General features: G+C 37.2%; 2 protein-coding genes across 3 annotated transcripts; both read right to left on the minus strand.

Moving 5' to 3' along the window:
- Positions 1–9,811: 9,811 nt before the first annotated feature.
- LOC142344449 (uncharacterized) lies at positions 9,812–24,058 on the minus strand. The gene is made up of 3 exons (XM_075396102.1): positions 23,730–24,058; positions 23,067–23,209; positions 9,812–11,803 (listed from the first exon to the last, which is right to left on the minus strand). Exons 1-3 carry the CDS (start codon positions 23,885–23,887, stop codon positions 10,068–10,070), a joined length of 2,037 nt encoding a protein of 678 aa, XP_075252217.1. The 5' UTR covers positions 23,888–24,058; the 3' UTR covers positions 9,812–10,067.
- Positions 24,059–39,387: 15,329 nt separating this feature from the next.
- Positions 39,388–52,770, minus strand: LOC142343923 (uncharacterized). 2 transcript variants are annotated; one of them, XM_075395321.1, is made up of 3 exons: positions 52,478–52,770; positions 52,133–52,402; positions 39,388–41,273 (listed from the first exon to the last, which is right to left on the minus strand). In XM_075395321.1, the coding sequence occupies exons 1-3, from the start codon at positions 52,695–52,697 to the stop codon at positions 39,670–39,672; spliced, it is 2,094 nt and encodes a 697-aa protein (XP_075251436.1). In that variant the 5' UTR covers positions 52,698–52,770; the 3' UTR covers positions 39,388–39,669. The 2 variants fall into 2 exon arrangements, with proteins under 2 accessions (XP_075251436.1, XP_075251437.1); XM_075395322.1 differs by having other exon boundaries at positions 52,133–52,399; positions 52,478–52,566.
- Between the last annotated feature and the right edge of the window lie 19,319 nt (positions 52,771–72,089).

Here is a 72,089-nt window from a genome sequence, read left to right on the forward strand (position 1 = left end):
ACCTTGCTCGATATTTTATAAAATTCAAACTTTTTATAACGCCACTCAATGTTGAACTCTGAACAAATTACTGTAGCTTATAATTTGTATCAAATCATGATAATTGATTTGACTGCTTTTCCTTTTTTAGTGTCTTAATGTTTTTGTTTTCTCAATATTCAGTGCAATTGGGTTTATGGTAGGCAGTTCTTCTTTCTGGTTCCTTTTTTTATTTGGTGGCAGTTACTGTCTGCCTACTCATCAAAGGTGCGAGTTTCCTGTGCTCAACTGTGATAAATTTTGTCTGTATTTCAATTATATTAGTGTTCTCTCGATTGTTTTTGAGTTCTTGATTCTGATAGCTTTCAAACCGTTTGTTACTTGATGTGCTTTTTTGGTTTTCTGTATTTGATAAGTTATGTCATCTTTGGGAATTAGATAGATGGGCTTAGTTGTGGTCTTCTCTTTTTTGTGCTATGGTGTCCGTTTTTGTTCGTCGTTTTTCTCTCCAATTACGACGTTTTGTGATAAGCACTATTTTAAACTGTTAAATTGTTCCATTTTCCTTTGCTCAGATGACTTTATCTCTGTCATTTTTTGTTCTTCTCTGTTTTTTTTTGGATACGTTAAGTGACATTTGGGACTTGGGTGGGCAGGTTTTGTTTTTCTTCGTTTTTTTTGCTGCTTTGTCCTTTTTTCGGATTGTTTTTCTCTTCTGGGCCAAGTCCGGCCTCTTGCGTGATGCACAGTGATTAAACCGACCGTTCTGTCGGCAATTGTTGTGCTTTGTAAAACTGTCTCAATTTCTTTTGATCAGTTGAAAATTTTTTATGTCGTTCCTTCACTTTTCTTTTATCGTTAATTAGTGACTTTAGAATTTCAGTGGCCATTTTTTGTGTTGTTCTCTTCTGTTGTTTTGTCTATTTTTTGTTTTTTCTCTGCCTGCCCGGCCAAGTCCCGCATTTCGCGTGAAGCACAAGGATTAAAACCGACTCTTCTGTCAGCAATATGAGTGCTTTGCGAAACTGTTTCAAGTTCCTTTAATCCGTTGACCCCTTTTTTCCTTTGTTGTAGCTTGTTCCTGGTTTTTGATGTATTTGATATCTGATTTGTCTTTTCTGATTACTTGTTGTCAGCCTTTGTCTGCTTTTGTTTTGGTCTTCCCCTCTTTTCTCGGCTTAAGTGTTTCCTCTGTCGTTTCTTGTTCTTTTTTTGTGTTTTGTTTTGGATAAGTTAAGTGACATTTGGGACTTGGGTGGGCAGGTGTTGTTCCAGTCTTCGTTTCTTTTCTGCTGTTTTGTCCTTCCTCTGGGTTGTTTTTTGTTTTTTTTTGTGCCTGCCCGGCCAAGTCCCGCATTTTGCGTGAAGCACAGTGATTAAAACCGACTCTTCTGTCAGCAATATGAGTGCTTTGCGAAACTGCTTCAAGTTCCTTTGTTCCGTTGACACCTTTTTTGCTTTGTTGTAGCTTGTTCCTGGTATTTGATGTATTTGATATCTGATTTGTCCTTTTTGGTGAGTTTTTGTCAGCTTTTGTCTGCTTTTGTTGTGATCTTCCCTTCTTTTCTCAGCTTTTGTTTTTCCTCTGTCGTTTCTTGTTCTTTTATGTGTTTTGTTTTGGATAAGTTAAGTGACATTTGGGACTTGGGTGGGCAGGTTTTGTTTGTCGTTTCTCTGCTGCTTTGTCCTTTCTCTGGGTTGTAATTTGTTTTTTTTTGTGCCTGCCCGACCAAGTCCTGCATTTTGTGTGAAGCACAGTGATTAAAACCGACTCTTCTGTCAGCAATATGAGTGCTTTGCGAAACTGTTTCAAGTTCCTTTGTTCCATTGACCACTTTTTTCCTTTGTTGTAGCTTGTTCCTGGTATTTGATGTTTCGTTCGAAGCTGATTAGCTGCTCTTGGTTGGCCTGTTGTCTTTTTTTTCTGGTAACTATTTTTTTAAGATGTCGTTTTTAAGATCTTTCCCTTTTTGTAGGTTTGCTTTGTTCTTGATTTTTCCGCTTGTTTTTTAAGTTGTTGCAACAATGTGCTGTGATGGAAACATCAGTTTTCTGAGCACTCATAGTGATGACAACCATTGAAAACTATAGTCACTGATTCTGAAATACTCTGAATGCTTAGTCCTATTTCTCTTTTGTTTTCTTTTCTTGGTTTGCTTAAATGATACTCGTTCTGCCATTTTTGTCGGCTTCTCTTGTTTTTTCAAAGATGCGCTGTGATGGAAACAACAGTTTTCTGAGCGCGGACGGTAATGACAACCATTGAAAACCATGATCTTTGATTATGAAAGACTCTGAAGTTCCATACCTATTTTAGATTTGTTTTGCTGCTTGTAGGTTTGTTTGAAGCATCCTCTTTCTACTTTTTGTTGTTTTTCCATGTTGTTCCATTGATGCGCTGTGATGGTAGCATCAGTTTTCTGAGCTCTGACAGTGATGACAACCATTGAAGCTCATGAATAATGATTATGACAAACTCTGAATGTCTATTGTTTCTTGTTGTTTTAGTGTTTTTCTTTTCTCTCCTTGACTCTCTTGCCCTTTTTTAATTTCTCGTTGCTTTCTTGCTGTTCTTTCTGTTAATTTCTCTTGCTCTTTTCTCTCTCTCTCTCTCTCTTTCTGGCTCTCTCTCTCTCCCTCTCTCTCTTTTTCGCTCTTTTTTCTCTCTCTATCTCTCCTCTCTCATCTTTCCTCTCTCTCTCTCTCTCTCTCTCCCTCTCTTTCTTTCTCTCTCTCTCTCTCTATCCTCTCTCTCTCTCTCTCTCTCTCTCTCTCTCTCTCTTTCTCTCTCTCTCCTCTCTCGCTCTCTCTTTTTGGCTCTTTCTCTCTCTCTCTCTCTCTCTCTCTCTTTCTCTCTCTCTCTCTCTCTCTCTCTCGCTCTTTCTCTCTCTTTCTCTCTCTCTCCCTCTAGGTGAACTTGCTCCTTTCGTCTCTCTAGTTTCATTCTGTTTGTCTAGGTATGCCTTCCGGGCAATTTTTTCTCTTTTTTTCTGCTTTTTTTTCTGTTTTTTTGTTTTCGCGCGTGTTCTTTGTCCCCGACGCTCCTGCTCGCTCGTTCTCTCGGTCGTTTGCGCTCGCTCTTTCTCCCTCCTGCGCCTGCTCCGTCTCCCTCGTGCGCTCGCTCGTTCTTGGTCGTGCGCTCGCTTGTTTTTTCTCTTTGTTTCTTTTTCCCCTTTGCTTTTTTTCTTCCCATCCCCTTTCGCCTACGGCGATCTGCTTTTCTTTGTGCCTTTGTGTTCAGCGCGTTTTAACCCCACCCTTCTCTCTCGCTCCTTTTCTTTTGCGCTTCAACCCCACCCCTTTTCTGTGCCCCCTCTCATGTGCTTGTGTTTTGCTGATGTTCTTATTTATATTTGTTTGCTTTCTTTTGCAGCACACAAACCCCCTGCCCTTTCTGTGACCCCTACTGCAGCGCAAAAAGCCCCCTGCCCTTTCTGTGACCCCTTCTGCGCATTTAGATGATGTTCCTATTTATACGTTTTAGCCTTAGCAATTTTAGGGTCTCTCTTCTTTTCTTTGACGGTTAGAGAATAGGTCGAATCCTATTCTCTAATCTTCAAAGAAGCCAAAGAGGCCCATGCAGCAGCTAAGGCACGTTTCCGGCGCTTCTTGCAAGACGGTTATCTTGCAAGAGTCTTGTAAGATGGTCGGTTATCTTACAAGACTCTTGCATTTCGGACGGTTATCTTGCAAGATCTTGCAAGAATCTTGCAAGAGTCTTGCAAGATGATGCATAGTGTTGCAAGATTCTTGCAAGATTCTTGCAAGATCTTGCAAGATAACCGTCCTCAATCAACTAGGGAAGAAAAGAATAACAGCATAGATCCATACAAGATCATGAGACGTCTTAATGGCTTCTCGGCTTTGTTTTCTCTATTTATAGAAAATGCGAAAATCTAGATTTGATAAATATATTCAGGCTCTTCTAAAGATATGATGTAATATTCAAATGGCTGATCTACATTAACATGGAGCTCAATAACACCGCATAAACGATAAAATGAAAAACAAGAGAGGAAAGACTTTTCTTGATAGACGTGAAAGAGCGAAGTGAAATAATGGCTGACTACACAAAAAAGACAACACGCAATTAAATTTAAAAAGACCTATTTAAACTATATAGACTCCTAAGCAACTATAACTCATAACTAACAAACGAAAAGATTTTTGATTTCTGTTCATAAAACTTAAGGATTGTGACCCAATTATTTACCATATTCGTAACTTACTAGCAAACGACTAACGTCGGGCGAACTGCTCTCAAAGCAATAGCGAGCGGTTAGATTCGTCAGTAGCCAGCTGCAGTTTAGTGAGGCTAGCTTTAGCTTAATTGAAGGGTTGTGAGGTGAGCGCAGCGGGGGGGGGGGGGGGGTGGGTGTCGTAGTCAACCCCTAAGAACCACCCTTCACACCATAAGTATAAGTCTCCGAAACAGTTTCTATAGCTTATAAATTTTAAGGGTGCAAAAAATACCGACCAAGGATGGTTTTGAACCCCGACATCCCGAAAGAGAGACTGAAGCAGTAATTTCGCGGCTACCTTCATTTCCCTGTAGTTTTTTATTTCATAATCTGATCTGTTTTAGCGTCAGACTTTATCTCTGAATCAGCAATTTAGGTCTCGCAGGAATCAAGAAGTCAAGCGTGAAGTAACTTGAGCAGCGAAATCGAAAGAATGCTCTGGAACAAAACGGTCAAGTAAAAAAAGCCATACAGGCAAAATAAAGCAAAGTAAAAAAGACATACAAGTTTACAATAGATGTTTCAAACTTCGTTTGTTAGAAAGTGTTTGCAAATGCAGGCAGAAAAACTGCAGTTCAATGAGCGGAAACAGGAGTGACATTTCTAAAGACAGAAGTCAAAGTTCAAGTTATGAACAGGCTTGCTTCAGCTGAAAAAAAAACAGCCGGTAAAAAAACCGCAAACGATTCGAACAGTCGTTCGATATAAATCCAAAACTAACCTCAGAAACATCAACAGAAAGAAGAAAAATAACAAAAAACCAATTGCCTGATAAAGCTACAAAGTGTGCTAACAAATGCTGACAAAAATTCTCAAGTGGGAGTGTTTTTATTGGCGGGGGATAGAGTTTAGGAGGATGCTGGGGGAAGATATGGCGCAGATCACGGTGTAAATTCGTGCGGTGAGTAGCTCATGCAGACCGTTGGATGCTGGTTGGTAGCTTGGGTTTCGAGTGGACAGTTAGGTAGTTAGAGGGGGAGGGGGTACATTGCGACGGAGTACTACGTTTGGGTAGCGAGCAGGGACTGTTACGGGGCCAAAAATTCTCCATTTAACATTTTTACTTGTACTATTAGCACGGGTCAGTAATTCCATAACATTCCTGAACCAAAAACTGAGTACTCTGAATTGTAAATTCGACCCCTCGAAAACAGACGGTGATGTTCTAAAATAAAAGTCAAAGTGCAAGCCACGAAAAAAACTTTTTCGGCTAAAAAGATAACAAGCAGAATACGGAAAGTAATTCAAAGGTTCGTTTAATAAAAACTCTCAACTAGCATCACCTAAACATTTAAAAAATGAGAAAAATCGGAAAATCAAAGGACTTCGGAAAAAGGTTCATAAACCTGTAGAAAGCCAATGCTCCATTTCGAGTCGTAAAACTAAGTATAAATGATAAAACTTTGTTTCAGAGCAATTAAATGCGGGCTAATTATAACAGCTGTACCTTAGATATTACGTCGCCATCAAGCAATCAATAGCAAACAATAAAATTACTGAAGTGACAGCCAGAATTAAGTTAAGATCAAAGCAAACTATATATATATATATATATATATATATATATATATATATATATATATATATATAAAATTAATTTCCTATCTACCGCGGATCCAAGAAATGACTAAATCGGATCCTAATTTCAGTTCTATTAGTCATTCAAAAATTTTTCGACGTCAGGTAGAAAGATATGAGCGATACAATCGCAAAATTTTGCAAAGTGTACATTTCAATTATAAGTTAAGACGAGAAAAGAACTCCAATTACGAGAAGTTTGAATTGATCAAAAATAGTTCGATCAGAAGAACAACGTTATGCACCTAATTAAAATGTCATAAATTTAGAAAACTTTTCCGAATTGACCCACATCGTGATTGAAACAGAGAAGAGATAGAAATTGGTAACTAATCACGGCTGTATCACAAAAATCATCTGACTGCACAGCATTGTAAGGCCTTTCATTCAATTGAACCCTGCTTTTGACATCGAAATACCCTTAACGTCAATATATAAAAACAATATATTAATCGAAACATGAATTGAACAAAACAATGCAAAACTTTTATGTTAGCATATGCAAACAGTTTTTAACAAAAAATCTTTTGAAATTAATGTATAATACTATCAATGCAAAAATTAAAAATATCCCAAAATAAATTGATGTCTGGTCGAAAAGTCAATAAGATGTATAAACATAATTGACTAACCTCGGACGAACTGCTCTCAAACAACCGGCCAGCGGTTGGCTTTGTCGGTAGCTAGCCACGGTTTAGTGGGGCTAGCTTTAGCTTAATTGAAGTGGCGTGCAGTGAGCGCAGCGGGAAGGGGGGACAGTGGGGGGATGGGCAACGGTGGGAGGCGAAATTTTGGCTGCAGTGGTCCCTTACGGCTTGAAGGATGTACAGGGGTGGAGATGGGGGGGGGGGGGGGTGAAGCGAGAGGGGCTGATGTGGGGGTTCAACCTCTAAGAACCGCCCCTCACACCATAAGTGTAAGTCTCCAAAAGCGGTTTCTGTGAATCCTATACTTGGACACTAGTGAGTTGAACGGTTCTAAGAGCACTTAATGCCCGCTGGGCAATACCTGTTTATCCCGTTTTTGAAGACGAAAAATCAAATGGGTCAGACGAAAAATCGGTCAAGCGAAAAATCGCATCAAAGAAAAGATCGGCAGGACTAATATAATTGCTACAAACTTTGTTTGATAGCAATTAAAAATAGTATATTAATCGAAAAAAATGTATCGAGAAAACAATGTAAGCATATGCGAACAGTTTGTGAAAGATAACACTTAAAAATTAATGCATGATGTTATCAATGCCGAAATTTAAAATACCAGAAAATAAATTGACGACTGGTCGAAAAATCAATCAAAGTGATAAACTTTGCATCAGCAAAAACCCAACTTAATTTTTCAAAGCTATCTAAATTAGATAGCTGTTGTTATCGGGATCCAGCCTTTTAAGTACCTGAATGTCAGCAATGAGGAACAAAGCAATATTGCAAACTATAAGCTATAACGAAAAAGCATACCCGGCAGATTGCCAGAAAATAACCGCCATTGATTCCCACAACATCAATTCGGATTGAAAAAACAGAAAAACGATGACAAAAAAGACTAATGTTCATAAGTTAGACATACTACTGTACCTTAATCTGAGGAAATTGGGGTTATTATTGATGCCAAAAACATGAAAGAAGTTAATTAAGACTAAGACTTGTAAGAACGAAGTTCAAGTAGCTGGTATCCATATTTGGGCTTCATGGGTTCATCCCGTTTCTATTTCGTTTTCGATACTGAATCTGATCATTCTATATTGTTTTGCTCAACAACTGCGGTTTAAAAGCACTTTGAGCACAATGAAAGAAGAATGAACCTAGCTTTGACAAGTCTAAAGATTTCATGCAATGTCGAAAAGGCGGCAAAACGAGGTTAATCGAAACGAATTTTTATTCGACGAATTAAAAATTATACCAGGACAAGTCCTGACTACGAATCAAAATTTCATTCACAAAACAAAAAACTAGACCTAGAATGGACTATGGCTGGATTGGAAACACTATCTGAAAACATCCTATCCAAAAAATTGAAAACAGTAAAAATCAAAGCGAAAATGCCGCACGTGAACAAACCACTAGCAAGAAAACGAATTTTTGTTCACGTACTCTTTTCTCACTCTACTTAAAAATGAGATTGAAAAAATTTCGCGCCACAAAATCACTCGCATTTTCGCTCCACTTCCTGGTTGGGCGTGACCAAAATAATCGCTTCAATTTGACTTCAATAATCATGAAAATGTGTGAACAGATCTTAAACATAACCGACTAAACGTCGGAATAATTGCTCTCGAACGACTAGTGGGAGCTCTAACCAATTGCAGCCTGCTTCAGTCGCGGTGGAGGGGGAGCCTAAATGGGACTAAGAAGTTCAATAGTGGGCTTCAAATAACCACATTAGAGGTTAAGATATACCACTACTAAGATTTAAAGTGAAAATTGGCACCAGTGAAAAATGGCATCAGTTGACTTTTAGTATTAAAATGCCGCCAATTAGTTCAGCTGCTTGAAATTGTGATTGAGAGAGAATTTAGATCACGCGAAACTCAAAAAGTCAAGGGCGTAAAAGTCACTCGAAAAGTCAAAACCGTCATGCAAAAATTCTGCATAAAAAAGATACACACGTTTACAATAATTGCTATGAGAAAGACAGCGCCCCAATACAATTCAAATTCTTTGAAATGTAAGAAAAAGTAGGAGTGCTATAATAGCCGTTTGAGATGAGAGCGGCTATTAAACATAAGGACTAACATCGGACATATTGCCTTTGAACGGCTGGCGAGAGTTCGGCTTTTGTAGTCCTTAGGGAACTAAGCGTAGGTATCCAAATTCTTAAAACTGTTAAGCTGTAAATTTAAGCCTACACGTCAGAGTGATGGAGTTGGGTAGAAGGGCGTGAGGCGGGGGTGGGGTGGTTCCAAAAATTATATCTCATCAGCATTGAATTTTACTTCAATTAGAGACTGGCATCATTTAGAGACTAGCAAGTCTTTTGGAGAACTGCTGACCAGCCTAACTCTCTCCGGCGTTACCTATTTATCCCGCTCTCCAAGACAAAAATCATTTTTTGATGAGACCAAAGAAAATGTCAGAAAAAATTGGTTACGCAAAATCTGCTTAAAATGTCGTTAGAGAGCAAATAAAAATCTTACTTGATGATTAATTTTCTTCGATAATTAGTTACTATTTTGTCTTCCTTACACCTCCTTGAGAGCAAAAATCTTATTTGATAATTCATTTTTTCCGATAACTAGCTACTATTTTGGTTAAAAACTATTTAAAAATACAACTCGGCGCCATCCATTTATTAAGCGAATTCGGCAATTGTAAGGCAAAAGAATGTTCAGCAATGAATCTTGACTTAAAACATGAAGAAACCTAGAACGTGAGACGATGTGTTCAAATTTCTAAGGTTTGCCTATAAACTACTATATGATGTCTTTTGCATTTGCACATTACGGATATGATAAAAATAAATGCCATTTATGGTGACATCTTCAATAGCGGGGGTTTCAGTTGTCGTTTATCAACTGAGAAAGGGGTCAATTATGTTGTTTCACATGTGGACGACCTCATTTTTTGCTCCGTGCAAACTTAATTGACATGCTAAAAGTACTTTTCAAATGGAAGTCGAAGCAGATACGGCTCAGAAATATCTTCTAGGTTTGTCCGAAGTTTCAAAATTACTATCTTAGATTATAAAAATAGCTCCATGCAGGTCTTAAAAGCTTCTAGCTAGAGCCAATTAACCACCGAAGCTTTAGAAGTTTGTTGCCATGAGGTGGTCAGAAGTTCAGGGATTTAAAATGAAACTCAGTCCGGTGAAGTTGCCTACCCAGTGCGACGTTTCCCGGTAATAATGGAATTAGTCCGATAAATTTCGCGGCAGGACAGTTACCGGGAATCCTGGCGGGTAGAATATTTGAAGATAATTTGCGGTAATTTCTCGACATCGTTACCGGGATTACCAGGAACTTTTTATGGAAAAATATTTGACAGGTCTAATCAGTCGGAACTAAACTTGCGATCAAATCGATAAAAACAACAGATTAATAGGTTTCTCATCGCCGATATAAACATAAATACACTTTAACATATAAGCTAAAACTATGAAAATGAGTTATTTGTTATTCCGTTCATTGTTTAGTTATATATACACAAAGTTCGCGGTAGAACTAAAACTTAGACTTTACCAGTATATTCCATCAATTTGAAACCCATGACTGTTACAACCAACAACATCCATTAATAGAAGTAATTATCGTTACACACTTCCAAAAACTTTTGGCTAAAATTTGCTGACCGCAATTTCATTGGAAGAAACATTTTTCTCAATATCCCCTCCCGAGAATGAAGATGGCCCAGGGCTAAATGCAAATAGATCTGGTAATTGCTGGCTACTTTCATCTCCAGATTTCTCCATAAACAAATAATCGGATAATGCGGGCGAGGGTATCTTATCATGTCCATTATCCACACTCAGCATTTGACGTAAGTTGTTGAGCGATTCCTGATTTTGGTTGATACTGGTCTGGATTTGGCTAACCGAATCTAACTGGCTGTCAGCTGCAGAATTGTCGCCAGGTAGTAATGGAAATGTAATTTCATCTCTTCCAAGGTTGCTCAAGGGTACTTCTGACATTGCAATTGGTGAATCTATATTGAATGTACCTGGCTGAAAATCATCCCCTAGGTCAAAAAACGAGGGTGTAAAAGGCGGTAAATCACCTCCGGAATCTGATAAATTACCTCCTAAGGGACTCGAGAGACCAGGCACTTCAAACTGCGGAGTTAAATCGTCAACAGATCCTTCTAGAATGCTCTCAGTTGCCGAACTCGTTTGTAATTCGTAACCGGGTTGCCAGTTTGACGTCGCCGGGGAATTCGAATGGCTCAAAAAGTTTGCGGTTGATGAATCTTTCGGTTGGTTAACCAATCCAACACGTTCAGATTTGATAGGTGATACATTAGATTGTACCGTCGACTTTGATGCTGCTACTCCAGTAAAATTTGGCTGTTGATCATTTTTCCGTATAATTTTAACAGCGAGAGGTTGAACTTTACCATCTTTCAGAATCCCAATAATTTTAGGCGCCTTGCTGCTTGGGCCATCAGCAGGAATGCTTGCCAAATTAGTGTTCGCAGCCACTGGTTTATTGAAAGCCTGCTGGGATTTGTAGGGCACCAGACTGTTAGATGCAGTCGCAAATTGAGGAAGAGAGTGATTGCTACTTGGCCTCAAAATATCGACAGGTTTATTCACAGGCACCATCGCGGACTCTGAAGTCGGTCCAGATCCCACAGGCGATGACCGGAAATCGTCAGTCAGTTCCTCAATCATTACGCCAGTTGGACTTCGGTTCTGGATTCCACTTGACGACGATTGCATAATGTGATTGGCATTTGAATGGAATACTTTACTTCGACTGTTTGCCGCAGCGCTGCTCTCTAAATATCCTACAGTATCGTGGTCATACTTTCTTTTCCGTTTCATGCCAAAATTTGCATCTGACACGTTATTGAAAAAATACTGCAAAAGGCGACTGATAATCAATTCGTGTCGTTCCTGCTGGTTTTTAAGAGCGGAAACTTCCTCAACCAACTTCAAATTCTCACTTTGAAGAGCCTCTATCTTTGTTTTGTTATATTCTGATCTTTCAGAAAGGTTGCGCATTTCGATAGCAATCAGTTCGTTCAATTCCTGTTGACGACTATTATTTGAATCTTGGTGTGCGTTCGTATTATGTTCGGAGTGTTTTTCATTAGTTCTGTGATTAAACGGTTCTGTGGACACTATAGCTTCTTTCCTTGGTATTGTTGTCTCGGTCTGTGGAGCAGAGTTCAGATTAATAACCTGTCGGTTTTGAGTAATAAAAGGGGCCTCAAATTCATCGACACTGACGCCGATTTCTGGTATGAAGAATTGGCTGTTTGAACCATTTGCAGCATTGGATCCTTTCCTGCGAATATGTACAAGTCCTGATGGATTGTCCTTTGTGAAGTTAGGGTGAGCAAAGGCAAGGGCTGAAATCAGCATCTTGATAGAATCAAACAAAATTTATAATAATCCTTGTAACTTATTCATAGAAATAACCACGTCACAAAACATTGATACTTTAGAACCTAGTCTAAGAAATAACCACGTAATAAAAACATTGATACAATACCAATAGTACATTTGCACCATTGTGGTTGGCTGTTAATAAACTGATTAGATCGTTTTTCTGAAATTACCGGGTTTGCCCTAAAAAAAAACAAAAATGCAAGTTAAAAAACTTGGGTATTAAGATAAATCATTCCCAGTGTAGTGTATGCCCCATATAAACTAAGACCGACCTTCGTCAAAAAACCCTTAACAAAGAAGTATAGCCTCCGTTGATTCCCATAACCCCGATTGAGATTGACAGAATGAAAAAAAAATATACAAAAACAAAAAAAAACAAACCATTCTGTTTTTTTTTCGTAGTTAGACAGAAATTTTAATTACAGAATACAGGTGACAGTACCGATACCAATAAACATTAGAAATGGTAACCGAGGCTTATAAGAACAAAGTTCAAGTAGCGGGCATATAAAATAGGGCTTTGTGCGCTTTGTCCACTACTATTTTTGATTTCGTTTTTGATACTGACTCTGTTGACTCTCGACTATTTTGCTGAGCAACTACTGCACATTAACATAATGCGCAAATTGCAGGAAAATAGCAACCGTTGACCCCCTTGACACACATTGGGTCAATTTTTTTATTTGGTGTGCAAATTCTGCGTATTCGGTTAGATTCTGAAATTACACTTAATTCAGCTTCCATACTGAACGCGATTAGGCATATTACTAATTCCAGCTAGCAATCGATTTACTCAACTTTGATAACCTAATGCACTACGACTTAATGACCGGGCTTTATATGCTTATACTGTTTCTTTTGATCACTGATTTTGCTCTTTTGACTTTGACTGTATTCACTACATTGCGTACTTCAATGCGTATGATATTTTAAAATTCATTCGGAAGGAACAGTGAGTGAGGTAAGTCACAAGTCAAACGTGAGAATCGTGACTTATGTAAAACGAAAAACATCATCAAAGGGTAAAGCGAATTAAAAAAGGAGAGCTAAATATTAGCCGTTGAGAGGCTGACGGCGACTTAATAAGAATGGGAGAAAGGACTAGCTTCGAGAACTCAAAAGCATCTTCGGCAAAAAAAATGTTGAACAAGCCGTGAAATAAAGTAAACGAGGGAAAAAATTATTTGAAGAGGTAAAAAACATAGCCGGACAAATCCTGACCTACAATTTAAATAACTTTCATTGACTAAACAAAAACAATCAGACCTACAAGCGATTAGAAATGATCTAGGAAAACCATATAAAAAAGTCCAATGAAGAATCGAAAAAGGAGTAAAAACTGACTTCAAATTGCCTCAATTTTACAAAAAAACAACCACAAAGAAAACGGATTTTTGTTAAAATTCCGAAATTTTTTTTAACCCAACAATAAAATTAGAGCATAAAAATTAAACGCCGGAGAATTACTTCCCCTCATGGTTCGGCGTGACCAAAATCACTACTACAATTTGACTTCAAAATACGTCAAAAACTGTGAGCAATCTTCAAAAGAGAGCGCACTACAGTGAGATCCAAAATCTTCCAGTTAAAAAAAATAGCGCAAAGACAGCCGGCTAAGAAAATAAGAGCGACTATTAAATGCAGATGTTGAAGCAAAACCAAGAATAATTAATCAATTGTGCCCTTAAAATCTTCCAAATTGACGTTCTCACCCAACTGACTTCAGGTTTTTACCCGCCATGTCAACTTAGCACTTAACAGGTCGCTAACTCAAGCTTGCATCCACTATTGCAACGTAATGCACCCTGACATCACCTCCATATCCCGTTTAAAGTAAAAAAAGAACAGCACCGATACAATCCAATCCTTTGGACTAAAAAAATATGATCCCAAAACTAGCGGCATGAAAACATGACAACCGACATTCATAGACAAAATCAAAACGCGATACTAGTTTTTCCCCGCTGTACTTAATCATAGTTTTCTCTTAATCAAAAATTATTAAGGAGGAGATTAAAAAACAGCATACCATCAAACAGTCAAGACATCCAAACACACACTCACACAAAAGTGACAGAGGCATACTCGCGTACGCAAACACGAGCAACAAATGCAGCGTGAAAAATCCTATTAGACAATAAACGATCCGAGATCCACACAATTAGATCGTGGATGGGTCTCTAGGTCAGTTTTGGAGCTTTTGATAACTCAGATGTACACGTTAAAATTTTTTTGCAGCATTCTCGCTAAATGGATCAATGCAATTCAATCAAATCTGAACAATTTTTATATGACACCTTTAACGTTACCTGTTGGGAACAGAAATTACACAAAATGGCACGGCTTAACAGATTTCTAATATTCCGGAACGTAAAAAATATCACGCGGAACAAGGAGCAATGCGTGAAATTCTTTTCAGTCAGAAGCATAAGTCAGGAAAATAAGTGAGTAATTGTGCATAATCTACAAAAAAAGAAAATCACATACGAGGTTAGATATTAACCGAAAATAAAAAAAAGAATCATGTCCAAGAACAAATTGTCCGACAAAAAATGAAAAAAGCACTTGCAAGACAAAAGTCGCGACAAAAAAATTTCAAAACCTTAAAGACAGCGCAAAAAATCAAGCGACAGCGTCACCTTCGTGACGCAAAATTTAGACGCCAGGTAAAAATATGTACACAGGATGCCAAAAATTACTGTGCACTTCATCAATCGGATCGATCGATTGAGCATTATGACCGCAAAACTGAAACACCGGAGCATATAAAAAAAAGAAACTGTACCAACCCAACATTGATTTGAATGTCAAAATCTCGGCTTCGAAAAAAACCACTATTAAGGCAAAAATGCGCTAAAGACGATTACCCAAAAAGTGGGAAGACAGACGACACTATTCCTCACTTGTAAAATACCGTAAAATAGACATTCAAAGTTGAAGTGCTGCAATTTAACCAATCATCTGGAGCCCAAAAAAGTCAACGTAACTTCAGAACATAAGAGAAAACAATGAAATGGATTTGTAAAAGCACAAGCATACTTCCACAGATGCACCTTCTGTAAAGAATGCTTCAAACTTTGGTCAAAGAAGTTTAAAATCTGTTAGAAAAAGGTATTAGAAGGCTAAGACAAGCACAGCTGTAATAAAGAACATCACAAAACCAACCTGGCTCCGTCAATATGAACAACTCATGCTAATACAAATTCTGAAGCACGAAAAGCGATTTCAACAGAAAAAACATTGAATTTGCCAAAAAGAGGGTCTAATGTCTAATTCTAACGAATTCATGCCACAAAAAAGAAATTATCAATGAACAGTTCTGAATGAGGAGCGTTCTCAGAACAGATACAGCAGCATGGCAAAAAAAAATGAGAAAAAAGCAAGAAAAAGAAAACGGAGAAAATGAACAACAGCAAAACTCAAAAACTCCAGAAATTTTCAGCATCAAATTACGTGTAAAAACATATCAAAATTCTTGAAAATTTCATACCATTCATTGTCAAAAGAATGAAACCATATCTAATGAAATTCCAATAAGTAACCGCCAAAAACCTCAATACAATAGAAAAACATTAAATTAAAAGATAAAAGATTAAACATAAAAGATAAAAAACCAGAATTGTTCAAAAATAAGAGGTCGTGTAGAAAATGACAAGTTAAAAACTGAAAATACAACGCAAAATGAACAATTTTACATAAGAGCACCGATGACGTGTTTCCTTCTCATAATAAAATATTTTGAAAAAAAATGATCAATTACTGAAATATAACCAACTAACGTCGGGAGAATTCCTTTCAAACGACCGGCAACTGATTGGCTTTGGTAGTAGCAAGCTGGGATTTCGGGATTCCAGCAATAGGGCGTGCATTAAAAGTGGGTGAGCATGTGTGTGTGCCAAGTGAATGGGGGGGGGGTGGACAGGGGTTCCAAATCGCCATGTGGAGGAGGGTGAGAGGGGGTTCGGCAGCAGCAAGCCGGGGCTCAGATATGCTAGCATTTGGCGGGGGGGGGGGGTTGTGTGGGTAGAGTCAAGCATTAGGATGGGGGCAACCGAGGAGGTTAGGGTTGAAGACTGGACAAAAAGGCGGTCCAAAATAATACTGTCATCAGAACAAAAAGTTTCTAGATCAATTCTGAAGGAATTTTCATCTGGAATTATCTTTAAAGCTTTCTTTCAAAGCGCATTCAATTATACTACGAGCGATTGTAAAACTGAAGGATCTTTTTCGGAATGCGGTCTTCATCGCGTGAGTTTGAAAACAGTAAATGAATTGAGATCTTGTCACATTGCCATTTGGAAATACCAGCGAACTCACATAGTCTGGAATACTCTGGGGATGGTGAACCAAGCGATGACCCAGAATGAATTTAATACATTTGCTGTTGTACAAGTAATCAGTGCAGCTGTCTAACAAACTTTGAAAATAGTGTGCCAAGTGATATTCAGAAAATTACTCTGCATGCACAGTTCCTTATCCGTGGTAAATAAAGGAGAACACGCGACAGCCCATAATAATGCAAATAAAAACAGTCACACCTAGAGAGAATGAAAACAATCACCAACGCTAATGATGAATCTTTTGGAATGGAGTCTCCGATGGAATGGATCTAACTTAACATAAACGGACTGACCGAACATGCTTGGAGTCTGCCATCTAAAGTAAAACTTAAAACGTCACATTCGCCAATTTAGAATCCATGGAGAGTTGAATATCACAGCGGAAAGGGTTTTTCCGTGCAACGTTGTTAAACTCTGTATGGTTTCCGTTTAGTCGAAAAACCATTAGAACCTACTTGTGCCCAACATTGAATCAAGAACTTCCAGAGTCACATTTTTGTTGTAGACAGCAGCAACAACTAAACAGCATATAATCAGCATAAAGTAATCAACATAGACTTGACAATTCATGTATAACTTTTCATATATAAGCACTAAAGTTAACAGAGGAAGTGCAAAGCAGAGGGTCTAAAGCAGAACCAAGTGGCTCAAAACCCAACACTTTCTCTAATTTAGCAATGAAGCAGCCCCTAATAAGCTGAGAGCATGATGCTCAATACCTCAAATACTTTCAAGAGTAGACTGAAGTATATGTGTATGGTCAAATATATCAAATGAAGATGATAATCAGGCCCAGTGCAAAGCGTGCATTTCCGAAGTTCAAAGTGTGGCAGAACATCATTGGTCGTTTTGAGTGCTGTTCCACTTTAGAAAAACTTTTTCTGAGCGCTTTGGAAATAACATCAAATATTGTTATCTTTCAGATGATCTCTCAATGGCAGTTATTCAGCTCTTTCCGACAATTTTGAAATAATGCTTTGATTTGACATAAGACATTTTTTTTTACAAATTCATGACAATCGAGAATCAATTATTTAGGTAAAATTTTACAGCTGTGTCAACAGCCCTTCGGGTAACTCAATTCTCCATTCTGTTCAACAACACTGGAAAAAATTAGTAAATGATGTAACGCGTCAGGATTGTGTCAAGAGCAGACTTACCAGTTGCGGATTCTAATTAATTAATAAAAAATTAATTTCGAGTAATTCAAAAAAGAGCTGCCCCAAATCCCGCATCACACGTTCTACGAACCGATTTTCACAAAACGTAGTTGGGTCGATTGACACAACGGGTTTAACTTTTATAACGAAGTAGATGTAGAATTTATCGGCCAGAGCTTCTTGCTTTCAAAACTTATCAACTGACGTTCTTCTTCACCTAAAACGGATTTCGATGCAGCAGACTTTCGACGGCTAGATTAATTCCTCAGTCTAATTTAGATTTACGAAGCAAGTTTATGAAGGAACTCCTGAAAATAAGTTGCCGTGTTTCTTGAAAAACCAGAATGCAAATCAATGTTTATCTTTCGAAATGCACGTTCTGATTTTATTTTCCTCTTCAGCTTCAACAAATTGTCAAAAAACGAAATCTGAGAGCTATTAGACGCATAGTTTGAATGCAGACAAGAGAATTCCGTTTTTTTTCTTCTGCAGCTAGATAAGAGTTCCAAGCTCTATCTACATCTGCTGGGTGATTATCAAAAAAGAAAGCTTCTGAAGTGACATCAGAGTAAAACATTCTCCAAGTCTTGTAAACAATTTGCTGCTTGGGTTGACGTACAATTAGCTCATTCAACGAAAAATTTTTTTGGAATTATCTGATGTTATAGGAAACGTTTTAGACTGAAGTTCTAAGCGGACAATTAAAGATGAAATGACAAGATCAAGAAGCCCTCTTCTTCTGTGCTCCATTTTCTAAGTGCTGAACTAAGCTAAAGTCTTCCATATATGCATTTCATAGACATGAAGCATGAGTGGTTGTTTTCAAACAGATATATCGAAATCAACCAGCACAGGAAATCACCCAGAAGGCTCAAAACAACTTGATCTCTCCAAAGTAATGGGTGAAGTTCTCTAGCAAGATGTAGGACTAGTAAGGTTTAGGGTTCTAAGAGAGCTGCGCACCCAATTAATGCCCTCCGGGAATTACCTGGTTATCCCTTTATTGAGGAAGCAAAGTAAAATGGTTACCCAAAAATGGCATTAAAAAGGCCACAGGAGTAATATAATTGCAGCTAACTTCTTTTGAGAGCAATTGAAACTATAACAAAAACCGTCTAGCGTCGAGCGGATTGCTCTCAGACGGCCACCGAGTGGTTGGCTTCAGTATTACCCAAAATGGGCGCAATTGGGGGGAGGGGTGATTGGGGATGGGGTGACTGAGGGGGTTCAAACTCATTAAGAACCGCCCTTCACACTATGAAAATGTCTCCTCAACCGTTTTGGTGCATCGCATTCTTAGAGACTGGTAAGGCTCTGAGAGATATTAAAGCCCTCCGGACGTAACCTGTTTATCCCCTTTTGCGGACAAAAAGTCAGATGAAAAATCTGTAATGAGTAAAATCTCAAAAAAGACCACAGGATTAATATAATTGCGAGAAAATTTGTTTGAGAGCAATTAAAAAACGTCAATATTTTCCAATAGCATGAATTATCAAATTCCAAAAACCGTTAGATGAAACCACCTAGCAGATCCAATTATATTTTGCTAGAAAGCAGATGAGAACTTTCATTGATGAGATAAAATTAAAAGTCTAAATCAAAAGCTCTCAAATACTCATTTATGTTCACAACGCCTTGTGAGTGCTCCAAATGTCCACTAAGTTCAGGTTTTATTCATGCTTGTCATCTGTTTCGAAATCTCTACGAATTTTTTTTAACAAAAATAGACCACCATAACTCACTCCTCTTCGAGTAGTAAAAAAACAGTACCAATACAATCCGAATTTTTTCGATTGCAGAAAAACCACCAGGACAGCATTAATAGCCTTGCTATAGTTTCGTGGCTATTAAAAAGGTCAAAAACAGCATCCTATGTCACCGATGTGTCCGTAAATCAAATTAGCTGCACTGCTTGTATTGTAGACTAGCAGAACTTTAAAATAATGGCGCCTATCTGATCTCTTCTGTTTTTGCCCCACCCCCCCCCAATTTAACTAGTCTGTTTGCACCCTACAACATGTACTTTTTGGTTCTTAGGGATCCCGTATTATATTCAAAGTAATTTGCTTGAACCAGTAGGAGATTGAATGGATTTTTGCTCAGACTGTGAAAAAAATCAGGGCCAAAAAGTCATTCGTATGAAAATAAGCGCAAAAATAAAAAAGATGCATTATTCGGTGCGGGTTTTTAAATAGCTCAAACACGCAAACTTCAAAACTTCGCCTGAATTATTACATTCTTAAATGTTGTTTGCGCTAATTGTATATGTAAGTGTATGCTATGCAAAACATTATTCTATTATACATATATATATATATATATATATATATATATATATATATATAAATATATATATATATATATATATATATATATATATATAATATTATATATATATATATATATATATATGTTTATGTGTGTTTATTATATATATATATATATATATATATTATATATATATATATGTTTATGTGTGTTTATTATATATATTTTTATATATTTTATATATATATATATATATATATATATATATATATATACAAGGAGGCTCGCTAATGTGCCTATGCACATAAGGTTCCGACCCCACTCATCCATTCTTCGATTTAATTGGCTACAAAATGATGAAGAGAGAAAACTTTCAAAAACATACATATCGTCCCAAAAACAGCCAATGGAATACAATAATGTCACCCAAGAGGGCTGATGAACGCTGTTGATAATATAACTACTAGAAAGGACAATAATAAATATCAAACAACAAATATTATTTACGACCAAAACTCAATTTATTTAATAAATAAAATTAAAACAAAATCAAACTCGCATGAGATAACATCTAAACAACACAATTTACCCCATACAGCATACGAAAACATATGGAGCTTGTCCTGAATGCGACTGGTTAATAAGTCGACAAAAAGAGAAGAGGAGCGAAGTTCAAAAATACGTTTCTATTTTTGAAAAGAATTAATTTCACTGCTATCACAAAAATGTTCATTTATACCTCCATAGGAAGCAATTGAGACATGTCAATATCCAATGTTTAATTGCGCAAAATTTCAAAGCCAATGGGACCTACGATTATTGTTATAAAATAAAAAGAAAAACAAAAATCCTTAAAAATGTACAAATACAACAAAATTACAGTTCACTGGAAACGGGTTGCGACCTGTGTTTACAGAGACTGAGCTACAATTCGACTGAAAAATTAATTAGAAATGACGAAGCTCAAAAACCCAATTATGTTTTTGAAAACAAATATTTTTATAACAGTCATAACCGACTTCAAAAAGATTTCAAAAAACAGCGATGGATTAAGTTGCAATACCTCAGGAAGCCACTTGGGCCTGTTAATAGTGAGACTAAGTCACGACCTCTCAAAGCAACAAACATATAAAGAAGCCAAAACTTCAAACAATTTTACGAGATCACACTTCACGGCACTATAATTATAAGATGTTACCTGCAAGAACTGTTTATCGTCACTTTCTCCTCATTTTAACAACAAAGAGTCTTCCTTCTAAAAGGATTACGTGGACATGACAACAAAGAAACCCAGAAATTAAGAAGTATAAAAATCTCGAAAAATTTCTATGAAATTAATGGTCGAAGCAACCAGTCACAACGTAAACCAAGCGCGAAAAGTATTAAAAAATGCTTGAATCGACAAAAATGAGACTTAGAATTAATGAGGCTGAGTCACATGGTTACGAAAACGGAAGCAAAAATGATAGAGTTGAATAAAAAAATTTTATTTCAATTTGAAACTCATTTAAATAAACAGCTGTAAACTGAATTCTTTAACTAGATTCAGTTATACGTCATGAGACCTATGAAGCAATTGAGACCTATCGTTATGGCGTACAACAACAAAAAGAAAGACAAACACAGTCAAAAACAAAAATTATCCATAAAAATATCCTACCGTTAATAGGTATATGGCGTATAACAAAAAGAAAGGCAAACATAGGCAAAAACAAAAAATATCCATAAAATTTTGCGAGATAACTGTTTCATCCCAAAAAGCATAAACTATATAACGAAAACAATACAATATTCAGACACGCGTTTTTCCATCGCTGTGCATTTTCCATACTATGCTTTACTTCAATTGCACCTGTCAATAATGCGATAATACGACAAGGAAACAAACTGAACTCATAAAATATGCAGTTATGATAAAAAAAAAGTGAAAAGGCGTAGTATCAATACAAAGAGACCATTAATTGAACATAAAACCGCTGCCGACATTAATTTATACAGCACAGGAAATTGATTTCTGCCTGTTTTTACTGAGACTGCGCCCGAAGTTGAGAGAAATAAGATAAAATAAAGGTAAATTTCAAAAATTAACTGATGTTTTCTTAAAACAAATATATTCAAACTCATAACAGACATTAGATAACTGAAGGAAGTGTCTAAGTTGAATTATACCTCCGAAAAAGTAACTGGATCCTTCACTTGGGGACAATAAGTCATTGATTGGGCTACAAAAAGATAGCAAATGAAAAAAAAATTCAAGAAGTGCATAAAAATTATTTTTACGAAAACAATTGGTCAAAGCCATAAAAATCATAAGCTTAACTCTGAAACCGTAATAAAATCTCATTGGTCCTCATTTTTTTTTGTAAATAGTATCTGTCATTAATTGAGCCCTGATGTGAAATTATTGTAAGTAAAAAAGTTTACATAAAAACATTATCGGAAAAAAGTCGCGCCCCATTAATATTTAAAAAATTTTTTGATCGTAAGGATACATGGCGCGATCAAGATCAGCCCAGATGTTGCTGCGCATCTAACAAAATACTCATTTCTTCAAATGGTTGCGAAATAGATCAATTTTTGAACAAAATTTTTTAGTGTGTCAAAATAAAAATGAATTTTGTATAATTATCGAATTTAAAATTGCAAAAAACTGGCAAAATTATAATTCCAGAAATCTCAAAATGAGTGGGTGTACAACTAACTGTTGTTTGAGCTTAAAAAGAATAAATCCTCAGTTTTAAGGTGTCTACCAGCAAATTTAAAGCAAGTGGGCTAAAAAAGCACACTTGGTCCCGAAAAAAGTCGAATTTCGAAAAATTTAGCATAAATTCAAGCAAAAACTCGGATCGAACAATTCAGCAACCCTCCTCTATGTTCAGAGATAAAATCAATAACAGTACAGTTAAGAATTTTATCAACATTTATCAAAAATGTCGAAAATTAGGTCAAAATACCGAAAATGTGAATAAAAACAGCTGAATTACGTCTAATATTCACAAAATTTTAAACCTCGATAACTCCCTATAAAAAACGAAAATTGAAAAAATCTTTTCAATTCCATATGCTACGCTGGACGTGCTTTTTAAAGATACCACTCACAACTCTCTACGATGATTATATCGATCGGCCAAATTTGTCTGAACAAAGACAAACCCATTTGAGTATATAGTTCCTCCCCCACTAAATGAATACAATGAATAAAATATTTGTAAAATTCTTGAGAGCTAATAATCTCTATGTATAATCATACTAATTTCAAAAGCGTTTATTTTGTTTAGCTTCCGATTGGCATCTCATTTAAGCTTGGAAGTTACATTGGATGAAACTTAGAGCAACTCGAAACATAATACGTGCGGTCCATGAAACCGCACTTCTTAGAAGATGGTGGTTCAGGTGTTGCGCTATTTTGACAAGCAGTGAACAATAAACAAACGAATATTTAATGATCTACGCACTATTAGAGTTGGTGAGCTGAGCATGAGAGCTGGAGTTATCGTGGACTTTGCGGAAGCCATAGATGTTGAGCTGCCTGTTGAAGCTGGCCATGTTGTTGTGCTTGAAGTAATAGGGCAATAGTTGAATCAGCTGACTCTGGTCCCTGCAACAAATTTCCTATGAACAAATTCGATTTCGCCTACTTGGCGAGCATCATACATCATTGGGATCTATTCTGTTCCCCCCGTGTTTTTTTTTTACAAATCCCCCGTGTTTTTTTTTTACAAATCATACGTTATATAGCACGTTATTATGTAAAAGAAATAGCACGTGCGCCTGGGGGCATAAAAAACATAAACCCGCCAAGCTGGGGGGCAAACAGAATAGATCTCATCATTGGTATCTTGCAAAAAAGTCTTGCAAAAAACTTTACTTGCTGTTAATTTCCCTATCCTCGGCTGAGGTTTTATTCAGCTATAGCTATGACTACATTCAAGAAACAATTTCCTTTCATAATCTCCAACGCTTTTATGACGCATTCTACGTTTCACAAAGAAGCAAAAAAAAGTTAATACCCTGTTCGTTCAAAATGTACTACTTTGGGTAATTTTCATTTGACCACGAAACATGAATATTTCTACAACTTATTTGCGTGAAAAAAGAAGAGATGTATAAGGAAGTACCGTATGAGGAAGCAAGATCCATCGTCAGACCACTCCACTATTCCCTGCGTTGCCTCGTCATTGACAAGACTCCACAGCTTCAGAAGAAACTTGGGGATGGTTGAAGAGGGTGAGAGCGAACTTGCCTCGGAGGCTGAATTAGATTGCATCACAGGCATAGTGATTTTACTCTCTCACTCGCAGTTATTTTAACGAAAGAAACTGTTCAGATAATATTTGATGCTCTTTGAGTCATTTGAAGATTGCTAAAAGTTTTGTTTCATTCCTTCGCAATCAAACCTCGCTCGATTTCATAGCCAAGAATTACGAATACAGCATGGAAATCATGAATACCTGAAATAATGTTAAATTTCTTAATACAAATCTACGTATAATCTCTATGTTAAATTGATTGCCATCAAAACTTTTGGGAAAATTGATTACAGGTAAAATGAAACTCAAATTTGGAAAGATATGGATAACAAAGAATCTGTAACACAATAACAAAAGATTCAACAATAATAATAATTATTTTACAAAGGTACGTGATTTTGGTGTTCGTTAATTAAACAACCCGGGTCACCGCTTATACAAATTTCTTTGACTTCGTACTATGGTATAAATTATTTTAGTAACCATACTAGGTCATACAATTTGAATGATTTCTGGGTAGTTAGACCAGAATAAAACAAAAACAAAACTTACGTTGAAAAAGTTTCATATGCAATCCAAAAATGCAGCCATAATCGGCAGTTCAATTGCTAAAAAAACACCAAAAACAAAAAAATTAACTTTGCTTTTAAACTGAAGGAGAGTAGCAATCAGGTATTGGCAATTCAGAACAAAATTCTTGTTCACGAGCCACCTAACTGTTGCTAATCCTTCATATCAAAAACCGTACCCGTATTAGTTTCCTCTCACCATATTCACAAAACATTCAGAACAGCCAAACCTGGTCTGGGCGCGCTTGAACAAATCAAGTCAACAGAGAACAGCAACAAAGGAGATTGCTTTGTCCTAGTTCAAAATGACAGCAAACAAATATTTGGGGACTCATCTTTTTCCTTCAAAATGTTAACGATTCTGCGGCAATCACAAGGTTTAATAAGTTCCACTGCTGACTAGATTACAGTTCACGAGAAACTGATCGGCAACAAACTTCTTGGTTTCAAAATGGTAGACTCTCTACCTGGAACTTTTCCTGAGAATATTCCAGCTTGACTGAAGCATAATTTAAACTGCCACATTAAAACAAAACTAGTTCCAAATACAAAAGAAATAAAACTTTTTCCAATGTAAAATATTGTAAATAGGAAACCTTTCTTGAACCTATTCGAAGTAACGGTTGTTGATGGTTAGTGTAAATGTTATAGATGTGATAAACTGAAAATGTGATAAGCATTTTGAAGTTTATGGGACTTAAAAACCTATTGTTGGTTAATACTTGTGCTTTTATCTTGTAATCTTTTCATTCGGCAATGCGGACGGCCTTGAGATGCCGTGAGAGCTGAAGTTAATGCAGTTGAATTTTAATGCATGCTTTTCCCTGGTTTTCCTAGTTGCATCATATATTTTTGTGGACTCTCAATTAAAAACTCAGCTGTTATCATGTGCTCAAATATTATGTATCCGCTAGTGGTTGTTCATTTTGGTTGAAAAGCAATTCTAATTGATCAAATTGATTTGTTTACTCGAGTAAACTCTTTCAAATAACAACTTTTCTAGCAAGAACGAATACGTTGCTGAATTAACGATGGTTGTTCACAGCATTACAGCTTCAACAATTTAGCGAAAGAAATTGTGCTGAGTACCTATTACAATTTAACGACTTTGCTGTTTTTTATTATTCACTATTGGATAGCTTTAGCGGTTTGGATCTTCGAATGGGTGAGTCGACAAAAACTTCGACAACTGAAGATCTCCTCTGGTAAAAATTTTATTTCAGTAATACAACTGTTTATTAGCGAGCAACTATTTTGTCTGTTACAATTTTAATATCTTGTTATTTACATTCAAATATAGGCAAATATTAAACAGATTTTTCCAAAGTTGATTGGAATTCAGTAGTAAAGTTCAATTATGTAATAATGTGAACAAAATGATGGCATAATAAGAGTTAGTTAAATAACAGTAAAAGGTCAAAGTTTGAACTTGGGTTTGAGCTACGTCATACTCCCCTCCTCATGGAGACTTCCGGGCTCGAAAAATTTCGGTATCCATCATTCAGCGACGAAGCTCAAATCCGTAAAAGAGTAAAGTTTGCCAAAGTTCCATACCGGTTAGAAAGAATAAATGCGAGTAGAAAAGAATAAATGATCGTCCAACAATAGTAGCATATGATAAGATCAGAAGAAATTGCTCCACTCCAACCGAATAATAGTTAATGAAAAAGTGATCTGTCGCAGTATAGGAGGAACTATTGGTCTGCTGCAAGGGTACTCCAATTCTTTTTCAGTTTGGTAGGGCACATTATACTTTACAATACAACTGCACTAATTCAGAGATCAGTTTCAATGCGTTGAGAACAAGTTTGTGAGAGACATGGGTCTGAATTTGATTCTACGGTTTTGTTCAACGTAGATAATGATGTGCGTGAGCAAGATTTACTTCTCGGTCTAGTGGCTTCAGCCAGGATGTATAGTTCTCTTTCCATTTTTGGGCAATGGCACCAGCAGTAATGTGTCCTTCACACTTATGACTGGTTTGACAGCAATGTCATCATTATGTGATTTGAGGAATGAAGGAACAAATTTACAAATGATCTTAAATCTGCGATAAATATAGAGAAACAAAATGTGTAAAATGATGTTCCCAATGAAAACAATAACTGTAAGCGACAAAGACATCTTTAATGGGACGTATTCTTTGAATTCAGACACCAGTGTAGGCTTTAACGTTCTCATATCAGCAGCGATTGGTCTCGCAATCTGAACTAAGTCATCACTTGACTTTATTTTTGGGCTTCGAATCAGCTCTGCTCTCACTTTTCTCAGAAGCTCTACTCCCGCTGTTGTTCGAGACTCAAAGTAGGGCATCTGATCATTTGTGGAATTTCGCTCATCAAATGCTCCAAGGGGTCTGGTAGCTTAACGTCGATAAGTTTCGCTTCAACTCGGTCGCAGCTCTCGAGATCGGATAGAATCTTCCAATTTTCTCCAACAATTATTTGATAGTTGCATTCGACTGTTATAATGCATATCTTGCATCCCGGAATGATTCTGTTCCATGACTTATGTACAGAATCAAGACTGTACTCACGCATTTCATAAGCATCTGAAGCCGAAGTGATTAGCCAAATGCCGTAACCTAAATTGGCAGTATTCGCTTGCGTAGGAAGGTAAAATACTTCCGTGTCCCAAGTCTCCGCTGCTTTTAGGGTCGAACTAACGAAGAGGGTTGCCAGGCAAGAAGGATGATTCGTTTGGGTAGCGATAGTCTCATGGCATATTCGGTATCTAGCTGATCCTAGACATGCCTCAAACTGATCTTTTGAAAGTGTTACCGATTCCATTTGATCCTCTGATATGGCAAGATAGGGCGCTTCGATGACCCATCGGATTGCCATACGAGGTTCTGGCTGTGGCATCGGAACTATTTGCGCCTGGTACGTAGAAAAACAGTTTGTCGCGAGGTCAACGGAATGGCAAGTGTAAGAACTAGTCCTTCATCCAAAGTCACGACATCTCGAAGAAGTTTTGCGTCATAATATGATAATAAATCTGTTGGAGGTATGGCTAAGGACAATCTGCTACCACCTAAACACTGGTCAGCAGCGACAGATTTCAGTATAGCAGTAGAGACTCTTTGGGTACCAAATACATTGGTAAATGTTGTTGTAGTAACGTTGGGATGGCATTTAGGACATTCATCAGATACGTCTAGAGAGCTGTTCTATAGCTTTTGACGTCCGCATAGAGCATTGAGAGAAGAGAAGCTGCTGTGTCGAAGTTGAAATTGAGCTGTTGATTCGAGAACAGCATTTGGGCGCAGTCTCGTAGAATGTGAAAGTTGCCCTCGAAAACGTTAAATTGTTCCTCTATAATAGCCCAATTTTTGTTCTGTGTCTCTGTCATCTGCTTTTGTGTCTCTCTAATCTCTTTCAATTCATTCCCAACTAAGAAAAACTTTTCACCAGTTGCAGTTTTTATCTGCATTACGTAGTCCGTCAGTGATGAAGTGAAACTGTGTAGTCGATCAATATTAGCTGCATTCTCTTTAGCTCTGTCCTGGCATGATCCAAAAATTCCAGAGAGACCGCATCCGCCTCCATTTCCCATGAGGACACCAGAACCAAAGAGCCCTATTCCAGCCATAGCACCGACTGCGACATGTGCTCCTCGTTTAACTCGGTTGTTTGTTCCTCTGATTTCATCACTGTTTTGGAGAAAGGTTGAAGTTTCGTTTCGAATGAGTTGAACATCCAGACGCGACTTATTGACTTCTTTCTCTATCTTTGACATGATGAAGTTAACATTGAAAGATGAGGCATTTCCATTAAAACTGGATGAGAAATCAAGTGGGCAGTGGATAGATGGTAATTTCCACATGTCATTTAGGCGTCTGAGTAATGTATTCAACTCTGGTTTTAAGGAAAAGTTGTACGATGGAAATGGAACCATCAATTGAACTGGTACGATTTTTTCGGCCAGAAGAATTTTCGTTTCTTCTTTAAAAATTATTCCTTTTTCGAGTACATCTTCAAAATTGCGCTCTTCTGCTGTTTCAGCGGTATAAATACAGAATAAGATGAAATTAAGCATTAACGTGGCAAACTTCATCTTTCTAAACATGTGAATAATTATGAGTTTGTGTTTCAGGAATGGAGTTTTATGGCAACTGTTACAGGTTTTAGTATGAGAACAAATATACGCATGTTTGTAAAACATTATTTTCAGTAAACAGTACCGCCTGTGGCATTAGGTGTAGGAACTTTTAGGTGAGAGTCATGTATATTTGTAGTATAACAAATTCAGTTTAAATCTGTATCGCCGACTGTGGCGCTAGGTGTAAAAAACTGTTGTTGGTTTGCTACTTAATTCTGACAGTTCACACCTCGGTGCTCGGTTGTGAGTGGTGGAGGGACGTTACTTGTAATTGTGATAGTGTTAATGTTTTCTATTGTGCTTTTTATGAGGTGATAGTACAATAACTTGCTTCTTATGCTCAATTGTTGCAAAATTATGTGTCAGCCTCAATGCGTCGTAGTTTTTTTGCCAAGGTTAATGTTTCCAAAGTGTCAAAAAGGTGAAAATCTATTTCAGAGACGAAATGGATAGAACCCTTATGTTGAGAAGTATAAATTTTATCAAAAATGGCAAGAAGTTAGGAAAGGAGGCTGCCTTGACTTCGCAAGTGGACCGCGATTGTTGGGCGAAGCGGTTCAAGCGCTTTTATTTAAACGGTGAAGGCGCGTTAGAGTGGTGGGGAAAAAAGTTGCAACCGTTAAGAGCGTTGCGGAAGTGCTCGATGTTGCACATGTTAAGAACGGCATTCACCATGACCAGATAAAACCAATGGTGACGGCCTTAACAGCGGCAGGCCTATCTCTTCCACCTTACACCGGAGGCCTTCAACAAGCAGTAAAAGAGTAAGTTTGTTGTGCTCCCTTGCTTTTTTAGTGGCAACTAGGTTAGGCGATTACTAAAATGCGGTGTCTGATGTTTGTAGGTATAAACGATCTTGTCCAGCTTGTTACAAGGATAATCATCGATACGATAAGTTCCTTGTGACGAGTTTGAGTACACGTCGGCGACAAGACCTTTGTACCGCGCTAGATTTAGAATGGACGGCAAATCTTAGCGGGCACACAACGGATCCCTTTGTGCTGGGAACGCCGGATCTAGGTGTAAAGACAACAAAACTGGCCGATGAGTACGGCCTATGTATGTTTGCCAGTGTTTACTATTTGCTAACTGGCAAGATATCAAGTAAGAACAGTCTCTCAACTATTGTTTGACATCTTTGTGTGTTCCTATCGATCTCTTTTGTTTTTTGTTCTTAGAAACGAACGGTAAAGAAATGAAGAAAGCAAAGTGCTTTCGCTTGCGCCAAGCAAGTCGGCACAAAGTCATGCAAAATTTCAAGGCTTTCGAAAAATTGTGCCTTCATTGGCTTGATTATCAGATCAATCCGTTCGAAATTCACGATTCAATGAACGGCACGGGACCTGTGGGAGACCACTGGGTAATTGTTTAACTCAAACTTTCACAAAATTGCTTGGTCTAATTCCTTATCTTGGTCTCATTTAGTATTTGGCGTTGGCATATCTGATGGATGGAGACATCTGCGTCTACTTTGACTATGGCAACGATAATTCGGTCTGGGTCAGATACCCTCATAGTCTAGATTCACAGAACAACCACTCAGCCTTGCTTCTAGTGAACAAGCACATACCAGGGAGAGGGTATCATTGCGAACGTTTAATTGATGTGCCAAATGCCGAGTTAGTAAAAAATTCATCTTTTTCCATCTTTTTTTATGAAAATCAACGTTTTGTTTTTCTTTTTTTTTATTTCATCTCTTTTTTTGTTTTTAGCGTTGACAATGAGTTCCATTCTCGCCTAGTAAACGGCGAAATAGGTCCTCGAGCTGCAAAAAGGCTGCGGACCGATAAGGACTAAAAACTGGTTTAAACTTTTCAGAACTCATAAAAATTTCATTGTTGGCATTCATTTATTTCCAAGCAGTTGAGTAAAGAAATGTTTGAAACTCATTGGAAATTTGCGGTTACTGTAGTGTTTGACCTTAGGTATGAAATCTGATATTAATTATTTCAAATATTGTCATTTTTGAAAAACAAATTGTTATCTTAGTCATTTTCACGCCAAAATCCGCCGTCTGGGGTAGGTTTGGAAAAAATATGTCAAAAGTTTGCAAAAAGAGCATTTCCAATAAGTCAGAGATGACCAGAAAGGATGTTTGTCCCCCCTTTTAGGGGTCTGTAACCAATTTTTGAAATAGAAAATAGACATTTTTGATGATTTTTTTTTCAAGTTTGGTGACCTTAACTTTTTCGAAGTTTCTTGAAGTAAGAAAACAAGACGTCCATATGAAAAGTGCACCAATCGAAACAACGAATGTGTTGCACTGCTTTGCACTTTCTTTTTCTACTGGAAAACTTTTTTTAATGAAAATGTGTAATTCAATTGATAAGGAAGCCAATTTTTGCAAAAAAAAATTTGCAAACATGAGGCCAATGCAGTCCTGCAGAATAATCAGATTGCTGTATAGCAAGTTTTTTAATGTTTTTGTCTTTTATCTGATGTTTCAAAGTAGATAAACATGCTGCTAGAGATGGGTAACTTGTTTGTTCGAATGCTGAAATTTTGGCTATCAAATTGAACACAGTCCGGTTTTGATGTTGTCAAAAACAGAAATAACAGATCCTATTGAACACTGACTTGTTAGGTGATATAGGTTGCTGTGGTTTAAATTAATATTCATTTGCTTTAACTTGTCTAATAAATTATCAAAAGATGTAGTTTGGACTACAGTGTCATCAAATTGTTCAACGCTTGATTTGTGATAAAAAACTCTCAGATGACTTGCTTGTATATTATTAATATTACTGGAATTGGTTTGTTCTTTGGCTTTTCTGATTCTAGATCTGCAACCAACAGCTAGTTTTGTTATTGGTGAAACTTCCTTTGATGACGTTGTTCTAGGAGTCGAAGTACTGGGTCCAGGTGCTTCAGTTTCACCTAATTGTTGATTTTTCACTTCTTTGCTTCTTTTGATGTCACGTTTTGTCGCTCTTGATTCAGCTGCATCAGGAGTTTTGATTAGACGTTCCATGTTTTTTTCTATACGACTGCTTAATATTACCTTGTTTTTCCGACTTTTTTAAATGCGAATGTGGAATCAACATCTTCCCATCTATTGTACGAATCATGTTCGGGTGATCTTTAGAAGGTGGTGGAGAACTTGTTCCTTTTTTGAATTGTACTTTTCGTGATTGAGTCTTTGATTGTCTTTCTTTGTCTTCAAATAAATTGCGTCCTGTTTCACGCTTAATTGTTATTGGTGTTTCTGTTTGCTCGCACTCATCGGACTGTGACTCCTCTTGCGTATTGGCGGGCTCTGTCGTGGTTTGCTGTGGCTCTCTGTCTGCGTTTTGGCCGTTGAACTGTTCAAATTGTTGTTTCACTTTCGTTATTTAGTTCTGGGAAATATGGAAGTTCAGCAAAGTTGTCTACGACTTCGTCATTTTCTATTGGAATGCTGGCCATCTGCTCTCCTTGTAGGTTGCCCGCGTCTTCTGCCGGTTGAAAAGGCTGAGCAGGGACATGGGGAACTATTGGAGCTACAGCAGGTGCAGGCAGTGCTCCTGCTGCAGCTATTGGGAAAGAGAGTGTGACTGTTGCTCTGTTTGATCTTCTTGATTTTCTTGTGGCACGTCGTCAATAAAGTGGTGTTCAAGCAGTTTTGGAATTTGTTCATCGAACAATTCTGGTTATAGTCTGTTTTTTCCCAAAAGAGGATCAGGAACGAATTTGTCCGGATCAATGTCATCAAGACCTGATGGCTTCACGTTTAGTGTATAGGGTCTAAGTCTTATACGGTGTACGCATTGTGCGAACAAAGTGCCAACCTTCCGAATCAGGTAGTTTGAATTTGTGAGTACTCTCTCAATTCGATACAACGGCAGCCAAACAGTCATTGATTTATATCCAAAGTCAGATTGATTCATGAGCTTTGGGTCAAGTAGCAGGCAAAACTAATTAAGTGCTAGAGGGCTTGAAAGTGCTCTTTCGTCATATTATGTTCGATACTTGTGATAAGAGTGTATTAATTTTGACTTATTCTCGGCGAATTTTTGCTGCATAGCATCTTGCAATTGGATAACAAAGTCAGATTTCGGATCAAGATTTTTCAAATTTTTATTGTTGAACCTTACATCCAAGGGTTTAATCGGTTCACGACCGTGAAAAATTGATGTGGGTGCGCAAACTATTGACGAATAATATGAGGTATTATGAATGTAGGTTGCTAGAGGCACATATTTGTGCCAGTTGGACCATTGTTCATTCGTATTGAGTTTAAGAATTCTTTTCAGCGCTCCGTGTGCTCTCTCAACAACACCTACAGATTGCGCGTGATTAAGTGTGGCGTGTTTAAGCTTTACTTCAAGCAAATGTGCTAACTCGTGCATTAGATCGGATACGAAACTACTGCCTAAGTCTGACAAAATTGTATGTGGTATATAACTGTGTTGGAAAAATATTGATGTGAGCTCTTGTGCTACTCTTTGTGCGCTTACAATAGTGAGTGGTACAGCAAAAAGGTATTTCGAAAAAAAATCAATACCAGTCAAAGCATACTAATAAACAGTTCCACAAAGTAGACCGACTAGGTCGATTTGAAGCGTGTCCCCGGGAAAGGACCGTAGTGATGATAAGGGTTGCAAAAATGTTCTTATCGCTTTATTGGAAATGAGTTTTGTCTGTATACATGTTAGGCAATTTTTGACAGCATTTAGAAGATATTCTGTATATCCAGGAAAATAAAATCTTTTTCTGAACTCAAAGGCAGTTCTAACTACTCCTATGTGTCCAGCAATTTTCGAATTATGCAATCTATAGATTACCTCTTTCCAAAGGTGTTTAGGCAGGCAGTACTGGTACTGGTTGTACAGAACTTTGCCAGTGTCATCAAAAAACTGTCGATACAGAACATCATTTTCAATTGTTAGTCTATTGAATTGCTTAGCGTATTTTTTGAGTGCGAATGATGCGTACTTGATATCCTCAACAGTGTTATTTTGTTTCCAAAAGATAACACGCTTTATAACTTCATCTAATGACTGCTCATGTTTAAGGTCGATAGGATTCAAGCGTTCAGTCAAGTCGTGCAAAAAATCGGCAGGATCATGCACCAAAACTGCATTGAGTTCTGGAATTTTTGGTTTCAAACGAATGAAAGTTTGTATTTCATCGTCGTCGGTTTTTGAACTTTGCTCCTCAATTTGTCTTAAAATTCCATCTGGTATTCCAGATTGCTTCAACTTATCAAGCATTTCAATGCTGACGTTTGCTTTTTGTTCAAGTAAACACTCGATATTTGCCAATGAACTGAGTGATACGTCAGGCGTTTTGGCTGTTGACTCTATTTCTATCTATCTAATTGGCATTCTATCCGTCATTCTATTGGCATTCTATGAAACTTTAGTTTCATTGTTTGCGATGGGTCAGTTTGCGACCTCGAAAGGAAATCGGCAGCGTAATTTGCTCTGCCAGTAATTTGAGCGATAACAAGGTTGTATGACAAAACACGGTCAAGAAAATTCCATAGCGACGGTGGAATACTTTTTGCTTGAAAAAATTGGGTTAAACTTTTGTTGTCAGTAAGGACTATTACAGCTTTTTCCGTACCCCAAAGATAATGAGAAAAATGCTCAAGAGCAAAATAAAGTGCAAGAAATTCCTTATAGTAGACTGAGAATTTAAGCTGAGCGTTACTGAACAGTTTTGAACCAAACGCCACTGGCGCATAAGTTTTTCTGTTTTCATTTTTGTTGTTTTTAACATAATCCTCAATCATCAGTACAAAACCGGGGCCAAAATAACCGGCATCGCAGAGTAGAACATACTGCAATCCTGGTTTAGCTAATCTTAACGTTAAATCAGTTGCATTTACAAGATCGGTTTTGACTAGTTCAAGATGTTTTTCGTGTTCCTCTGTTAAGACAGGTTCAACATCCTTTCTCAGTAGCTTGTAGAAGGGCATGAGTTTATCTCCCAAGTTGGGTATAAAATCACGCCAAAACTGGACAAAACCAACTAAACGCTTTACCTGTTTTGGTGTTCGGGGTAACTTGATTGTTTTGAGAAACTTTTCGATTCTTTTGGATTCTGGTTGTATACCTTCTGGTGTTATAACTTTTCCAAGAAACTTGACTTTTTGCGTGGCAAATGTACATTTATTTGGTGAAAGTTTAAGACCTGATGTTCTTATGCATTCAAATATTTTTCTAAGACTTGGAATCAATTCCAACTCATCAAAATTTTTTACTGCGCTTCCTATGTCATCCATATACTGAGTGCAGATGTTTGCTGCAAGACAAGCATCTAAATAGTGCCTGATAAATGAACTGAATCCTGTTACGGACTTGCTTAGACCTTGTGCTAAACACTTGTATACATAGGAGCGAGAAGAAAAACTAAAGGCTAAAAGTTGGACTGAAAGATCATCCGCCATTTGAACACAGTGGTATGCCTGCGAACAATCAAGTTTTGTAAATAAGGATTTTCCTGCAAAAGGATTTGAAGCTTCGCTCATGTTTGAGATTGGAAAATTACTATTGAAATAGTCATTTCTTAACAGATGATTGATACGCCTTAAGTCAATAAGAATTCTCAGTTTGCCAGAATCTTTGCGTTGCGCAAATATTGGACTACTGTACTTTGAATGTGATAAGGTCGTGATCAAATTATAGTAGTGCACCAATGCAAGTTCTACTGTGAGCTCATCTCTCAGGTGTAATGGCGTTTGTGGACTTTGAACATAAACAGGAAGGTTATGCTCAGGTGTTAGTTTGATCTTTAACTCTGTGTTATAACCTACATCGAAACGGTGTTTAGCAAATATATCTGAAAATTTCACTCGTAACTTTTCTACCTGACATTTTTGCTCAAAGGTTAAAACAGAATTTTGCCAACCGAACTGTTCAAGAAAAAGGTCACAATATTTTGCGTTATTCTTGGGGTCAATTTTTTCAAGATTTTGAAAGTGCAGAATTTGATCATAAATATCACGCTGCAAAGGAGACAATTTGCTGAGATTGTCACAGGTTTCAGTGGTCGGAAACCAAAGTTTTTCATATTCTGGTTTTAGTCTGGTTTGGTTCAGAGGCTGAAAGTTTTTTGTTTGAACAAGTTGATTAATTTCAGCTTCCAAGTTTTCATGACTTTTCATTTTTGCAAAGCAATAAGCTGGGGGTCTACATTAACTAGCCTTTCTGTTTGTTTTTCATTCAAATTTTCAAAAAAGGCGACTTTTGAATCAACACATAGGGTTATTTTGTGGTCAGTGATAGTAAGTGCTGAAATGAAAACTCTACTTTTTTCATCTAATGTGCTCAAGGATGATGTTAGAGCTATTTCCGTTTTGTTTTCAAACTGAGTGCAAGGTATTATTACTCCACTGCAATTTTCTAAATCAGGAAAGCTCTTATCGAGATAACATTCAAGCAATTGATGTGAATTGGGCTGTAGTTCGTGTTTTTTTACTCAGTATTAGGGGAATTTTCTTCAGTTTTTTAGATGTTTGCCTCTTTTTATCTTTTGGCTTTATTTCATTAAGTTGTATTGTCATTTCAGGTAGTTCTAATAAATTATAAGCCGGACTAATGTCGATAAAATTTTTCTTGAAGAAAAGGTTTCCTAAAAAGACGGTATTCATTGTTGGAAGTACTAAAAAACTATCACTGAAATGATGATTGCCAATTGTAAATTTTACTTTGGCTTGCTGTTTTACTATAACTGGGGCACTTGAAGCTAACTTAACAGTGTTATAAGTGGGAGTTTCTACCTCAAAACAAATTTGTTTTTCCTCGAACTCATTTAATAAGGATAATGGGATAGCGTTTGAGCAAGATCCTGAGTCAAGTAAAGCTCTTCGGCGAAGACTATTATCAAATTTTATTCTAACATAGGAGAGAGTTTCTCCTTTTAGAGGGATTACTTCGCAAATATTATTCTCAATCTGCATGTCTGGCTCTAGTGAAGTATTTACATGTAAAGATTTATTTGATGAGCTGGTATCTAATGGAGCTTGTGGCTTATCTAGTTTTTTGAAGACCGTTGGAACGGAAAATTTGTTCCACCTCTGCGTCCACGTGATCGCATTGAGCAATTAGTTGCCAAATGATTTGGATAACCGCAGATATGGCAAATGATTTGGGCATATTGAGTAACAGGAACATGTGTTTCCTCAATTGGTTGAAAAACTTGAAAAACTGGGTGCTCATTACTTGCTGTTTGTTGTTCTTGGATCGGTTGAAAGTTTTGCGGCGTTGTCGGCGCAAACTGTGGAGCATTAGGAGTATATTGGAAATTATTTTGAGCAGGGAATGAGATCTGGTAGTTGAAGTTATTGAAACCTCTGTATCCTCTCGATCTGCCATAGCCGCGAAAACTTCCTCGACTTCGGTAGTTTGAGTTGCTATATGAACCTCTTTGTCCACGGTTTGAGCCTCTAAAACCATTTCCCCGGAACCGATTTCCAAAAATCTGACTGTGAAAATTTTTGCTCATCGAAACGTTTATTTTGCTCCTCGACTTGCTTACTCGAAGCGCTCATTCTATTTTCCATAGATTCCTGCGTTTGGCTAAGTTTTGATAAAGCATTTATCAAATTCTGAAATTGTTGGATTCAATTCGTTAAATGCTCCGCCAATATAGTCCTCTTTTTTGCATAGGTCGTGTATAGTCAATTGCTTTCTAGCCAAGAGGTATAAATTCTCAACTGTTGTGTTGTCTGGTTGTTCCAACAATTTTGCTCTAAGCCTGCTAGGCATACATTTTTTGAAAAAGCGCTTCGTCTGATTTTGTCTCTCTTGTTGTGCAAAACGTAAATTCTCATCATTTCTAGCATCTAAGGCATCTTGAGCCTCCTGATCCGCTCCGGGTGGATACGCCTCGGGTATGGGATCAGGATAAGCTTTCAAAGTCATATTTTGCAAGGACACAAGAAAGTTTTCTGCTGAATCAGTTTTTGGGTCGAAACGAACGTTTTCTAACTTGATTACATGCAACTCTTGCAACTGTGGGTTGCAGAAACGATTTCTTAACGCCGTTAAACTTAGGGCTAAATCATTGCATGTCGCTTCTGCTAAAGTCTGGAAATATCTCAGAGCTGCATCTCTCAGATGCAATTGCAAAAAGTTAGCCTGTTGGGCTCCTGCTACTGCTGCAACTCCTATAATGCTTCCTAAAAGATGCTCAAACTCTCGAAAACTATCTTTATCTGTACCGCTGAACGGTTTTAAGGCAATGTTAGGTTGTGCCATTTTATGTGCTAAGTTTAAGTGTTTAAGCTTTGTAGTGTAGTTGAGTTGGTTGAACAGTGGTTCAACTTGCCGAGGAATTAAGAATTTTTAGTGTAGTCTCTTGGCCTGATGGCCTTAGACCTATTTAGATTTAAGATTAGAGTAAATGTAAAGGTTTCAAGCTTGACTATTTCTGATAATTATATTTCCTTTCTGTGATCAATGTTTCAAATCAGTTTTGATGATTCAAATCAACAGAATGATATCAGGAACAGATTGTGGTGTGGCGTTATCATAAAAGCACTGTATTAATTCACTGCACAAAAGGTGAAATCTAACGAACCCTTGTAGTCACTATGTTGTTGCGTCTGCCTATCAGCGTCAGCTCTGGCCACAGGGATATTGGTCACATGAAATCACAATTCCACCAAGCTGCAGTTCTCACTGTACTGATTTGAAACTGTACTGATTTGGATGGATACTGCTCGTGGTTCTGTTTCAGCCCTTCAATTCCGAAGTTGACAGTGGTGAGGATCTTCTCGAAGGTATTGGCTCACTATCCTGCCGATTGTAGTCCGTTCTGTCACCATATCATGTGCTCAAATATTATGTATCCGCTAGTGGTTGTTCATTTTGGTTGAAAAGCAATTCTAATTGATCAAATTGATTTGTTTACTCGAGTCAACTCTTTCAAATAACAACTTTTCTAGCAAGAACGAATATGTTCTTCGAATGGGTGAGTCGACAATCACTTCGACAACTGAAGATCTCCTCTTGTAAAAACTTTATTTCAGTAATACAACTGTTTATTAGCGAGCAACTATTTTGTCTGTTACAATTTTAATATCTTGTTATTTACATTCAAATATAGGCAAATATTAAACAGATTTTTCCAAAGTTGATTGGAATTCAGTAGTAAAGTTCAGTTATGTAATAATGTGAACAAAATTATGGCATAATAAGAGTTAGTTAAATAACAGTAAAAGGTCAAAGTTTGAACTTGGGTTTGAGCTACGTCATAGTTGTGTTTTGCTGTTCCAAACTATATAAATGATGTGTGTTGCTACAATGGTTTCAAATCAATTGCCACTGAGAAAGATTGTGGTTGCTCCTTTTTGGTTCGACAGTTTATAGCTGGTAGTTGTTGCTGGGATATCTGATGTTGTAAAATTTATTTAGCATGCAAAACTGATTGTGATTGCTTCTCGTGCTCATAATGATATTTTTGTTATCTCATTGTTTTGTGGCAAGAAATTAATTCAAAAGTCAGGAGAGAGGTTACGAGAGAGCTTGCGCAGCTGCATAGCGCTTCATGCCTTATTCGATGATTTCATAATTGGATCATATATGATTATTTAGGTTTCATATTATGATCATAATGGCTTTCATCGATTTTTATTTGGAAATCTTAAATGTTTTGGTGATATAAGAAGCTACAACCTTTCATCAGCGCTTTATCAGTTTCATCTTTACAAACATATTTGATTTTTTTGTCACGTTAAGATCACATTTGCGTTCCTTGAATTCAAACTAGGATCATATATAATTTCTTTGGTCTCACACAAGATCGTCAGTATGAAAATATATATGATCGTTGTATGAAGTCACAGAAACTTCAACCCTTGAATGCCGGCGTTGTATGAAGTCAAAGAAACTTCAACCCTTGAATGCCGGTGTTGTATGAAGTCAAAGAAACTTCAAACCTTGAATGCAAGCAGAATTGACCAATAATACTGTCAAATAACTCAAATGTCTAATAATACAAACCAATAACAGATCCGAAATGAACTCGGACATTAAAATCACGCACGTCTGTGAATTTAACACATTAGACTACTGCTTTTCGATACATGTTAATTGCTTGCTTCACTTGACCTTCGCGCTCGCAGTGCTCCACTAGTAACTCGATAAGTCCAAAAGCAGTAGTCTAACATTCACAAACTAAGCAATCGCGGTAAGGATTATAGCACCGTTTTAGAACTGCATGAGAAAAGGACTTATATCATCGCTATTTGTTGAGTTGTTTAGAACAGTTTCACTGTCTCTCGCGTTACTTTGCTCAATTCGCGAATTAGTTTTGTCTCCCCGAACCGGATTAGAAGTTTCCAGGATTTCGTTGCAATTTAACGACGTCCCTTCCGGATCAAGAGGTTCCTCTTTAACCGTAATTTCAGAATTCGAAACGCTAACTCGACTTTGACTTTCCGCCCCGTCGCTAGTTCTTTTGCCCAAATTCCCTGAAGCTAGAGAACAACTTTTAACCACTTTTATTTTCGAACTGATATTACTAGCTTGGATACGATTGTTCTCATTCGATAAATCGCTCCGCAATGGTGGTCTCGGTATCAAGGCACTCGCTTCATTGCACTCAATAGGTTCCTCTTTAACTGGAACAGACGATTTATCAAGCATAGGGGTCGGTTTTTTCACAGAAACTACACTAGGAATCACGTTTTGAACAGCTGCCTGTTTTGTTTGGTTTTGCTGACCGGCTGATAATTTGCTCAATGCTGACTTGACAAGAGTGTTTAAAGTTACAGCAGACTGTGTCGGTTCTATTTGACTTCGTGGCACAATCTGGTTTGACTTCTGTCGTTTCGCTTCAATGGAACAAGAAGAAATCCCTGAGCTTAAATCTGATGACCTTTTCAAAATATTAGGTTCTGGTGTTTTCCTGGCTGTATACGATGGGAAAACTTTGCCATGGTTGCCACGAATTGATTTCAAAGATACCATAATTGCTCCTTCAGTCGAGGTCGGCTTTGCCATCTGATGACCTGAGTTCATCATTTGCGTTTGTAATTCCATGTTATGAGACCTGATACTATCTCGATTGACCGTAACATCTCTCAGAAGAAAATGCGGCTCTGGGGGATTATTAACAGAGCTGCTAGTTGAGTTTGACAAAGATTTCGATTCCGCTGTGATTCCTTTAGGTAATATAGGCCTCTGTTTGCCAAACAGGACACTTTTCAAAGCGTGATCAGATTGGTCGATTTGAGTATTCAAAACAGTTGACGCGCTGTGATCGTTACCAGCTTGCAAAGAATTAGAATTAAGCATTGAACTGGTCGAACAACGTGTTGACTCTTTTGCTAAAAGATTTGATTCGATAGCTTTAAGCGTGCTCATAACTGGAGCGGAGCAAACTGAAGTAATAGTAGACATGTTATCAATGGAAACATTTTCAGAGATACTGGGATTAACCTGCCCGGGTACTGGAGGTATAGGCGTCGGAGGATTCTTGCCGCCAGTCTTTGCCGATGATGGACTGATTACACTGTTCATAGTTTTCTGACCAGTTGCAGGTGGTCGACAGGGGTGCAAAAAGTACTCAATACCTTGTTGGAACTTGTTATTCAACAGAAAAAGCAAAGGAATCAGCCTCTTCCTCAGCAGTTCGTCAATCACTAGAGGGTTTGTTAGTTTTGAGTGAGTCAACTGCATCGCATTTATTCCCACGAATTTCTCCTTTATTCTTTTATTGAGACCATCCATTTGAAGAGACGAGGACACTCTTCTTTGATAGCATGGACAGATTCCTGTACTGTTTTCAGTCTTCAACTCTTTTACTTCTTCTAAAGCAGAAACATCAATCAAGCCCGATATAACATTGTTGCTCCGGAGGCAAGTGGGGGGGGGCAGTGTTGGGGAGGGGACAAGTGGTTGGGGGGGGGGGGGGGGACAAGTGGGAGGGGGGGGGGGGCAAATGTATCTGTTCAGTCAATTTCGAGAGACATATTTACAGAAAAGTCGTATGAGTAGTACGTAGTACCATTAGGAAGCCTGTTGAACGCAAAATATTTTTAAACTAAAGATTTTTAAAAAATTTTCAACGAATTAGGGAGGGGTTTTGTGATCGCTGTCAGGAGTTTTGTGTAAAAATACTCGCGCCAGATATCTATTTATTATAAAATCGATTGTAATGTGAGCGGCAGGAAAGTCAAAATAAACAGCGACAAAAACGCGGACTTTGGAGGAGCAAAAAAGAAAAGTGATCGATTCGTTCGACTCCTCAGTGTTTTTTATTGCCCCAAATTACAATTTATGTGTTGTTATACAGCACCCTACTATGTAAAACAATAGCACGTGCACCTTGGGAGCGTAAACGTTATATGCACACTAAGGTGGGCGGGGGGGGGGGTGTACAGAATCGATTCAAGAAAAATTTATGAACCGAAAACTCTTGCTTCTCTTCCAACTCATGCTCAACCGAAAACTCTTGCTTCTAAAAATAAGATTCAGGTCAATATCAAATTGAGACTAGTTTTTTATGGGGTTTATTTTTCAAAAGTCTCAACTTGATATTGACCTTAAATCTTATTTTTAGAAGCTGCTCTCAAATAGCCTTCAATTAGATTGAGGCATCTTAATGACTTTGTCTATTCAAACTAATGTAATTAATTAAAATGAAACTCTATCAAAAAAATGAAAAATTAACACATCAGCTGAGAAAAATGTAAAACAAAAGACAGAAACTCCTGAAAATAAACAGCTAAAGGCCCCCATTGATGCATCAAAAATTTCGCGCCGCCTGTGTCCTAGAGCCTCGAATGCAGAGGATAGAGCTCCTTGGGAGCGAAGATGATTTTTCTGCTTAGTTATAACATGAGATCATCGCAGCTGTTCTCTTTTTGCGCTGAAAGCTTCGATGCCCAATGTTTCAGCACTCTTCACGCTGATAGGCCAGCTCCACCAGTGCATGCAAAGAAAATTGGATAAATTATTCTTCAAATTTGTTCCTTTTAGTATAATTCGTTGATGATGAGGTTCGAACTCAACATCAAGACATCACGCCAGATTTGCAGAGGAATCGCGAATTGTATTTTTTCTCAAGTGGGTGTATCCTCTTTTTGGACACTGGAGGGCATGTGCCTCACTGAAACCTTGATCACATTCGCCTAATGATGCCATTTTTACTGGGTCTCAACCATAGCGAAGGGCAAAGCCATCACTAAACTCGTTTTTCCTTAGATCAAAATGATCAATTCAGTGGCATAACGTTCAACCTGCCTGATGCTCTTTTTTCACTATCCAAGTCAAGTGGAAATCTGGCTCTTATTCAACTGGCTCTGAACATCTTGTCCTTTTCAATTTGCTATCCAGCTATTTCTCCGTTCTTATTTCATATGACTTGTTGTTTTAGTTCGGCTTTGGTCATGGATAGGCACTTGAAAGTTGAACTAATCGTTCGCATTGTTTAAAACAGTCTTCGGACATTAAGGACGTTAAAGCCAGCCTCCCTTTTCGGCAACAAAAAGGTATCCCTGTATTTTTGATTGTAGGTGGGATTCTTTATTAGATTCGGTAACAGCTCATCGTTGATTGATTTATGAACACTTTGAGGTGAAACATTGGCCTGAACAGCAGCTTTTTTTAAACAAATACCAGCTTTTTCAACTCCATAAAACAGTGAAATTTGAGACAACTTTGATGAAATGTCACAGGATTGACGACTGACCTACGAATCATACAGAGGATTTACTATTACCAGACAGCTGTTCAACTCAACTCATGAGACAGGAAAAATTTCCTGTCAAAAAGGCGAGCGACAAGAATGTGCCATGTCTCCCGACCTCTCCAATTTATACGGCGAAAGTATTGTCAAATCATTAGATTAGAAAAAATGGTTTGAAGATGTGCAATAAGCAGATCACTAACATTGGATACGTAGACGACACCACGCTAATCGCAGACAGAAGGCAGAGCATATACCACGCTAATAGCGAGTACAGCCGCTTACCACGTGAAATCGAACGTGAAGAGCATAGCTGGCAGATTGCCAGAAAAAAGCCGCAATAGCCTCGTAGATCTCAAGTCTCAAAAAAACAGTAGAAAAGACAGACCAACAAAATAGTCTTCATTGAAGGCTGAGATGTTATATTTTGATTAAGAATCTGTACAAGTTATTGCTGCCTCGATCAGCTGCTCTTAAATAACCTTCATTTACAGTGACATATTCACTTGGCCTTATCTCTTTTATTTAAAGTAAATAAAAGTCAATTTCCAAAGTGAGAAAGTCATTTTTTAGATTGAGGTAAGTCACTTGTGACCAAAAATTTAATCACGCAAATGAACAAAACAATCGCTCCACTAAGAGCGAAAAATGACGTCACGCACGCGTTTGAGTTGAAACTGCATGAACGAATGAACAAAAAGTTATTGTGACGTCATATGGTCGTAACAAAAATCTTGACGACGAAATAAAAACGAACCGACAAATGTCGGAAGTTGCTCTTGAACGACAGGCGAGGCTGTGGCTGTTAATTCAGGGGCTGTAGCCTAGATCAATTTTCTTATGGGTGCAAAAAATCCTGTCACTGCCCGTGCTTCGAACCATTGACCTCCCGAACCGTGACCCCTAGCGCTTCCAACTGCGCCATGAACCTTATTCTTGCTCTGCTGCAACCAATTTATATTAGCAACAAGCTTTACTTCGGAGTGAGAGCAATAGAGATCACTTCAAAATGAAGAACGAGAGCGTGAAAAAGTCACTTGAGAAGTCACACAATGTTCTAGAAGAAAAGCGCAAAATTGTCAAGCGAAAAATTTGCATAAAAAAGACACACGTTTACAATAATTGCTATGAACTTCGTTCAAGAGCAATTAAAAAAACCAAGAGAAGGCCAATAATAGCCCCAGCTATCACTGTGCGGCTACTATTAAAAACAACGGTTATGGTTGCAACCATCAAGGCCATATTTTAAATGCCACAGGCACAATTTGAGACCGATGGGGCTCTGTTTCAGCAGATCGAGAGAATAAAATATTTAGGAATCATGCCAAGCTGCTACGGATGAGACATAGATAGAAGCAACTGTAACATAGAATTAGGAGACTTTGTAGTATAATTATTGCGTTGAACGCATTTACTTCTGGTCTGACATATTTTCACCGTCAAATTATTGGAATGCGGACCACTCCTTAAAAAAATCAATTTCGTGTATGCATGATGTTTAAAAAAACCTGTTATATCCCACTTCAATGCATTCCTAGATATCGCCTTTAGCAAAAAAAATAAAAACTGAAATTCTTTCGAAAACAAGGAGAACCCTTATGAAAAAAGAAAGAAAGCGCTGAAACAACTGGCATCGAAGCTCTCTGCGCGAAAAGAGGTCAGCTGCGATCATATCTAAGGACAAAATCAGCGTTGCTCTCCTAAGGAGTTCCATCCTCTGCATTCGAGGCTCAAGGACACTTAGGCGATGCTTCAATGGGAGCTGTGGTTGAAGACAGGAGGCTTTTGGTTTGAATCCCATCTACTTCCGCCATTAGTTGTTGTTTTCTAATTGTCTGCCTTTTGTTGTAAACAGAACAAAAGACAGACAGAATTAGGAACAAGCAAAAACAACACTAACTTATTTAATGATAGTGTTTTTCAGAAGACATGAATTTCTGAACGCGCCGGGATGCGTTCCATAGACTATCTAGAAGGGCACGGTGATCAAACCACTGGAGAACAGACACTACGACGAAGTGAATCACAAAAGAAGACGATCAAAAGCCCATGCGGTGAATGTGGAGAAGAGAGCAAAACAAACTGTTGCATGTTCCAAGTGTGGAACGCGGTTTCATCAAAGTTGTTCAGGGGTTCCTGCATCAGTTATAACACATATTAGCAAATAGAAGGGACTGCCCTGGATATGAGAGCCATGTCTCATTAAAACTGACGAGAAAAACGGATTTCCGACAGCAATACAGCAAAACGACGAAATATCCGAACACCTTCAAAACCTCACAAAAAGAACGACAACGATGCACATAAAAACCATTTTCAACACACTACAACTGATATCGATACGTTGCGCCAATCTATTAGAGTCAGTGGTCTCACAGAAAGCAAAGAAACCAACGTGTAAAAACGAAAGTCAGACGAAATCGAAGTTAAAAGTAGAGCGCGAGATTTAGGTTTCAACATCAAAATAAACGGAACAGAGAGGGCAGGAAATTATGCCGAAAAAGCTGCAAAAAACAGAATGCCTATTGTGGAGCTGTCATATAAATCGGAAGCTGAACTTTTTGTGCCCAATGCTATTCAAGACAAGTTGGGAACGACGAAGAAAACCTACATATCGCCTGACATAACGAAACCTGAACCGGAAAATGAAAGAAGTCTTGAATAAGCGGCGCGAGTTGAGTGAATCCGAAGAACTTGAACGTTAAAAAACTTGTTCATTATCAAAACGAAGAGCCAGTTAAAACTGACTAGCATCGGCACCGTCGATACTCCTCATAAATGCGAAGTCTTAAAAAGAAAAATGGAATCTCAAATCTGTCCACTGACATGGCACCCCTTAAACCAGATCTCTGCTTGGTAGGAGAAACGTGGCTTGATGATAATAAGGAAGGCAATTCAATCAATGTGAAAAATTACAGTCTTCCACAGCAACAAATTTTGCAAAAACAGACAAAGCCCGGGCTGGAGGGGATTGCATATTTGTCGACAAGAAGGATAATGCCGGCTCAGATATATGAGTTCTCTCTTTTAAAAGTCACATTTAATAATCCTCAATTTTTTTGGATGTCTCTACTATCCGCCGGATATCTCGAAGAGTGAACAGTTAACGGAAGAATAATTTTATCATAGGTTTATGCACCAATTAAACCAATCAAATCTTAAATCAGAAGTTTTTTCCGGTAATCAAACTCATAGGGTATTAGTTTCATTTCAAAAGGCAACTTATTCCATTCAAACAGAACAGCAAAACAATCTTTGCCCAAAAGCAGTCCTGACATTAGAAAGCTTCAGATTGTACGCATATTGGCATCAAGCCACCTTATCATTTCGAAAAACTAATGCGCCAAGATATACGGGAAATTTCTACGGATGGTAAACCAAACAGTGATTACAAAGTAGAATTTTGTAAACGACACGTTGTTTCATGGGTAGCCAATGAAGCTCTTTATAAAATTTGAAGATCTTTGCTGTTGGTGAACCAGGTGATAGCCTAAAAAAGAGACATGCTGAGTTCATTACACGCCGTAACTTCTGTAGTATACGCAGGTAGTCCATAGTACACTGAGTTGCAGAAATCTAGTCGCAAGAGAATCATTACCCGAACTAACTCTATCAACGACGTACTGTCGACTGTATTTCTGATGGAATCAATTTTTCGCAGCAAATAATAACATCAAGGACACACAGAACTAACTTGTTTCGTATAAAAAAGTCTGGAATCTAAGTTGAAACCCAACAAAGTAACCTTATTAGAAAATTTGGCGTCTGCTGGAAGTTCAGTATCGCTATTGAAACTATTCTTTCTTCTAATAAACATGCACTCAGTTTTATTCCAGTTTAATTGGAGCTTAGCACCACTGAACCACTTTTGCAGAGTCGTATCAAATCAAAAGCCCTTTGATTTATCGAAGCATGGTCAACAAAATAGATAAGTTCCATCAGCATAAAAAAGATAATTGACATCAAGACGTTCAAACAGAACTTCCAGAGGAACAAGATAGCATGAAAACAGAAAAGGACCTAGAACAGATCCTTGAGGAAAACCCGTTTTAAGAGTTCTTGGCATCGAATATTCACCATCAATCAACAGTTTTTGAGATCTAATACTCAGATAACTATTTAAAAAGCTAAGCACTTTATCTTTTAAACCCAAACTTGTTTCAAGCATCGAAAGAAGTAATTCATGATCGAAAGTGTTGAAGGCAGCGGATAGATCAAGTCCAATATAGAAAGTGCATTTTGTCTTATCTAAATTGAGGACCATATCATTTGTCACCTTAACGAGGCTGTTTCTTTAGAAAAAACTCCATTTACACACTTTGGTATTTACTAATTAGACTATTCTTTTCAAGGTCTTCAAGCATTTGCATAAAAGCCGCCCATTCTAATAGTTTGGAAATGTAACTTAGGTTTGAGATAGGTCGATGAAAAATCTTTACTATCAGAATTTGCTTTCATCATGCGGGGTTTCACAATGGCCATTTTAAAGGACTGGGAAAAACATTCCGCCTCCAGCGGAAGATTAATAAGTTTCAGGAGGTCGAGAAATAGTCTGGAAATGACTTTACAACAGGTGTCGGAATGATGTCCAGTGGAGATGTACTGTTTGACGACGCCGAAATCGAATCTCTAAACTGACTTATGGAAAACTCTGTGAACCAAATCATTGAGTTAATTTCAGCTTTCACAATTTCAGGACCTATCGCAGTGGGAATCGATGCAATAATATTTTCCACTTTAGATATAAAGAACAATGAAGTCGTTTGCAAGCTTTTTTGTTTTCATATTTCGGGAGCTGTTCTACATCTTGAGCAAGCAGCAAGTTTAAGGTGGCAAACTTTTTACAGCTACAATTTTCCAGGAACGCATTCTCAATGTATAATCTACTCTTCTCTAGGAAGTTTTCAAAATACAAATGGGTAACGTTGTCATATTCAGATTTTAGTACAGATGTTTTCAACTTTCTATATTTACACTCTGCTATTCTCTTCTTTCGTTTCAAACTCAAAAGCTCGTCTTCAACAAAAGGGCATTGATGTTTAGTCAAAGTTTTTATTTTGAGTTGTAGAACGGAATCCAAAATATTCTCCTCAGACCTTAGATACATATCCCATGCTTCATCAATACATGAGGCAACATCAAACTTTAAGAACGACTTCAATAACTTGAAAAAACCTTGAAAGTCAAACTTCCTCCAATTTCCATACATCAACTGATTTTGAGATTTGCGTTGTTTCACATTGCTGAGCGAGAAGCAAAACGAATGGTCCGAAGAAGTAATGAAGCTATTCGATTTCACATTAATTGAAATATTGTCTGACGCTATAACATGGTCAAGAATCCCACCACTTCTATGCGTTTTCTCGCACACGCACTGAGTCATGCCGAAATCTTCAAAAATTGAGCTCCACATTTTCGTTGCATCAATATTTGCATTCAGTGAAATGTTAAAATTACCCAGGAGAACAATCTTGTCGAATTTTCGCCTTCAAAAAGAAGAATAAAGTGACTAATGAAAGATTTAACATTTAATCCAGGTGGTCGATAAACAGCGATTAATAAATAAATGGCAGCCCCAACAGTTACAGAGGCATAGCAGCATTCACAAAAATAAGAGGCAAAGTTTTCAAAATTTTCCAAATGGAGATTACACCTGTAAAAGAGGCAAAATCTACCTCCTCTTTTATTAACCCTTGGTGCACTATAGAAAATAAATCCTGGGGACAACACTGCTTTAGAATAAAATCGTCATCTGAGTTGTTCGTAATCCACGATTCTAGAAATACTCCCAAAACTAATTTCATTTAATTCTAAGAGGGCATTTAAACCCTTCGTTTTGTTCCTGACAGAGCGTACATTATGTAGAGAAATGTTTAGTTCTGAAGATCTTTGTTTCGTCCTTTGTTTAAATTGAGGACTGGTTGGTAGTCAATTTTGATCCACTGATTTTAACCAAACACGGGCGGCTTCATTCAGGTAATATCTTGACACAGTAACGTTTTCAGGCCAGAAATCAGGTAACTCTACTTTCTCCTCATCAAACTTAAATACACAATGAAAAGATTTCAGCTGAGCTTCGGACTCCAAAAATTGGCGGATATGAAATAGTTCAACGTTAATTCTTCACAGTACTCCATTTATGATACTGTTATGTTCTGACTCAATCGACCTACAAAAAAAAGACAACGCTTCGGTGGTTTACTGACACCCTTGATGACTGCTGGATTGGTGTTCGTTCACCTTTTTACCTCCTAGTTGATCTTGCTTTTCTCAGTACACTTTCAAATTCATCTGCCTTTCTCTTTTTGTTTACAGTCGCACTCTGATAACTGGATGAGCTTTCGTTTCGATTCCTGGCAGGTCTACTTTAGAAAAGGGGAAATCCGGTTTCTTTAACAACGCTATCTCATTGCGTAAAACTGTCAACTCGCGGATAAGAGAATCAACACAATCGAGCTTTTTTTCATCGGCCGTAATTTTGTTCAGCGCAGATGGTTCTGCAGTAAAAACAGGAGTAACACCATTACATGACCAGTAGATCATTCCTTTGAGAATTGCCCTACCTGAAATTCCCAGACAAACAAAGTGGACATTATTGGAATACCTTAACAGATTCCTTGCGGTTGCTGCCGAGTACCCAAGTAGTTTAATTGTGTACGGCGGAGATTTTAATCATTATGATTTTAGCCTTTTAACGAGCCTCACCAATCTCGGTTATTGAATCTGACGCAACGAGGGGAACAAAAACCCTCGACAGAATTATAACAAACAAACCTCGTCTGTATTAAACCGCGGTTGTCGAGACTTATTTGAAGTCCGATCACCATGGCGTTATGTGTTATCCAAAGAAACAATGCCTCCACAGAACAAAAGTTGTGTATCAAAACACAAGCAAAGCAAATCGCAAAAATTTTGGTTTAGCACTAGATGGATTGGACCTAAGTTTCGCAAACGACATCAGAGATCCGAGCATTGCAATAGGTTGCTTGACATGCTGCAAGGCAAATTAGTTATAACTTGTTCCAAAAAACTATTTAGATGACTAACGAAGATCCGAATTATATAACACCAGAAGTAAAGCTTTTACTGGAATAGTACAAAATGAAGAAAAAATTCGGGACACAAGTCGGATCGAAGATCAGATTGCGAGGAGAATACGAAAAAAATGACTTCAGGCAGAAAAGGAAGTAAAATTTGTCGGAAAGAAGTCAATGTTTCACTGCCAGACATAAGAAAAAACATATTTAAGAAACGCCCCAAAACCTTAGCGACTACTTTACACAAATCAACACAATGAAGTGCTATAAGGTCCTGCCAAATGTAGACTGCAGCAACTCAGAATTGCCATTAGTACCACTGCGACAAGAGCATGAAGAAATGCGAAGAATTAAAAGCACCAGCATCGGACCAGATGGTATTCCCTTCTGGGTTTGGTCAGAGATTGCTCACTTTGGCAGAACCGACATAGCACATTAACACTTCGCTTCAAATGGGTGTTGTACCTGAACAATAGAAAATCGCACGAGTCGTCCCTCTTCCAAAAGTTAACAAACCAAAGAGCACTAATGACTATGGACCTATATATCTGTAAAGTCAGTTATACCAAGATTCACAGAACGAATTATCCTCAAAAACTTTATATCGGACAAGTACACCGAATACCTACCAAGAAATCAGCATTGGTTACGAAAAAGAGCTCTAACGGCAAGTGCGCTTTTGAATATTCAACACCACATTTCGAATTGTAGAGAAATTCGAGCGAGTCATTGCAAGATTAGTTTCAATCCAATTTGGAAAAGCATTTGATCGAACCCAACATTCGAAAATTGTTGATAGTCTGCTAAAAATCTATCCGATTTTCAATCGTTATAGCATACGATGGCTGTCTGACTTCCTCACAGGACGGAAAAAGTACACCCAATGTAATGGAATCCGATCCTCAATTGAAACAATCAACCAAGGCGTCCCCAAGGTTCAGTATTCGGAGCTGTATTGTTCAATACTTCAACCGCAGATCTCAATGACGACAACATACCTAGTACTTACATGGAGAAGTTTGCTGACGATGCTACCTTCATTGTTTGTGGAGTTAATGGAGCAGACAATTACGAAGGAGTTCGGTAATGGTGCCCTAATAATCAAAGTGTTCTGAATGAAGATAAAACGAAGATTTTGACACTACGTTCAACGGTAGCTCAATCATCGCTGAAATACAATACGACGTAGAAGCCTTGAAAATACTGGGAGCGACACTTGACAAGAAATTAAATTTTAGTGAACATATCAAGTCAGTAGCGGAGAAAATGACATCGAATGTCTTCCTCATCAACCACCTTAGGAGTTTTGGAATGGTCAAAACAGATCTCTCACATGTTTACAGTAAACTAGTGAAAAAACAAATTGAGTATGTCATTGGGCTAGTGCTAATGAGCAATACCTTGTTACCATCGACAACATACAAAAACTAGCAGACTGGGCATCTTTGACGAATTCGAAAAATTCAAGGACATTATTCGAAGAACAGATAAAAAGCTGCTAAGCAAATCGCAAATTTTTCCTGATATTCTATATGATATGTCCAACAAGAGCAGCAGACAGAATTACGCAGACAAAAAACTACATCACAGACGTGTATTACCTCTCAAAAATATGAAGCAACCTTGAAACTCTTCCCCTACCGAGTATCTAAATATTTTTCAAGATCCTTCTGTACATTATTGAGTTTGTTTGATGGATTTCAAAACAATTTAAAGTCTTTCTTTTCTCAGCTAATGTTTGTGTGTAGTATCATTTTATTGATAGATTTGAACAAAACGAAATGCTTATGAAGACCTAGCTCCAGACCAGCCAATATTCACCCAGTGTTGGGGAGGGGCATCTCTTAATTTAGCTTTTTCTTTCGAAAAAAAATCCGTAAGATTTAAGTGTGACAAAAGAAATGAACAAAGAATGTTTTTCGAAAACAATTTGAAAACTAACTTTTCAGCATTTTGTGCTTTTCAGCCAACGACTCGTATCTTAATTCAGCCGCGCGTGTTGAGCAATCAAGCACCGTTTTGTATTCCTCAACTTCAGATTGCAAGTGCGTAATCTGCTCACTGAATGACGTCATAGTTGAAACAAGCATTTTCATCATGCCAACAAGCAGACTGTTGTCTGTCGGATCAGATAAATCGTTCCCATTAATCTTCTTAATATAGTTCAGCTTAGATGTATCATCACGTAGAAAAAATGCATGGCTGAATTCTACTAAAACATTTATTCCAACAATTTAGTAAATAACTATTGATCAAAAGGTTGACTAGCACGTAGCGCAAAACTTACATGACTGGATTGCACGTTGAATGAAACCATAATTTTTCAGTTGCGCCATTAAACTTTCCAGACTATCCACAGAGCAATCACGAGAGCGTAAGCAACCAACAAAAGTTGTAGGCTCGACGATGGTAAAACTATTTCCGTTGAAGTTCCAAAAGGCTCCAACGACTTCTTGAGGTTTGTTGAGAGCATCCCACAAACTAAGGACTAATCCAGCTGACAGCATTTATATCTAACTAAAACATCCAATCCCAGGCTTTAGGACAACTGGATCGCAACCAGTCAGGCTTTTTGGACTTGCTAAAGTACATAAAGACGGTACGCCGCTTCGGCCCGTTTTATCAATACCCGGTAGCAGTTACGAGAACCTCAATAAATTTCTGTCTCCCTTTTTCGAGAGGTTAGCAAGTGCAAATAATGAGACTAACTGGAAAGATACCAGAGCCGCTTTAGATGCTACCAAATTGGATGAGGATGAGCTAGTAGTATCTCTCGATGTTAAAAGCTTGTACACCAATATATTGGTGAGGAGGCAATTGAAGTTGCGCTTTATATTGAGTCCCATAAAGTTGCAACGCAAGCGAACGTTCGAAAAGCTCTGTGCATGTAGATAGCGTTGGAACTTTATGGGACTGACTATAAGAACTGTATGTCAGTGACGACGTTTCTGACATTCCGAAGTCAAGTATGAAGAGCCTTTTGAGACTACCCGTAACGAATGTTCACTTTAAGTGTAATAAAATGTGGTACACTCAACCCGACGGTTTAGCAATGGGTGCTTTGCTAGCGGTAATTTTGGCAAATCTGCGGATGAAAACTTTTGAAAAATCCTTGCAGAAATCAAATGAGGGAAGGGAGAACAAAACTCCTGAATTGAAGGTAAGGTGCTTTGATTTTAACCGACGCGTTACACACCGAGGGAATGAGTCGAGTGCGAATCAAGCAAATATTGGTTTCATGCAAAATGCCAAGGTATCACTGACACGAAGTAGAAGAACATGCAGGAAATTCGATGGATCTACTCCTATTGTGCACAAAAAGCTACGACATAGGACACACAGGAATTGAACTTATTCAAGAGGTATATGGATGACATAGTGTGCACTATTAAGGGGAAGCCTCTCGATTACCTTGAAGAAATGTAGCCTTTAAAGTTAATATGCGCATCAAACTGGGACTTTACAAATCGATGATTCTGCCAGTTCTAATGTACGGATCCTCGAGTTACATCGGACAACTACGTTTGTCAAATCTACTACCCTTGCCAATGTACTATCAGCTCAATGATCTTCTACTACTATCAAGTCTTCAACCAATTCAACCGACAAATACAAAACAGCCGGTGCTGCCTGGACACAGATAAATGAGAAGAGACGATTACTTTGAATTAACGAAAAAACGACTCGAAAAATCTCGCGGCGAATTCTTTTTTCGCACCAAAAGCATAGCCAACAGACTTCATCACAGCATTGACTTCGGAAATCAACACGGCCTAAAACAAAGAATTCTAAAGCAAATGTGGAACGATATCATGATGCGGTACAAACCAGAAAACGTCTGCACGTGGCAGATCTGTTGTGACTGTCAACACTGCAGAGAGACATGGACTAACTTTCTATAACTGTGGTGATCGGGAGAAATCCCTTCTGTATAGAAAATTCCCAACAACAACAACAACAACAAGTATGCAAAATCTCTTCACAAAAGTTTACACCTTACTCTTGAGACTAACAAAGGTATTGGAGTCCCGGTATTCCTAGATATAAACATAAACGTAAACGAAGATAGGAAAGGTAACTGTCATTGGAATCAAAGATTGACCGATGCCGGCAAAATCCTACATTTCCGTAGCTGTGCACAGCTACCACATAAGAAAAATGTGATTCAATGGACTGTTCATAAGATTTTTAAAACAACCAGTGACTGGCAATACTTTGATGTAGCTCTTAAGAAAAATCAAGAGATCTGGACTGAAAATCAGTATCCAACTGAGTGGTCATCCAGCAATGTTAATGGGATATGAAACGTTAATTGGATAAAAGATTCAAGAAGAAAAATGTTAAGTCAAAAACCCCCAAAACGATCAACATCTCAAAAAAATTAAAAGTTTCAACAAAAATGAGCTTAAACCGGGTTTGTTGGTTCAATACAGAGGACACATCCCTAAAAAAATTGTAAATTGAAAAAATTATGTGATTCTCAAATCGTTTTCACAACGATAAAACTAAGAACTTGCTTGCCCAACCTGAAATTATCTTCTGAAAAAACTTGAAATCCCATGGTGTATATAAAGTTACATGAAACGGATGCAGTTCCATCTACGTTGGCCAAACAAGCCAGCATGTTACCACTAGAATTTCGGAGCATCAAAACAAGAGTTCCCTTATGGGACAACACCTGGTTGAATGTTGTGGTACAGCACATAATATCGATTGGGATATTATAGAGGCATGTCGCAGTATTGAAAAACTAATAACAATAGATATGATTAACATCAAAGAGCTAATACTGCAATCAAAAACGCGCGACGGGTACCAGGGACGGGAATTGACATTGAATAAATTGTTCAAATACAAAAAATTTGACGTTTGAAATTCAAAAATTATTCTGGTACATGTTAATTCAAAATTTCGTCGACCCCAACAAGTACAAAATAACAACAGATAGAAAAAAAGTAAAAACTTGATCTCCAGAACAGAAAAAATTACACCGGTTTTTTCAAAGAGTCCGGAATAAAAATTGGATTAATTTTAGTTTAATCTATTTATATAATTAGTTATAATTGTGATTTTAACTGTAAATAATTTCAGCTACTCGTTGTTATTGTAATTTATCACTTAAAAAACAGTCAAGTATAAGATTATATGCTTTGTGAATAAATTATTTGATTGTTAAAACTGACGGTGAAGGCAATGTCCTATTTTGCATATACATCAGCGACCTGCCAGATGTCCTCAGATATGGCAAACCCTTTATGTTCGCGGATGACATAAAATACTCCTCATTGGAACACCAGCAGACCTAGTACAGAGTAACCTCGACGCACTGGAAGACTGGCTCACCCAAAACAAAATGGGTCTAGCTATTGAAAAATGCTCCAAACTTCTGTTCAAAGGTCCAGAGAGACACTTCAACATGTGTGGAAGTCTCCTCCAAACCTCAGCTGGTGTAAAGGACTTAGGGATTCGGATACAATCCGATTTGACTTGGAAAATCCACCTAGAGGAAAGACTGAAGAAAGCGAACCGAGTCTTCTATTCCCTGAGAAGAAGTGTAGCCTTTAAAGTTAGTATGCGCATCAAACTGGGACTTTACAAATCGATGATTCTGCCAGTTTTAATGTACGGATCCAAGTGCTGTAACCTAAACCGAGAAGATATGCGAAATGTGGAACGTTTTCAACGAAAAGTTATGTCCTGGATAACAAATAGCAAGACACTGAGTTACATCGAACAACTACGTTTGTCAAATCTACTACCCTTGCCAATGTACTATCAGCTCAATGATCTTCTACTACTATCAAGTCTTCAACAAAATCAACCAACAAATACAAAACAGCCGGTGCTGCCTGGAAACAGATCTATGAGAAGAGACGATTACTTTGACTTAAAGAAAAAACGACCCGAAAAATCTCGCGGCGAACTCTTCTTTCGCACCCAAAGGATAGCCAATAGACTTCATCACAGCATTGACTTCGGAAATCAAAACGGCCTAAAACGCAGAAATCTAAAGCAATTGTGGAATGGTATCATGATGCGGTAAAAACCAGAAAACGTTTGCACGTGGCAGATCTGTTGTGACTGTCAACACTGCAGAGAGACATGGACTAACTTTCTATAACTGTTTTGATCTGGAGAAATCCCTCTTGTAAAGATAATCCCGAACAACAACAGCAAAAACAACAAATGTTTATTTCAGAACAGTTCATAATTTAATTGACAATTCCTTCATCTCTGCATCCTTCTCCTCTCTCGTTTTGATTTCGCTGTTTTGAAGGGACTTGCTATATTCCCAGTCATCTAAAACAATATACCCGTATTTCAGTAATGATTTGAGTCACAAAACAGTTGCCCAGTGCAAACTTTTTGTTCATCAAAAGGAAGTATACTCTTGTACGAAAAAAGAATTGATCGATGATAGAAAACATTTCAAAAAGATTGAATGAAAAACCTGAAATACTGTCGCATTTTCAAGATAGACCGTTAAGAGGTCCAAACACTAGACGAAATAGAGCTACAAGTATTCGTCAAAAAAAGTTTCTTATGGACCAAAACGCCAAAACACCCATTTAGGCACAAACTCAATGAACGTAATTTTTGGTAGACATTAACAAGTTAAGGGGTTGATTGCAAGGAAATTGTGTTTAAACTGAAAAATTTTTTGAGGTAGAAGAATCCGTCAAATAGCACGCTAAAAACTTAAGAGAGGCACCAGTCGATAGAAGACTATCAAGTGTTGCAAAATATTTTAAAGAAAAAGATCTTTTAGCTGCACCATTTGATCAGAGCAATGGATTTTGTGTCAAGAAGAAAACAACATATCAATTTGAAATGAACAAAATACTTGACTGCCCCCAATTTTTGAAGATAGAAACAACAACTGAAGAAATAATCACAAAAAAATCAATAACAGAGTTTTAGTTGAAATGAAAAAAAGATCTCGTTAAGGACCGGCGAACAACCAGTGCAATTGTATGGTTGATAAAAATTCACAAAGAGAACACGCCAACGCGCTCTGTTTTATCTTTTCCTGGAAGCTCTTACAACAATTTAAAAAATTTTTTGAACTCCAGTTTTTGAAACGCTGCCGAGAGCCATCATCGAAAATTGTAGCCCTATAGCTCAGCAAACACTTTAAATTTTGGAGCCTGAGGCAATTGAGCAATATAAATTACAAGATGTCAGCAATTCAAAAACCAATTTCCCAACTCGGAACCCATTGAAGTTGCTCTACGATGTCTTTATTCCGGTGACACTCTTCTCGATTTTGAAAGGTCGACACTTAACCTCCTACTCAAACTAGCAGTCAAGAATGTTTATTTTAAAAGTAATGATAACTGGTACTGTGAACAAGACAATTTGGCAATGGGAGCTTCCCTTGGAGTTATTTTGGACAAAAATTGGAACAATACTTTTGAAGCAAAACTTAGTACTGAGGAAACGATGTGCTTGGGAGAAACAAAAAATTTTCAACAAAAATGTCTAATCTGTCATAAAAAGTGGTTTCGAATAGCAAGGCTGTCGAGGGCAGAAAAACTGAGAATTGGTATCACATGCAAACCCGCCAACTGATAAGCAAGCTAGAAAACCAAACACTGTTTGAAAGATAAGTAGATGATATAGTTGGCAAACCCGCCAACTGATTAGCAAGCTAGAAAACCAAACACTGTTTGAAAGATAAGTAGATGATATAATTTTGAAAGTAAGAGACAACCGCAGGAGTTGTTGCTTCGACATAGAAACAATTTGCATAAAAAATTGGAATTCACAATTGAAAAAATGGATGAAAAACATGAACTAGCCGTCATGGATATGGCATTCTACGTTGATGAACAAAGAAAGTTCTCATGAAAATGGTATATCGGGCAAATTTGCGGACTTTTAACCACGCCAAGGGCAGAGCATCAAAAAATGATCACCTCTTGGTCAGCATGTAAACGAACTTTGTGACCTATCACGCGCGTTTGATTGGCGTATAATAGGTCAGTGCAATGCGCCACAAAATCTCATGACACTTGAAGCGTTATATATAGCACAAAAGAAGCCATTTCTGTTCATGCGCGATAAGTGCTGTTGCCAGGAGTTGACACTGACATACTAGTCAACAAGTGTCATATTGTTCAATTCGAAAACTACTTTTTAGCGAATCAAAACGTTGAAATGTTCCAAAACGTTACTTAAAGCGTTGAAAGTCACTAAGAAATTCAAAGATCTAAATTCAGCGATCTTGAATAAAAATTGAAAAGGAATTGGAAAACGAAATTTCAGAAGCTTTTGTTTTTATCGTTGAACAATACTCCGAGAATCTCTTATTTTACTGTTTGTTTATTTTTTTTTAATTTAAGTCATTTTATTGTAAATAGAAAAATTTTCAGATGAATTTTACCTAATTATGCCAGATATGACGCAAACATTTGTGTTGTAAATAGAATGTTTTTAATCTGCATTTACTATTAATTTTATGTTTACTTAGCTTTTTAATTTGATCTCAACTTTAGCTATAGATTTTAGTAATAAATTTTAGCCAAGTAAAACAAAGCAAAAAGGTTTTTTTCAAAGTTTTTCATTAAAACAAAACTTTTTTGTTTTTCGTTATGCTCTTTTAATAATTTTTTAATTAAGCTTTTACAACTTTTCTTTGACTTTCGGCCATTTCAGTAGCCTTTTTTTGAAAATTTTAAAGTTTTAATTTGCTATAAAACTAATTACTCAATTAAAGTATCATGCCTACTGTTTACTAATGTTTAAGGTCAGCCTCTGGCTCTGGTCTTTACCCTGAGTGTTGGTTTTGGGCATACCGTAATGATCACTTCTACGCTGATCAAACGCAGTGAGGTGCAACAACATTCGCTTACATGCTGACCTTCAGTCGAATCTGCCTTTTTCTCTTCTATCCGCGTGGTTATATGTCAGAAAGTTTACACGACATCGATGGAATTTCATCTGCTACAAGTCATTTTGTATACAACGAATTATTTTAGATGTGGAGCAAAGTTATACCGTGAGGATGGTAAGCAAGGTTTCACTTTCTTTTCTGTGTTGATCACTTTAAGCAGCGTTAAATTTTGCTTTGAATCTAAATATGTCTGAAATTTTGTTTCGTTCTCGATCTGGTCATTTAAATTTCTGTGTGACTTTTTAACTTTATGGTCACTTTGGTACTATTCAATTTTTTAACTCAAATTTTTTTTTTAATTTCGAACAAAGCAACGTGTCTCACGTTGACTAATTTCTTAGTGTTCATCTGATTTTCAACGTGGATCAGATTGTCGAAATGAATGGGCACGGGTAGGGGCAGTATGTCTAACAATCGATGTTGAATAAGTTAAAAATTCATTTTGTAACCAGCTATGCACCATTCGGTCATCTCCTGGAAAAGTTCCATCAGTTTTGTATCAATTCTAATTTGTGCTACATTTGAGAAGCCGTAGAGGATACCAGGAACATTAGTAGAAACATAGCTGTGGAGAACCAGTTTTGTGACTATTTTTGTAACTATTTTCAGATGGTAGGCAGCATTCCTTCTCGACATGTTGCGTACACTATTTGTCTTGTTCAACCTCATCTCAATATTTGTTCAACATGCTAGAGCCCTTGTCAGTTGAATACGCGGAATATTTTTTTAATTTTTCAACAGAATCGTTCCCATTAGCAACTAAATTTGTTCTCTCTCTCTCTCTCTCTCTCTCTCTCTCTCTCTCTCTCTCTCTCTCTCTCTATAAATCCTGTATTTGAGCATTTCTCCAGGGCCAAATCAATCTTGTTAGAACAACTCAGTTTTGAATAACATCCAAATCGGTTGCTTCTCGTGAAAATTTCCAAAACTTCTAGGGCGTATGCGGAACTGGAAACATTCGGCCCATTCGGATACACAAACAAGTTGAGCAAGGAATTTTTAAAACTGCCGAGCAGCAGAGGTCGAAGGAATCAGTCCTGTCGAACCCCGCTGGTTAAATTCAACGTTTTGGAACCGACGTCCTCCCAGGTTGAGGTCGCGCTCGAAATCGCCTCTGATCAGACCGTCCCAGACAAGTGGGACCTCTGATCAGACCGTCCCAGACCGAAGTGACCTCTGATCAGACGAGTATGCGCTCGAAGATCATTGTGCGCTCGAAGTGCGCTCGAAGCCGCCTCTGATCAGACGAGTTCCAGACCGAAGTGACCTCTGATCAGACAAGTTCCAGACCATTGTCCAGACGAGTTCCAGATCATTGTCCAGACTAGAGTGCGCTCGAAATATAGTCCCAGACTAAAGTGCGGTCGAAATCACCTCTGATCAGATAAAAGTGCGCTCGAAGCTGCCTCTGTTTAGACTAAAGTGCGTTCGAAATAGTCTGATCAGAGAATGATTTTGAACATGAACAAATCTCTCAATATCGTTATAATATATTCATTTCATCTATCATTTTATCAATCTTATTTTCAACTAAAAAAAAGCCAATCCTGAAAGTATTGCTAATGAAAATAAATCGAAAAAAAATGATCAAACAAATTACTGAGCATGCCATTTATTTATGCTTTCATCTGAATATATGAACTTACACAGCTTTGCATAAAAACGTCTTGATCTACTTTGATTCAAAATTTCTTGAGGGGACCGGCAGTTGTTATCAGCTGGACCCCTTGGTTCTGATCAAACCCATCAGATTTTCAGATGAAGTTCTGATCAGAATGCTGTTATATTGTTGACTCTTAAACCAGAGACAACAAAAGTTAGTATGAATAAAAAAAATGAAAAAAAAAATCGCTTAAATTGGTCTCTGGACCAATTTAAGACAAGATCCAGACCATTGTCCGGACAAAAGTGCGCTCGAAGCCTTTTCCAGACCATGTAATTCGAGCGCACCCGGAACATGTGTGCGCTCGAAACTCGTCTGATCAGGGGTCACTTCGGTCTGGCCACCTCGACCTGGGCTCTACTCGTATGTGTTCTTTTATTCTCTATAAGCAATCAATGAGAACTTTTTCTATTCTTTGACTGACTCCCATGTTTTTGGACTTGTTATTAGTTCGCAGTGAGGATTTTTCAAAAAAGCAATTTTGAGGTTTGCATAAAAAAACTTGAAATGAGATTTGGGATTTTTGTTAAGTGCTTCATTTTTTTTTTGAAAAACAAAAGCATGATTGACTGGAAAAGTCTTATTTTTACAATGTCGTGATGATGGTGAATTAAATAATTTTGACACGGTCGCATGGCTTGATATGCTCACATCTTTGGAACACTTTGACGTCAATTGTTTAGTAATTGAAAACGTCTATAATTTTTATCTTTTTTTTGTCGTCTGTCTTTTTTGTGGACAGACGAGACTGACGCATTTTTCGATTCGTCTGGTATTATTATCTGTTGGTTCCATAAATATAAAAAAAATTCCTTCAATAATTTTTGAAGAGGGCAAAAAATAACAAACAGATGCATCTAGAGGAATAACAATAGAATTCAGTATTTGTACGGTTTGATCGAAGTGATTTCTTAATGTCTAACGTTGATAGGTTTTCGCTTTCACTTTCTCCGAGACACGGACATTTGCTGTAGTCGAATTGGAATACAATGATGCTTTCATTACAAAAATATTTTTTCGGACTAAGAACTCACAGATGAAATTGTCTCACATAGTTACTTACTTGAGTGGCTGCTAACTGATTTTTTGTTTGTTTACGAGCATGTGGACAGGCCTTAATCTTTTTGCAAAAATGTGCGAAATTTTGGGGACAGCAGTTGTATCAGATTGGTAAGTGCAATTAGAGACCTTCCGCATTCAAAAATGTTCTTTTTTAAATCTTTTTTTTCTATACACTCTGTTCATAATAATTGAATTTTTCCCCACCTCTTCAGAATTGCTTGTAATAATTTTGTCTGGAGTTTTAATCTATTCACTGGGTTTGAGATATTTGGTTTTATCAATGGTGGTAGAGGTATCCTATGTCTATATTGCCTGAGCTTCGAAAATTTCCAATAGAATTATTAATTTCAGTAAAGGGCCATTGAATGTCAATCGGGCTGTGGTTGGCGCCGTAAATAGTTCAATTTTTCAGTCAAGACAAGGAGGCTCGTTAATGTGCGTTCCCACATAATGTTCCGACCCCAGCTCATCTACATTTTTGACCTAATTGTCAACCAAATGAAGAGATAACAAAAATAGGTGTTTGTGTTTAAAACAATCGTTACACAACCTACCTATTAATTGAATTACATAACAACATGCCTCAGTAAAACACCAACGAGATCTGACATTACAGAGACTACGAGACAAAAAAGCAACAAAATTAGCAAAAACAAAAATCTCACGGCAAAAACTGAACATCTAAATTTAAAAGTACATAGTAAGAACGTCAAAATGAAGTCAGATAAAACCTTAACTACTCAAATTTACTTTGTCATAACTATACAGGAGATGGAAAGTTTTCTTAATGAGACTATGTAACAAGTCGTCAAAGAGAACAAACAATGAGGCGAAATTCAAAAATTAATCAACCTTTTTTAAACAAAGAAATTTCAAAAATCTTAAATATCAATATCTTTTAACCCAATTAATCGTTGATAAATTACCAAAACGTCATTACAAAACCAAAAAGACCGACCTGTCTTCAGTTAAACAAAGCCATAGAAACGAACTAAAGAAAAACTTAAAAAGTTACAAACGGCTTAAGAAAAAACAAACTATTGCTACCATTAAAATCATTGGCTATTATCGGAAAATTATGTATTTTTTAAAAATCATTTGTTATTTCTAATAGCAAGGCTGAAGGAGTTATAAAGAGAGTTTAGATAAGCTTATTTGGGTCACCTTTGAAAACCATTGGAATCTGTTTCTGAAAGAACAAAAAATTGACCATCAAATACGTTTATAAAAACGCATAGTATGCAACAAACAAATAATAAGTGACAAATAGTATCAGAGCATTTGTTATTTTTGAAATACATGAAAATGGATGGGACCTATCATTGATGAAAATAAGTTACAATTTGACGAAAAAAACAACAAAAACTGAAAATTTTGAAAAACTGCTTCGGGTAACATCATTCATTCAATCATCAATTACAGGCTTAAGAGACCTGTCAGCAAATTACGGCTACCTAAAAAACAAAAACAGTCAAAAAGGCAAACTCAAAAAAAAAAATTTAGCGAGAAAAGAACCGAATACATAAAAAATGAACTTGCCAACTAAAAAATTTTCTATACTCAATTAATTTTTTAACAGCAATGGGATTGTTTTTTATCAATATAATTTCAAAAAATCAAATAACAAATACATTCGAACCAAGAAGTTTTTGAGAAAACTTGTAGTATCAACGCCATTAAAAACATTAGCTTACAACGGAGGCCAGTAAAAACGCTAAATTTTGCCTCGATAGGACAACACGTTTGTTTATCATTCATACTTTATCAATAAGAACATGCAGAAGTTACTGACGACGAAAACAACGGGAAAGACAGGCAGAAACCAAAAATTTAGTAGAAATGTGCCCGAAGAAAGCGTCAAAGCAATTTAAATCAAAAACTCTTCTCTAAAAATTTTACGTTGAACGTCTTTCCTAAATGAATTAGTACTTCAGTAAAAAAATGCTGTGATAAGATTTCAAAAGGATCCAAAAATAAGAATAAGTACCCGAAAAAAAACTTAAAATTTCGTGGCATTGAGTTTATAAAACCAGTAGGTAGAAGATCAAAACGGCTCACCAGATTAATTTTGGCTGCAGTAGAAAGAAATTTTGTCAGTACTGAGACTGGCTAACAGTTCACTAAAAAAATTTAGGATTCTTTATTGTTAAACAAAATTTCTAGAAACTATTTTTATATTCTTAAAAGCCAATAATTGCAAAAGCTCAAAAGAAAGCCAATGGAGGTGAATAACTACGCTCAGAAACAACCTAATGGGAGGCAAGGAAAAATTGTCATGCATAGATGATCAATAGGACATCACAATAAGTCTTATGGCCATGAAAACAACAACAAAAACAGGCGGAAACCAAAATTCAGTGGAAAAGTGCCAGAAGAAAATATCGAAGCCTTTTTATACCATAAGCTTTTCTCCGAAAACTTCACCTGTGATCCACTGAATGTCTTCTCGCAGCCAATGGGATTAGAGTAACATTTAGATAATGTGTGTAATATTTTGATAATGTGATAAGAGTTCAAAAGTAGCCAACAATACAAAAATAACCAAAAGTTTTGAAATCTTGCGTCATTGAAGTCATATATCCAATAGTTAGAAGAAACAACCACTGAACAGATTATCTTTAGTTGCAGTAGAAAGCAAGTGGGTCCTGTCAATAATGAGACTGACTAACAATTCACCCAAAACTTTGAGATATGTTTATGTTAAAAAAAAATTCGAAAATTTATCTTTAAATTCTTAACAGGCTTTAAACTCAATAGCTTTAAAGGAAAGCAAATGAGTTAGCTCAAATATGCCCCGATGAGAGCACAGGAATGCTTTTCATGCATATGTGATCGACAAAACATCACAACAAGTCTTGTGACTATGAAAAGAACAACAAAAATCTAGAATTCAGTAGAAAAGTGCGAGAAGAGAATGTCAAAGCCATTTAAACCATAAGATTTTCCCTTAAAACTTTATCTGTGATCCACTGAATGTTTTCTTAAGGCCAATAGGAGCCATCTTTTTTTGGAAAATGTTATAAGATTTAAAAAGTAACCAATAATTCGGAAATATCCAAAAGTATTTATTAAAATTTTGAAATTTTGTGTCACAGAAGTCTTATAACCAATAAAAATATTGAAAAAAAAACTGCTAGCCAGGATGAAATTGATCACAACAAGAAAGAAAAGGGTGCTGTCATCACTGAGACTGACTTACATTTCATGATAATAAATTTATGATTGGTTAATGTTCAAAACAATTTTTAAAAATTAAATTTAAGGTCTTAACTGCCATTAGCGACCCACTCAAAGCACTAGATGTGTTCACTTAATGTTCATTACAGAACATAATGCACTATTAGTCAATGAGTCCATGCCACAAGACTCCAAAAAATTAGCGGAAATTTAAAGAGAGATTCAAAATTTCATTTGAAATTACAAAAACTCAGAGTCGAAGCCAAAAAAAACATAAGCAAATTCTTGAAAACGGTTTTTTTGTTCATTGGGCTTCATTTGACTGTAAAAGAAATTTTTTAATCCTTCTCATTAACGGAAACTTGATATGAAAAAAGACTTGTCTCTAGGTGACTTAAAATCAAAAAAGTGGAAAGGTTTTATAAAAAAGAGCTATCAAATAGAATTCAAATTTTTTGATAGTGAACTTCCCTATGAAACCAGAGCTAGTCTTTTTATCGACTTTAGTCTATTAGAAACACAAAATTGATTCATTTTTTGGCGTGAAATTTGATTTTGAAATACTATTTTTATAGAAAATATCTTAATTTGAAGAAAAATCGCACTAAAAGTGAACAAATATCCCGTGTTCACACAAAACTTCAATCCTGGATAACTCCTCGAGAAAATCAAAAATCAAAAAAACTTTTTAATTTTGAATTTTGCCCTGGACCAGATTTTTAATGATACCACTCACATTTCTCTGTGATGAGTACATTGATCGGCCAAAATTGTCTGAACAAAAAAAACCAATTGAGTATAAAGTTCCTCCCCCACAAGGGGGTCGGAACAAAAATGGTACAATTCGTCAAACATTTTCCTTATATTGGAGCATCAAAGTCACTCCAATGTGCCTAAACAAAAAAATGTTGAAGCGGTTGCCCTGGTCGAGGTTTGGCGGTGAATTGTCGTAAGAAATGAGGTGAAATAATTTTTACCGCGTATTTCCTACATCTTTTTGCGATGATTGCGGTGAATCGCGGTGATTTTTTTTCACCGCGTTCTCAGTACTCTTACAAAAAATAATTGTCTCCACGCGGTTTCGAACCTCTGACCTCCTGCATGCCTTCAACTGCTTATTCCACTGCGCGAACTCTCGTCATTTATTTTGTTGATATTTCTTGAGAATTTAAACCAGATTGAGCAAACGTTGGTAAGCAAATGAGGTGAATTTTTTTAAGAAATGCATTGAAATAGGGTGAATTATTGTTTTTTCACCGCATTCACCGCTTTCACCGCATTTCTTACATTAATTTGCCACAAAAGTCGATGCGGTTAATTTTTGTAAGAAAGGCGGTGAAATGCGGTGAAATGTTTATTTTCACCGCATTCACCGCGATCACCGCATTCACCGCGTTCACCGCATTTCTTACAAAAATTTACCCAAAAACCTCGACCCGGGTGTCATATGCAACCTCTGAGTATCTAATAATTACAATAGATGATTAAATTTTGGTAGAGGGGGAATTCAAGTGTCAATAGGGTTGTGATTGGAGCAATAATTTACTCAGGAAAAGTTTAATGCCTTTTCCCCGCGAGATTTATTAGTTGCGGTAGAACTCTACTTCAAGTGAACTGGTTGTGAAATCATTTTCTTAACTAAAAAAAAACAAGTCAAAGACTTGACTGTTGATATGTCTTCTTTTTATGAACCGTTGGTTGACTTTCAGTTCGATTCAGTAAGTTGAGTTCATAGGCAGACTTGTGAAAATGGTTTCCAAATTTTTGTGATATTGGGTCGTTCACAGCTATGAGTTTCCCGCCATTGAAATTTTTCTCATTTTCTCTTCTTATGAATTTGATTTCCTATGACTGCATCATTTTTGACAGGGCAAGGAAAGTGTAAATTTTTCTCCCCTTAACTCATAATGCTTCTCGAAGCTTTTTGCATGTTTGAATCTGGCTTCATATTCTCTAAATTTACTATCTAGTACATTAACTTAAAGAAGTAACGTTGCCGAGAGAGCACGCAGTTTAGCTTTTGATTCGTACCTGGAGTTTCAACCTTTGGCATCAAATTTTTGTCCTGTGTTTTGGTTCATCAACTGTTTTCGGATTAATCCGCCACAAAATGCGTTGTTACTGAAATGATTGTCAGTGCAAGACGTCTGTCAAAAAAAAAACTCTGCTATGGTTATACAACTAACGAAAATATGTAGCCTATGAACCAAACAATGAAGAAAATTGTCTTTTGTGGAAAATCAGGACCTGTCAGCAGAGAGTTTTTCAGGTAAATAAGTGACCTTAGAGTTCCGTTTAGTACCTAACCAACTACAAAAGTTCTGTTTGCGGTAATAGAGGCTGATGTCAAACCTAGCGTTCTTCATTTGCATGGATTTTAGCTATCTGAATATCCGGCAGCTGAACAATATAGTCCTTAAAAAGGCTACGATCGCAGAATTGAACTTTTATTCTTTAATTTTTGGTGCTTTTAAAACCATTTTTTCCAAAATTTTTGTGTTCGAGGGTTGAAACTTTTTTTGGGCTGCTGGATGTTGACTTCGGCCCATTCTGATCCGAACTTACATAATGTTTTCTTGTACACACTGGTTTTATTACAAGTTCTGTGGCCACGGAAAGCAGCTGCGGATAATATATCACATTGTTTATTTGTAACTCATGAAAATATATCATTCGTAAAATATCAAACGACTAGCTAATTTGAAATTTGAATTAGTTTTGTACATGCCACTAGTTTATGTCGCTAACTTGGTGTTTCTATTGAGGAAAACGTCCATCTGAAAAACTGACTGAAATTGCTGACAATGCAATTAGTTATATGATTGGTTGAAGAACTAGAAATCTTTGAGCTGTTAGCTTGCTGTAAATTTGAGCAAAGTTCTCGTAAAGGTTTGGCTTCCCGGTTCGAGGTTTGGCGGTGAATTTTCGTAAGAAATGCGGTGAAATGCGGTGAAAAAATTTTTTTTCACCGCGTATTTCTTACATCTTTTTGCGGTGAATCGCGGTGAATTATTTATTTTCATCGCGTTCTCTGTATTCTTACAAAAAAGAATCATCCCCACACAGGTTCGAACCTCTGAACCTCTGACCTCCTGCATGCCTGCAACTGCTGAGTCCGCTGCACCAACTGTCGATTAAATCTTTGAAATTTCTTGTAAATTTAAATCAGATTGAGTAACGTTTGGGAATCATATGTAGTGAATTTTTGTAAGAAATGCGGTGAATTTCGCGCTGAATTTTTGTAAGAAATGCGGTGAAATGCTGTGAAATATTTATTTTTACCGCATTTACCGCAATCACCGCATTTCTTACAAAAATTCACCGCATTCACCGCATTTCTTACGTAAATTTACCCAAAAACCTCGACCCGGGTTTTGATAGTAGATTACCTTGGTGCCCATTTTTGAATTGGTTGCAGCTTTTTATATTCTTAGAAAATTATGCGCCTCGCCATATATTAGAATCCAAAACTCTTAGTTCTACCAAATCCTTTTAAACCATGTTTCAATTAGCAGTATTTTTTGTGATGCCAATTTTCCTACAGAGCTGTTGATATGTTAAGCACCTTTATCGTCAAAAATGATTTGAGCGTTCGAACAAGGCCGGTGATTTTGACAAAAAAGTAGGATGTTATCGCGGTTATGCGCCCTGAAAAGGGAAAGCATGTTTTTTGTCTTATTTTTTGCATATTGCTGGCTGTTGCTGTCCGAGATTTCTTTCTAAAGTTTTTGTGACTTTTTTCACTACACTCTAATGCGTAAACTGTTTGCCTCGCAACTGGCAAGTGTCTTGAAGTAAGTCGTTATTATCAACTGTTAACGTTGTTGAGTCAGTTCAACTTGGCATTGATGTATTTTCGACACTGGGGTATAAAGACACTGGGGGGGGGGCAAAACAGTATAGATCCCTATCTTCATTTAAGGAACGGGAGACTTAAAAGGCCAAACTAAAAATTAGTTTTTTTCGAATGTTGAGTTTCGTAGTTTGTACCGAGATGCTTGATGCTACCACTGAATAGATCCGAAAACTCTAACGGCAACAAATATATGCATTAATTGGTGTATTTTGTAAAAGAAAAAGCCTCAAGACTGTGATTTTAGGCAGTTTCGCGCAAGTCAGTGATTTCGATGAGAAAACGCAGTTTGTTGTTCATGAGTTTTTGTCAAGTAGTCTTGAAGCGCCGAATTTTTAGGGAAGTCGTTTAACGTATCAAATCTCAATTGCGTCTCCCGAGAAAAAAATAGGGTGCAATAATACCAACCCTTAAACGAGAATTGTACCACCTGCCAAATTTTCCTCATTGTTCACTTGTTTTTTTCTGGTACGGTGACTGCACACGGGTGAGCTTTCTGATAGACAAAAATTTTGTGTAATGGTGTTTTATGTAATGGTTAACTGACTCTGCTTGAAGTCAATGAGAACTTCTGGGGTTTATCGAGAATCGCGAAGCTGTTCGAGATATTAAGTCAAAATTTCGAAGTGACTTCTGCAGAGTCACTTAACCATGCTTAAAACAGGAAACGCGCACGTTTTAAAATAACGAAAATCAGCGAAATTCAACTTCCGGCCAAGTAGCAACTTCTGGCATTTTGACTTCTGGCACTGCAGACTTTCGGCATTTTAGAATGTGCACATGAGTATTTAATTGATCTGTTTTAGAGATCGTTTCTACAGGTTCTGCAATTAGGGCGTGTACATCGTTATATCGTGAAAACTAGAAAGATTTATATGCCACTGCTTTAGCTTGGATAGTTGATGACTTCTCTAGGAAACATGACATTCCGAAAACTTCGACTGGCTACACCTAGAAATCAATTAATTGAAGGTATAGAAATTGAACTTCGATTTATACAGCTGATGCACTATACGATGATTGGCGGTACACTGGTAAGTGACTGTCAACGGAGACGAACAAACCGATATACTGCAAAAGACGCACACAAGCAGTAAAAAACTTTAACCAAAGTAATTTGCAACCGTTCTAAGAAATTGGTGTTTACCGTCCCGACCTCCTATCTTAAACAAAAGGTTAAACAAAAGGATCTCATATTTCATTAAGATTTGAAGCAATCTCTTCAACAACGTTGACCAAATTTAAGATCCGAGTTGCTGCAAAAGAACTAAGTTTCGTGAATTTCAAAAACGTTTGCCTACTAACTTAACTCATGATGAGTTAAACCAATTCGCAATGACTAGACACAATGACTAGTACTGGAAACAATACAGGTGGGAGTAAAAAGAAGGGAGTTAAACGAGATCTTCAATAATTGCGGTGACCAATTAGTGAGCTTTGCACAAAACATTGGCATCGAATATACTATACTATCAATGCTCTTTGCTTAGGTTTTCCTTAAACAAATACCAGAGGTGTTCATCTTATTGATGCCACCAACCATATTAACAGCCCAACTACAGATCTTGCTCTAAAAAACATCAGATTTTTTTTCTGAAAGATTTTACGGCCGTCAGAAGTTAGCATAATTAATCATCAGACCCTGTAGTTGATGAAATTTAATCATCTTCCATGAAGTTTCAACAAAAATTGATCTAATAGCTATGGCTATATACGGCGATGTACATCTCTATCTCTATATAGCCATATACTTTTCTATCTTGAAATCCATGAAGATCAAAATCTCATTTAGGTTACAACATTATCTACATTTGCAAACAATGCAAAATTGGAATACATTCAGAAGGCCAAAGAAAATTTTTGGGACTGGGTTGATATTACTTGAGGTAATTGTGTCCCAAACCCAAAAAAAAAATCAGTGGTTCCAATAGTAGTGCAATGATTTCAAAGGAGATAAAACAGGAAATTTTGCTAGAATGGTTGTAACCGCCAAATAAAATAATAAGTCCCTTATTGTGTAGAAGTTGTTCAAAATAGGACTACAGCATAAGTTGCAATTCATTTCAAGAACTGGTCTATACTTCGACAATCGGCTGCTGAAATATTTCTTTCTTCCAGTCAGAGAAGGCGCCTTAAGCTTTTTACTACCTAAAGATGGCAGGGCAAATGAATTGGAAAAGGTATACAGATAAAGAACCGCAATGAACCATAATGCTCTAGATGAAAACAGAAGGACAAAATCGGAAGATAATGATAGGACAGGACAAGACAGACGTTTGAAGATCTCAGCAAAAAAAACGGCACAACTGCTAAAATTGATTCCAGAAAAAAGATCACCATGAGCGTTAAAGCACTTCAAATGAAAACAGAAACTGATTGGATATCACAGAGCTGAAATACCACATAGATATTGTAGAGATCCCCCGTAAAATTGCCATCAACATGCATTTTTGGTGAAATTTTTGTGGTGCACGCTCTTCATTGTCCAGAACGCGGATATGCGCAGGCCAGATACAATGACACTCCTTTTTTCGCCACGCCGCTCGAAGAGGTTCAGAATAATTTTTAATCTAGAGCACTGTTTTGAGACACTTTGCAAGATGAAACCTTTACAGAAAAAATACCACTATTGATGAATTCGCTCAACCAGTTATCAAATCTATTGTTTTCGTCGAATTACGTTTCAGCAGAACCTTTTTAATGAGAAAGTTCTCAATCGGCTGGCTATTTATTGCTCAAGAAGCATGTCGATCTACTACAATCATCAGAAATCAATCAAGAAGCGAAACTACAAACAAACCATATTCACAGTCAATTTCACCTTCTGACCATTTCACTTCCCTGCACAAGAGGAGCGAGCCATCTGAATCTTAATCAATACAGAGTTGAACTATACAGATAAAAATAAAAAAGTTTCTCAATAGGACACCATCATTTACGCCAGGACAAAAATCAATGACAACTTTTTGCATAGTTCCATAACCTACGTCAGTGGCATATGTTCCATGCGAAGCCTTCCAGCATTAAAAACGTCGATAGGAATCCTTGTAGAAAATGGGTGGGTGTTTTCCTAAATTAACGTTTTGAAATCTTCATATTTTATATGTTGGTTACTGTTTCCCATAAATTTTTTGTTCAAAATTCTGCTGCGTGTCTCTGTGATCATCATTTTTGGTATATATATATATATATATATATATATATATATATATATATATATTTACCTAGCGCCCTCAAGTTGACTGACT

This window comes from Convolutriloba macropyga, chromosome 8, assembly GCF_964194025.1.
Source record: "Convolutriloba macropyga chromosome 8, txConMacr16.3, whole genome shotgun sequence".
Lineage (NCBI taxonomy): Eukaryota > Metazoa > Xenacoelomorpha > Acoela > Convolutidae > Convolutriloba > Convolutriloba macropyga.

Excerpts from the sequence above, each read along its gene's own strand:
- LOC142344449 (XM_075396102.1), bottom strand. The coding sequence starts at position 23,887 with ATGCCTGTGATGCAATCTAATTCAGCCTCCGAGGCAAGTTCGCTCTCA. Across the intron at positions 23,210-23,729 it reads GGATCTTGCTTCCTCATACG|GGACCAGAGTCAGCTGATTC; the intron begins GTACTTCCTTAT and ends AATTTGTTGCAG. Across the intron at positions 11,804-23,066 it reads TCAGCTCACCAACTCTAATA|CCCTTGCCTTTGCTCACCCT; the intron begins GTGCGTAGATCA and ends TGCTGATTTCAG.
- LOC142343923 (XM_075395321.1), bottom strand. The coding sequence starts at position 52,697 with ATGCTGTCAGCTGGATTAGTCCTTAGTTTGTGGGATGCTCTCAACAAA. Across the intron at positions 52,403-52,477 it reads TCAACGTGCAATCCAGTCAT|TAGAATTCAGCCATGCATTT; the intron begins GTAAGTTTTGCG and ends TAAATGTTTTAG. Across the intron at positions 41,274-52,132 it reads AAAGCACAAAATGCTGAAAA|AAGAAGTAAAAGAGTTGAAG; the intron begins GTTAGTTTTCAA and ends TTTCTGCTTTAG.